Here is a 66352-nt window from a genome sequence, read left to right on the forward strand (position 1 = left end):
GCAAAGTCCAATAGCCACAGATAGGATGCCACTAGGTACACTGAGTGTTTGCTAGTATAATGGCTTAGTTATAATGAGTTGGAGTGTGCAATGCAGGCAGACGCGCTCTGCAAATGTCTTTGCACTAGTGGGACTATAGCAAAGTCCAATAGCCACAGATAGGATGCCACTAGGTACACTGAGTGTTTGCTAGTATAATGGCTTAGTTATCATGAGTTGGAGTGTGCAATGCAGGCAGACGCGCTCTGCAAATGTCTTTGCACTAGTGGGACTATAGCAAAGTCCAATAGCCACAGATAGGATGCCACTAGGTACACTGAGTGTTTGCTAGTATAATGGCTTAGTTATAATGAGTTGGAGTGTGCAATGCAGGCAGACGTGCTCTGCAAATGTCTTTGCACTAGTGGGACTATAGCAAAGTCCAATAGCCACAGATAGGATGCCACTAGGTACACTGAGTGTTTGCTAGTATAATGGCTTAGTTATAATGAGTTGGAGTGTGCAATGCAGGCAGACGCGCTCTGCAAATGTCTTTGCACTAGTGGGACTATAGCAAAGTCCAATAGCCACAGATAGGATGCCACTAGGTACACTGTTTGCTAGTATAATGGCTTAGTTATAATGAGTTGGAGTGTGCAATGCAGGCAGACGCGCTCTGCAAATGTCTTTGCACTAGTGGGACTATAGCAAAGTCCAATAGCCACGTATAGGATGCCACTAGGTACACTGAGTGTTTGCTAGTATAATGGCTTAGTTATCATGAGTTGGAGTGTGCAATGCAGGCAGACGCGCTCTGCAAATGTCTTTGCACTAGTGGGACTATAGCAAAGTCCAATAGCCACAGATAGGATGCCACTAGGTACACTGAGTGTTTGCTAGTATAATGGCTTAGTTATAATGAGTTGGAGTGTGCAATGCAGGCAGACGCGCTCTGCAAATGTCTTTGCACTAGTGGGACTATAGCAAAGTCCAATAGCCACAGATAGGATGCCACTAGGTACACTGAGTGTTTGCTAGTATAATGGCTTAGTTATCATGAGTTGGAGTGTGCAATGCAGGCAGACGCGCTCTGCAAATGTCTTTGCACTAGTGGGACTATAGCAAAGTCCAATAGCCACAGATAGGATGCCACTAGGTACACTGAGTGTTTGCTAGTATAATGGCTTAGTTATAATGAGTTGGAGTGTGCAATGCAGGCAGACGCGCTCTGCAAATGTCTTTGCACTAGTGGGACTATAGCAAAGTCCAATAGCCACGTATAGGATGCCACTAGGTACACTGAGTGTTTGCTAGTATAATGGCTTAGTTATCATGAGTTGGAGTGTGCAATGCAGGCAGACGCGCTCTGCAAATGTCTTTGCACTAGTGGGACTATAGCAAAGTCCAATAGTCACAGATAGGATGCCACTAGGTACACTGAGTGTTTGCTAGTATAATGGCTTAGTTATCATGAGTTGGAGTGTGCAATGCAGGCAGACGCGCTCTGCAAATGTCTTTGCACTAGTGGGACTATAGCAAAGTCCAATAGCCACAGATAGGATTCCACTAGGTACACTGAGTGTTTGCTAGTATAATGGCTTAGTTATCATGAGTTGGAGTGTGCAATGCAGGCAGACGCGCTCTGCAAATGTCTTTGCACTAGTGGGACTATAGCAAAGTCCAATAGCTACAGATAGGATGCCACTAGGTACACTGAGTGTTTGCTAGTATAATGGCTTAGTTATAATGAGTTGGAGTGTGCAATGCAGGCAGACGCGCTCTGCAAATGTCTTTGCACTAGTGGGACTATAGCAAAGTCCAATAGCCACAGATAGGATGCCACTAGGTACACTGAGTGTTTGCTAGTATAATGGCTTAGTTATCATGAGTTGGAGTGTGCAATGCAGGCAGACGCGCTCTGCAAATGTCTTTGCACTAGTGGGACTATAGCAAAGTCCAATAGCCACAGATAGGATGCCACTAGGTACACTGAGTGTTTGCTAGTATAATGGCTTAGTTATCATGAGAGGGAGTGTGCAATGCAGGCAGACGCGCTCTGCAAATGTCTTTGCACTAGTGGGACTATAGCAAAGTCCAATAGCCACAGATAGGATGCCACTAGGTACACTGAGTGTTTTCTAGTATAATGGCTTAGTTATAATGAGTTGGAGTGTGCAGAGGACAAGAGGGTACAGTGGCAGGATTGTGGGGCTCTGGGTAGAGCCTTTCTATTCCCTCCTAATGGTGAAATGCAGGGAGGAAATCCCTGACCTTGGCTACACAGACGCTGTTGCTGTTTTCAGGACCTGTCACCTATGGCTCTCTGACCCTGCCGGTTTGAGCCCTTAAAAGGACTGCTAGAAAGTGCTCTCCCTAAGCTGTCTAATGCTGTGTATGCAGCACATACAGCTGTATCGGCGATAGGACTCAGGAGGACGGAGCTGCGACAGTGATGTCTGACACCAAAGACGCAGAAGGCAGATAATGGCGTCCTGGGAGGAAAATGTCCGTTTTTATAATGCAGGGACATGTGACATGGACATCCTATCACACATGCCGTTGCTTCTCTGGCTAAAAGTCCACTTAGCTGTGTGTGTGTCTGGGATTGGCTGACATGCTGGCCCGCCTCACTACACGCGCGCGCTTAGGGAAGGAAGACAAGAAAAAAAAAAAAAAAAATGAAACAGCAGTGATCTGAAGGCGCTGTTCACGCACACTATACACTGAAATGTCATAATAGTGTGATTCACAGAGTGACTTACACTATTACAGCAGAAACCAAGCTAGGATTTAGCTGGTTTTTTGCTGCTAGAACCGTTCTCGAACGTTTCTAGAACTATCGAGCTTTTGCAAAAAGCTCGAGTTCTAGTTCGATCTAGAACATGCCCCAAAATCACTTGAGCCTAGAACTGGAGAACCACGAACCACGAACGCGCTCAACTCTAGTCATCACGTCTGCTTAACACTGGTTCAATCCCCAGTAAAAGCAATCTGTTCTTGGTGTTGAAATAATACCCTATCAAACTACAATATATGAAGTTCTTGGCTTTGTTGCCGAATGATGGGATGTTTTGGCTTCCATCACCAACAGAACTAATCATTTTTTTCCCCTGGCTGTCAAAACTCGTTTTCAATTGCCATTGCTTTGCAGGATTTCACAGGTTTCATAGTGTAGTGGTCATCACGTCTGCTTCACACGCAGAAGGTCCTGGGTTCAATCCCCAGTGAAACCAATCTGTTTTCGCTGTTGAAGTAATTTGCTATCATCAGGATTTCACAGGTTTCATAGTGTAGTGGTCATCACGTCTGCTTAACACGCAGAAGGTCCTGGGTTTAATCCCCAGTAAAACCAGTCTGTTCTTGGTGTTGAAATAATACCCTATCCAACTGCAATACATGAAGTTCTTGGCTTTGTTGCCGAATAACGGGGTGTTTTGTCTTCCATCACCAACAGTACTACGAATTTTTTTTTTTTTTTACCCTGGCGGTCAAAACTAGAGATGAGCGAACCGGTCGCGGTTCGGCTCGAGGTCGGTTCGCCGAACGGAGCTCCCGTTCGAGTTCGGTTCGTCGAACGTTCGACGAACCGAACTCGAACTGCATAGGAAACAATGGCAGGCATTCACAAACACATAAAAACACATAGAAAACACCCTCAATGGTGTCCAAAAGGTGACAAACAACGCACAACACATCCCAAACACATGGGAAAGTGACAAGGACATATACTCATGCGAAAACAAAAGTGCTGGACAAGGAAAAAGAGGAGGACACACAGATATATGAGTATATGCAAGGAAACATCGATGCCATTACTGTGCAACTTGAGCCCTGCTCATTTTAGGCTTCCAATCTGGATAAATTGCCTGAGATTGCCACGTACGCCTTGGGGATCTTGTCGTGTCCTGCAGCCAGCGTTCTCTCGGAACCTGTCTTCAGTGCTGCTGGGGGTCTGCTGGTAGATAAGCACACGTGTCTGTCCACTGACAATGTGGACAAGGCTCTCAGAGGACTTTTCTTCCCCTGGGTCACCCAAGGGACGGGAAAGGCACGCTTATTTTTGAGAGTGCTTCATGCAAAGCATCTTTTTCTTTTTCACAAGGGGGGTCAACTGATGCCAGTCAAGTGGGGTGTGTGTGGCCCAATTAGTGGCAACGAGGGAGACTGTGGTTGGAGTCCCCTCACTGTGTTTCTAAAAGAACCAAGATGAACAAGTCATGGCTCTCAGAGGACTTTTCTTCCCCTGAGTCAGCCAGGGGATGGGAAAGGCACGCGTATTTTTGAGAGTGCTTCATGCAAAGCATCTTTTTCTTTTTCAAAAGGGGGGGTCAACTGATGCCAGTCAAGTGGGGTGTGTGTGGCCCAATTAGTGGCAACGAGGGAGACTGTGGTTGGAGTCCCCTCGCTGTGTTTCTAAAAGAACCAAGATGAACAAGTCATGGCTCTCAGAGGACTTTTCTTCCCCTTGGGTCAGCCAGGGGACGGGAAAGGCACGCGTATTTTTGAGAGTGCTTCATGCAAAGCATCTTTTCTTTTTCAAAAGGGGGGTCAACTGATGCCAGTCAAGTGGGGTGTGTGTGGCCCAATTAGTGGCAACGAGGGAGACTGTGGTTGGAGTCCCCTCGCTGTGTTTCTAAAAGAACCAAGATGAACAAGTCATGGCTCTCAGAGGACTTTTCTTCCCCTGGGTTTGCCAGGGGATGGGAAAGGCACGCGTATTTTTGAGAGTGCTTCATGCAAAGCATCTTTTTCTTTTTCAAAAGGGGGGTCAACTGATGCCAGTCAAGTGGGGTGTGTGTGGCCCAATTAGTGGCAACGAGGGAGACTGTGGTTGGAGTCCCCTCGCTGTGTTTCTAAAAGAACCAAGATGAACAAGTTTTGGCTCTCAGAGGACTTTTCTTCCCCTGGGTCAGCCAGGGAATGGGAAAGGCACGCGTATTTTTGAGAGTGCTTCATGCATAGCATCTTTTTCTTTTTCAAAAGGGGGTCAACTGATGCCAGTCAAGTGGGTTGTGTGTGGCCCAATTAGTGGCAACGAGGGAGACTGTGGTTGGAGTCCCCTCGCTGTGTTTCTAAAAGAACCAAGATGAAAAAGTCATGGTTCTCAGAGGACTTTTCTTCCCCTGGGTTATCCAGGGGATGGGAAAGGCACACGTATTTTTGAGAGTGCTTCATGCAAAGCATCTTTTTCTTTTTCAAAAGGGGGGTCAACTGATGCCAGTCAAGTGGGGTGTGTGTGGCCCAATTAGTGGCAATGAGGGAGACTGTGGTTGGAGTCCCCTCGCTGTGTTTGTAAAAGAACCAAGATGAACAAGTCATGGCTCTCAGAGGACTTTTCTTCCCCTGATTCAGCCAGGGGACGGGAAAGGCACGCGTATTTTTGAGAGTGCTTCATGCAAAGCATCGTTTTCATTTTGAAAAGGGGGATCAAGTGATGCCAGTCAAGTGGGGTGTGTGTGGCCCAATTAGTGGAAACGAGGGAGACTGTGGTTGGAGTCCCCTCGCTGTGTTTTACAAGATTTTCGAAGGGCATGACATGCCTAAGAGGTTGAGTTTCATCATCTGCAACTTGTTGGCAACAGAAAGGCTGCCTTTACACCCTTTGGAGACCGAGGATTTTCGAGACCTTATGCCCATTGCAGTGCCCCAAGAGCCGATGGCCAGTCGTCACTCCTTCTCCAAGAAAGGCGTGCCCGCGCTACCACAGTAGGTCGCACACAACCTCACCGATTCCTTGAGAAACTCTGTGTGTGACAGGGTGCATTTCACCACAGATACTTGGACCAGTAAGCATGGACAGGGGAGTTACATGTTGCTGACTGGGCACTGGGTAACTATGGTGAGAGATGGAGAAGGGTTTGCTGTACAAGTCTTGCCGTCCCCACGACGTGTGTGTCAATCCTTCCTCTGTATGTACAAGTTCATCCGCTGCTTCTGCCTCCTCAACTTCGTGTGGGTCCTCCAACTTGGCCCAAACCCTGTGTGGTCAGTCCACCCTTCCTTGTAACTGCACCCAAGGAATCCCACACACCTCCTTACTATGCTGGCAGCAGAGCTCAAGGCCATCAGGCGGTCAAATGTTTACTTTGAAATGTAGGGGAAATGTGAGACACCGCTGAGGAATTGTGGACGGTTAGCTCTGGAGAGTGAGACTGAGTTTCATCAATGGTTGTCTCCACTCAACCAGCAGCCAGGGAAGGTCGGGTGCGACAATGATGCAAACCAGTCTGCGACCCTTCTTCAGGGCAATGTGGCACACGTGCCTTGTATGGCTCACGTGTTGAACCTGGTTGTCCAGCAATTTTTAAAACACTATCCCGGCCTACATGGCCTTCTGCAGAGGGCACGGTGTAACGCCTGCCTGGATCGACACACTCAGATGGGCTGTAAAGGATAGGCTAGAGGCAAGCCACTCACCAAGCTGGACACCCAGAACCCTGAAACCCTTTAACCCCTATACAGTGATTTGGAATTACACAGGGCCCAAGTTGATCAATACCTGTGGAAGGCTGCAGTTCCAGAGAATAGTAGTCATGCAGGGTCAAAAACATTAATTGAGGAAGAGGAACAGAATGGGATGGCCAGGACTTAATCAGAAAACAAGCAGAGGTGAAATGCGGATCGGCCAACGAGGTACATAAACAGCAAGCAGGAAAAGTAGTCAGGTAACAAGCACACAAACTCATAAAACTGAACTGGGGGTAACAGTAACAAAAGGTTCATAGCTTTGTCTGGCAGTGGTCTGCAGACAGGAGGGGCCTAAAAAAGGGTGTGGTGTCTTCCCATTGGTTGTAGCTGAATGATGGTACTTCATCTGTGAGATACCCACCACCTACATTCAGCCTGTGGCTCTGTATCTGTCAAGGTAACGCAACCCAGTGGGTGACCATAACCTGCGTCCACCTGCGCCGCAGGCATCGACTGCTTTCCCATCATCAGCACTATGCACGAAAGGAACATGTTGTCACCTGGCGACCGGAGTACAAATTAATTGAGTGGACTACGTTGGTGACTTAACAGCCGTGTGCGGCAATGATGCAAACCTGTCTGCGGCCCTTCGTCAGGGCAATGTGACACACGTGCCTTGTATGGCTCACGTGTTGAATCTGATTCTCCAGGAATTTTTAAAATACCATCCCGGCCTACATGGCCTTGTGCAGCGGGCACGCTGCTATGTGCTCACTTTCATCCTTCGCACCCAGCAGCTCAACAACTTTCATCGCTCCTGAAGTCTTAGGGTCTGGCGGTTAAACGCCGGAAATGCGATGTTCCGACACGCAGGAATTGGAATCTGCTCATGTTGCAGCGTCTGTGGAAGCACCGCAGAGCCCTGCTGAAATACGTTATAATGTATACCCTGGGCTAACTTGATCCAGAGGTGGTGCAGATCACGCTGCTGGAGTGGTGTCAGATCAAGGACCTATGCACCCTTCTACACAGTTTACAAATGTCGACGAAGATGTTTAGCACTAGCGATGCCATTCTCAGCGTGACAATTCTGGTCATCTACAAGATGGAGCACACTGTAAGCATTATTCGGAGTCAGGTGTTGGTCCAAGAGGAAGGGGAGGAAGTACAGGAGGAGTCATATGCAGAAGGGATAATAAGATGTACAAGGTCCATACGTTGAGCGGCACCTAGGCGGCAGTCATGGTGGGGGATAGGGATTAACAAGGGCGCATAGTATCAGCAAAAATTGTTGAGGAAGGTGCAGGAGCCCATGAAGAAATGGAGGACGAACTTGCGATGGGCATGGAAGACTCAGCAGATGAGTGAGAGCTTGCTCACATTTCGGTTGTGCGAGGTTGGGGGGAGAGGGCAGAGGAAGGAGGCACGATTCTCACCTCTCTGCCACCAACAAACCAAGGACTTGGTCCTCCTGGATGCACATGACACATGAGCGCATTCTTGCTGCACTACCTACAACATGACCCTCGGATTGTACGAATTCGAAGTAATGCTAACTACTGGGTTGCCACACTGTTAGATCCCCGGTACAAGACAAAATTTGGCGAAATAATATCAGCCATAGAAAGGGACGCACGTATACAGGAGTATCTGCAGAAGGTGGTACGGATTCTTAGATCTGCTTTTCCAGTAAACACCAGTGCTGCACAGAGTGAATCTCAATGCTTTGTCATGGATAGGAGGAAATGGGCTTTTACTTGTCCACATCTGAGGGACCGAGGGCTGGCTGCTGGGCTGAGATGGCATTGAGTACGGTGTCCCTGCAGAGTTGCACTTTTGGTCATATACCAAATGAATTGAAAAATGACAAATGCTGGTGGAAAGGGGAACAGGTGTGTTGGAAAGGGGAAAAAAGTTTTTGTGAGTGGGTTTGGTTGTTAAGCAAAAGTAACATTTGATGAAGAAACACCATCTGTTACGGTGGGACTGGCAGATTTGGATAAGGTGGTATATACTATGTTACTGGTATATAACGAAAATTAATAAGAAAAAAAAAGAGAAAGGTATATATCCCCATCAGCAGTCAATGTCCACCGTGCTCCCAGATGGAAAAGGAGAGGTTGGCAAATGGAAGGTTCGGTGGAGGATACAGATCTGTGTGGCTATGAAACTAATAGTTGCCTGAACCGAGTTAGACGCCACTCGGATCTTGAGACTGGGAGCCCTGTTAGCGTCACAGGGTCCACACGCCCACCCAGCCCAGGAACTCCCTGTTAACATCACAGGGGCCGTTGAGTACGCTGACCGTGTGCATTGGGGCCACACCTGTGGACAGCAGGTGCATCAGCAGCAGCAGGCCTGTTAATGCCACTGGGCTGCACAAGCAGGACTTGAAGGACAGGAGCTGGTCTTAACCATTCTGCATTACCAACTGTGGTGGCGGCCTGCATCGACGCCCTATCCCTGCCTACCTCTGGCCTAAAGCCGCAATGGGTTCAACACATGGAGGTGTGCTCTTTCGGAGCATAATAGAAGACTGCGCACCTCCTTGTTGGCTCCAGCCCGTTTTATAACCTGGGTCCGCCCCAAACCAGGGTGGACCACAATGCACCTCCTGGAGAAAAAAGCAGAGTGACACGTCATGAGTGGCATAACTAGCGTCCTATTTGGAACCGCAACTTCAATAATGACATCATGGCGGCCACAACACAAACACCTCACCAGTCATTGTTTTACCATCAATAATGAGGTGACAAGTCATAGGGGCGGGCCTCTGCAAGCCATTTGGGAGTGGCCTGGCCACATCGTCAGGACACCTGATGCCCTGTGGTCTATATGGGCCCCCCACATCAGGGGCAGGGCCAAAGAGTTCATTACCGGACCTAGTTTCTGATGCAGTAAGTGCCTGAGCATGGTCAGTTGCATGAAATAGCGTCTCTGAAAAAAGACTATCAGCTTTAGCATGGTGTCTCGGCACAAAACAGGACTTAGACCCGGCACGGAATGCAAGTACCTGTGCAAAGAGGCTTTTCACACTAAGTGTGGGAGCATGCGCTGTATCCCGAAATGAAGACTTAGCGTCAGGAATGGCACAGTCAGGCTGAGCATACTCACTAGGTGAAACACTGTAATTAGGCTGTAGCTGGGGTAAATCGGCACACGCATGCGCACTAGCTGCCTCTCCACACTTACACGTGGAGGAGAAATTGCTCTTCGGGTGTGGACTTGGAGATGCTGTCTATGAACAGAAGGAAAAGCTAAAGAAAGCCTCACTTTCTATCCCTCCGAATTATCAAATGCAGCAATGAATTCCCTGAGTTTGCTATAACATTAGCGTAGCAAAATGTGCATGAAGGTGTCCTGCACAGGTGCTAGAAATAGCTTGGCACCAGTGGGACAATAATGGAATACAACATCCAGTTCTATAATGCCACTAAATGGCAGTATTTTTTGCTATCAATATAGCTTATTAAAAACAGAGCAGGAGGGTGTCCTGCACAGGTACTAGAAATAGCTTGGCACCAGTGGGACAATAATGGAATACAACATCCAGTTCTATGATGCCACTAAATGGCAGTATTTTTTGCTATCATTATAGCTTATTAAAAACAGAGCAGGAGGGTGTCCTGCACAGGTGCTGCACATAGATTTGCACCAATGGGCCACTAATGGAGTACAACAGCCACTTCTTGTATGCCACTAAGTTTACTCAATTTTTGGTATTATAATGTCTTAGTAAGTAACAATGAGTTTTAGTGTGCAATGCAGGCAGACGTGCTGCAAATATCTTTGCACTAGTGGGACTATACAGAAGTCCAATAGCCACGTTTAGGATGCCACTAGGTTCACTCAGTGTTTGCTAGTATAATGGCTTAGTAACAATGAGTTTGAGTGTGCAATGCAGGCAGACGTGCTGCAAATATCTTCGCACTAGTGAGACTATACAGAAGTCCAATAGCCACGTTTAAGATGCCACTAGGTTCACTCAGTGTTTGCTAGTATAATGGCTTAGTAACAATGAGTTTGAGTGTGCAATGCAGGCAGACGTGCTGCAAATATCTTTGCACTAGTGGGACAATACAGAAGTCCAACAGCCAATTTTATGATGCCACTAAGTTCACTCAGTGTTTGCTAGTATAATGGCTTGGTAACAATTAGTTTGAGTGTGCAATGCAGGCAGACGTGCTGCAAATATCTTTGCACTAGTGGGACAATACAGAAGTCCAACAGCCAATTTTATGATGCCACTAGGTTCACTCAGTGTTTGCTAGTATAATGGCTTAGTAACAATGAGTTTGAGTGTGCAATGCAGGCAGACGTGCTGCAAATATCTTTGCACTAGTGGGACTATACAGAAGTCCAAGAGCCACGTTTAGGATGCCACTAGGTTCACTCAGTGTTTGCTAGTATAATGGCTTAGAAACAATGAGTTTGAGTGTGCAATGCAGGCAGACGTGCTGCAAATATCTGTGCACTACTGGGACTATACAGAAGTCCAATAGCCACGTTTAGGATGCCACTAGGTTCACTCAGTGTTTGCTAGTATAATGGCTTAGTAACAATGAGTTTGAGTGTGCAATGCAGGCAGACGTGCTGCAAATATCTTTGCACTAGTGGGACTATACAGAAGTCCAATAGCCACGTTTAGGATGCCACTAGGTTCACTCAGTGTTTGCTAGTATAATGGCTTAGTAACAATGAGTTTGAGTGTGCAATGCAGGCAGCAGTGCTGCAAATATCTTTGCACTAGTGGGACTATACAGAAGTCCAATAGCCACGTTTAGGATGCCTCTAGGTTCACTCAGTGTTTGCTAGTATAATGGCTTAGTAACAATGAGTTTGAGTGTGCAATGCAGGCAGACGTGCTGCAAATATCGGTGCACTACTGGGACTATACAGAAGTCCAATAGCCACGTTTAGAATGCCACTAGGTTCACTCAGTGTTTGCTAGTATAATGGCTTAGTAAAAATGAGTTTGAGTGTGCAATGCAGGCAGACGTGCTGCAAATATCTTTGCACTAGTGGGACTATACAGAAGTCCAATAGCCACATTTAGGATGCCACTAGGTTCACTCAGTGTTTGCTAGTATAATGGCTTAGTAACAATGAGTTTGAGTGTGCAATGCAGGCAGACGTGCTGCAAATATCTTTGCACTAGTGGGACTATACAGAAGTCCAATAGCCACGTTTAGGATGCCACTAGGTTCACTCATTGTTTGCTAGTATAATGGCTTAGTAACAATGAGTTTGAGTGTGCAATGCAGGCAGACATGCTGCAAATATCTTTGCACTAGTGGGACTATACAGAAGTCCAATAGCCACGTTTAGGATGCCACTAGGTTCACTCAGTGTTTGCTAGTATAATGGCTTAGTAACAATGAGTTTGAATGTGCAATGCAGGCAGAGGTGCTGCAAATATCTGTGCACTACTGGGACTATACAGAAGTCCAATAGCCACGTTTAGGATGACACTAAGTTCACTCATTGTTTGCTAGTATAATGGCTTAGTAACAATGAGTTTGAGTGTGCAATGCAGGCAGACATGCTGCAAATATCTTTGCACTAGTGGGACTATACAGAAATCCAATAGCCACGTTTAGGATGCCACTAGGTTCACTCAGTGTTTGCTAGTATAATGGCTTAGTAACAATGAGTTTGAGTGTGCAATGCAGGCAGAGGTGCTGCAAATATCTGTGCACTACTGGAACTATACAGAAGTCCAATAGCCACGTTTAGGATGCCACTAAGTTCACTCAGTGTTTGCTAGTATAATGGCTTAGTAACAATGAGTTGGAGTGTGCAAAGGGCAGGAGGGTACAGTGGCAGGGTTGTGGGTCTCGGGGTAGAGGAAATGAAGCCTGCCTTTCTATCCCTCCTAATGGGAAAATGCAGCGAGGAAATCCCTGACCTTAGCTACACAGACGCTGTCATCTTGTGTAGCTGTTAAACTCTGTTTTCAGGACCTGTCACCTATGGCTCTGACCCTGCCGGTATGAGCCCTTAAAAGGACTGATAGAAAGTGCTATCCCTATGCTGCCCAGCACTGTGTATGGAGCGTATACAGCTGTATCTGCGATAGGAGCTGCGCCAGTGAAGTCTGACACCAAGGACGCAGAAGGCAGATAATGGCGTGCGGGAGGAAAATGTCCGGTTTAATAATGCAGGGACATGTGACATGGACATCCTATCACACATGCCGTTGCTTCTCTGGCTAAAAGTCCACTTAGCTGTGTGTGTGTCTGGGATTGGCTGACATGCTGGCCCTCCCCACTACACGCGCGCGCTTAGGGAAGGAAGACAAGGAAAAAAAAAAACAATGGCGATTGCCATTATCCATACAGCAGTGATCTGAACGCGCTGTTCCCGCACACTATACACTGAAATGTTATAATAGTGTAAGTCACAGAGTGACTTACACTATTACAGCGGAAAGCCAGCTAGGAATTAGCTGTTTTTTTTGCTGCTAGAACCGTTCTCGAACGTATCTAGAACTATCGAGCTTTTATCAAAAAGCTCGAGTTCTAGATCGATCTAAGACAGCCCCCAAAATCACTCGAGCCGCGAACTGGAGAACCACAAACCACGAACCGCGCTCAACTCTAGTCAAAACTCGTCTCTAATTGACATTACTGTGCAGGATTTCACAGGTTTTCTAGTGTGGTTGTCATTAAGTCTGCTTCACATGCAGTAAGTTCTGGGTTCAATCCCCAGTGAAACCAACCTGTTTTCGGTGTTGAAGTAATTTCCTATCAACCTGTAAGAAATGAAATTTTTGGTTTTGTTGCCAAATGACAATACATTTTGGCTTCCATCACAAAGAGAACTACGAATTTGGATTTCTTTTTTATTGACCATTTTAGCAGAAAACATAATCCCATATTATAAAAATCCTGTTTGTTTCAAAATATATAGTTCCCATAAATACAAAAGCAAACGACTAAACTGTGTAGAAAAAAGTATCACATTCAATGTAAACTTCAATTTAAGCAATATCCCTTTGTAGGAATAAAACTGGTAAAATATGTAATAAAAATTGTAAATGTTTCATTACCAAAAATACTTTCCATCAGCAATAAAAAGGCCCCGTCAGTGACAATTCTGCTCTGCTAGCCAATACACAGCAACTTTTCATCTGGTATCATAGTGTAGTGGTCATCACGTCTGCTTAACACGTAAAAGGTCCCGGGTTCAATACCCAGTAAAACCAGTCTGTGCTTGGTGTTGAGATAATACCCTATCAAACTACAATATATGAAGTTCTTGGCTTTGTTGACGAATGATGGGTTGTTTTAGCTTCCATCACCAACAGAACTATGAATTATTTTTTTTTTTCCCCTGGCGGTCAAAACTCGTCTCTAATTGCCATTAATTTGCAGGATTTCACAGGTTTCATAGTGTAGTGGTCATCACGTCTGCATAACGCGCAGAAGGTCCTGGGTTCAAACCCCAGTAAAAGCAATCTGTTCTTGGTGTTGAAATAATACCGTATCAAACTACAATATATGAAGTTCTTGGCTTTGTTGCCGAATGATGGGATGTTTTGGCTTCCATCAGCCACAGAACTAAGAATTTTTTTTTTTCCCCTGGTGGTCATAACTCGTCTCCAATTGCCATTGCTTTGCAAGAGTTCACAGGTTTCATAGTGTAGTGGTCATCACGTCTGCTTGACACGCAGAAGGTCCTGGGTTCAATCCCCAGTGAAACCAATCTGTTTTCGATGTTGAAGTAATTTCCTATCGACTTGTAATATATGAAATTCTTGGTTTCATTGCCAAATGACAATACATTTTGGCTTCCATCACCAAGAGAACTACGATTTTGGGTTTCTTTTTTATTGACCATTTTAGCAGAAAACATAATCCCATATTATAAAAATCCTGTTTGTTTGAAAAAATATAGTTCCCATAAATACAAAAGCAAAAGACAAAACTTTGTGGAAAAAGTAACACATTCAATATAAACTTCAATTTAAGCAAAATCCCTTTGTCGGAATAAAACTAGTAAAATATGAAATAAAAATTGTAAATGTTTTATTAACCAAAAACACTTTTCTTCAGCAATAAAAAGGCCCCGTCAGTTACAATTCGGCTCCGATAGCCAATACTCTATAATTTTTTTGTCAGGTTTCATAGTGTAGTGGTAATCACGTCTGCTTTACATGCAGAAAGACCTGAGTTCAATCCCCAGTGAAACCCATCTGTCCTTGGTGATGAAATAGTACCCTATCAACCAGCAATATATAAAGTTCTTGGGTTTGTTGCCGAATAACAGGATGTTTTGGCTTCCATCACCAACTGAACTAAGAATTATTCTTTTTTCCCGCTGGCGGTCAAAACTCGTCTTAATTGCCATTACTTTGCAGGTTTTCACAGGTTTCATAGTGTAGTGGTCATCACGTCTGCTTAACATGCAGAAGGTCCTGGGTTCAATCCCCAGTGAAACCAGTCTGTTCTTGGTGTTAAAATAATACCCTATCCAACTACAATATATGAAGTTCTTGGCTTTTTTGCCGAATGACAGGATGTTTTGGCTACCATCACCAATAGAACTACGAATTATTTTTTTTTTCCCCTGGTGGTCAAAACTCGTCTCTAATTGCCTTCTCTTTGCAGGATTTCACAGGTTTTAAATTGTAGTAGTCATCACGTCTGCTTCACACGCAGAAGGTCCTGGGTTCAATTCCCAGTAAAAACAAGCCGTTTTCGCTGTTGAAGTAATTTGCTATCAACCTATAATATATAAAATTCTTGCTTTCGTTGCCACATGATAATACATTTTGGCTTCCATCACAAAGAGAACTACAATTTTGGGTTTCTTTTTTATTGACCATTTTAACAGAAAACATAATTCCATATTATAAAAATCCTGTTTGCTTTAAAATATATAGTTCCCATAAATACAGAAGCAAATGACTAAACTGTGTAGAAAAAAGTAACACATTCAATGTAAACTTCAATTTAAGAAATATCCCTATGTAGGAATAAAACTGGTAAAATATGTAATAAAAATTGTAAATGTTTCATTACCAAAACTACTTTTCTTCAGCAATAAAAAGGCCCCGTCAGTCACAATTCTGCTCTGCTTGCCAATACACAGTAAATTTCTATCAGGTTTCATAGTGTAGTAGTCATCACGTCTGCTTAACTCGCAGAAGGTCCTAAGTTCAAAGCCTAGTGAAACCAATCTGTTCTTAGTGTTGAAATAATACACTATCTAACTACAATACATGAAGTTCTTGGCGTTGTTGCCGAATGACGGGATGTTTTGGCTTCCATCACCAATAGAACTACGAATTATTTTTTTTTCCCCTGGTGGTCAAAACTCGTCTCTAATTGCCTTCTCTTTGCAGGATTTCACAGGTTTCAAAGTGTAGTAGTCATCCCATCTGCTTCACACGCAGAAGGTCCTGGGTTCAATCCCTAGTAAAAAACCAGCCGTTTTCGCTGTTGAAGTAATTTGCTATCAGCCTGTAATATATAAAATTCTTGGTTTCGTTGCCAAATGACAATACATTTTGGCTTTCACCACAAAGAGAACTACGATTTTGGGTTTCTTTTTTATTGTCCATTTTAGCAGAAAACATAATCCCATATTATAAAAATCCTGTTTGTTTCAAAATATATAGTTCCCATAAATACAAAAGCAAATTACTAAACTGTGTAGAAAAAAGTAACACATTCAATGTAAACTTCAATTTAAGCAATACCCCTTTGTAGGAATAAAACTGGTAAAATATGTAATAAAAATTGTATATGTTTCATTACCAAAAATACTTTCCTTCAGCAATAAAAAGGCCCCGTCAGTCACAATTCTACTCTGCTTGCCAATACTCAGAAATTTTCCATAAGGTTTCATAGTGTAGTGGGCATCACGTCTGCTTAAGATGCGGACGGTCCTGGGTTCAATCCCCAGTAAAACCAATCTGTTTTTGGTGTTGAAATAGTAACCTATCAAACTACAATATATGAAGTTCTTGGCATTGTTGCCGAATGATGAGATGTTTTAGATTCCATCATCAACAGAACTACGAATTATTTTTTTTTCCCCTGGCGGTCAAAACTCGTCGCTAATTGCCATTACTTTGCAGGATTTCACAGGTTTCAAAGTGTAGTGGTCATCACGTCTGCTTAATTCGCAAAAGGTCCTGAGTTAACTTGCAGAAGGTCCTAGGTTCAATCCCCAGTGAAACCAATCTGGTCTTAATGTTAAAATAATACCCTATAAACCAGCAATATATAAAGTTCTTGGCTTTGTTGTCGAATAACAGGATGTTTTGGCTTCCATCACCAACAGAACTACGAATTATTTTTTTTTCCCCTGGCGGTCAAAACTTGTCTCCAATTGCCATTGCTTTGCAGGATTTCACAGGTTTCATAGAGTAGTGATCATCATGTCTGCTTAACATGCAGAAGTTCCTGGGTTCAATCCCCAGTGAAACCAATCTGTTCTTGGTGTTGAAATAATACCCTATCCTACTACAATATATGAAGTTCTTGGCATTGTTGCCGAATGACGGGATGTTTTGGCTTCCATCACCAATAGAACTACGAATTATATTTTTTTTTCCCCTGGTGGTCAAAACTCGTCTCTAATTTCCATTACTTTGCAGAATTTCACAGGTTTCAAAGTGTAGTGGTCATAACGTCTGCTTAACACGCAGAAGGTTCTGGGTTTAATCCCAAGTGAAACCAATCTGTTCTTGGTGTTGAAATAATACCCTATGCAATTACAATACATAAAGTTCTTGGCTTTGTTGCTGAATGACGGGACGTTTTGGATACCATATCCAACAGAACTACGAATTTTTTTTTTTCCTGGCAGTCAAAACTCGTCTCTAATTGCCATTACTTTGCAGGATTTCACAAGTTTTAAAGTGTGGTTGTCATCAAGTCAGCATCACATGCAGAACGTTCTGGGTTCAATCCCCAGTGAAACCAATCTGTTTTCGGTGTTGAAGTAATTTCCTATCAACCTTTAACGTATGAAATTCTTGGTTTCTTTGCCAAATGACAATACATTTTGGCTTCTATCACAAGGAGAACTACGATTTTGGGTTTCTTTTTTATTGAACATTTTAGCAGAAAACATAATCCAATATTATAAAAAAAACCTGTTTGTTTCAAAATATATAGTTCCCATAAATACAAAAGCAAACGACTAAACTTTGTGGAAAAAAGTAACACATTCAATGTAAACTTCAATTTAAGCAAAATCCCTTTGTAGGAATAAAACTGGTCAAATATGTAATAAAAATTGTAAATGTTTCATTAACCAAAAATACTTTCCTTCAGCAATAAAAAGGCCCTGTCAGTCACAATTCTGCTCTGCTTGCCAATACACAGTAATTTTCCATCAGGTATCATAGTGTACTGGTCATCACGTCTGCTCAACACGCAGGTCCTGGGTTCAATCCCCAGTAAAAGCAATCTGTTCTTGGTGTTGAAATAATACCCTATCAAACTACAATATATGAAGTTCTTGGCTTTGTTGCCGAATGACGGGATGTTTTGGCTTCCATCACCAACAGAACTATGAATTATTTTTTTTTGCCCCTGGCGGTCAAAACTCGTCTCTAATTGCCATTACTTTGCAGGATTTCACAGGTTTTCAAGGGTGGTGGTCATCAAGTCTGCTTCACATGCAGAACGTTCTGGGTTCAATCTCCACTGAAACCAATACGTTTTCGGAGTTGAAGTTATTTCCTATCGACTTGTAATATATGAAATTAGCAGAAAACATAATCCCATATTATAAAAATCCTGTTTGTTTTAAAATATATGGTTCCCATAAATACAAAAGCAAACGACTAAACTATGTAGAAAAAAGTAAAATTTTCAATGTAAACTTCAATTTAAGCAAAATCCGTTTGTAGGAATAAAACTGGTAAAATATGTAATAAAAATTGTAAATGTTTCATTAACCAAAAATACTTTCCTTCAGCATTAACACGCAGAAAGTCCTTGGTTAAATCCCCAGTAAAACCAATCTGTTCTTGGTGTTGAAATAATACCCTATCAAACTAGAAAATATGAAGTTCTTGGCTTTGTTGCCGAATGATGGGATGTTTTGGCTTCCATCACCAACAGAAATACAAATTATTTTTTTTTCCCCTGGTGGTCAAAACTCGTCTCTAATTGCCATTACTTTGCAGGATTTCACAGGTTTTCTAGTGTCTTGTTCATCAAGTCTGCTTCACATGCAGAGTATTCTGGGTTTATTCCCTAGTGAAACCAATCCGTTTTTGGAGTTGAAGTTATTTCCTATCGACTTTTAATATATGAAATTATTGGTTTAGTTGCCAAATGACAATACATTTTGGCTTCCATCACCAAGAGAACTACGATTTTGGGTTTCTTTTTTATTGACCTTTTAGCAGAAAACATAATCCCATATTATAAAAATCCTGTTTTTTTCAAAATATATAGTTCCCATAAATACAAAAGAAAACAACTAAACTATGTAGAAAAAAGTAACACATTCAATGTAAACTTGAATTTAAGCAAAATTCCTTTGTAGGAATAAAACTGGTAAAATATGTAATAAAAATTGTAAATGTTTCATTAATAGAGATGAGCGAACTGGTCCCGGTTCGGCTCAAGGCCGGTTCGCCGAACGGGGTCGCGTTCGAGTTCGGTTCGTCGAACGTTCGACGAACCGAACTCGAACGTATAAGCTATAATGGGAGGCAATCACAAACACATAAAAATGCATTATAAATGTACACAAACAGTTAATAAACATTGCCATAACACTTACCGGTCCTCGCGATCCCTTCTGCACTCTGTCTCCTGCCGCTATTCCATCCGATGATCGCTGAATCCTCCCGGTGACCTGCACTGCCAGCAGAGATGCAGGACCTATCGTGACGTCAAAATAGCCATGTGACCAGTCACTTGGCTATTATCTCATTGGCTACAGACTGGTCACATGACTATGACACGTCATGTAGGACCTGCGAGTGCATCTCTCCGGTACACGGTGCACATATGTGTATCGCCGTGTACCGGCGACATGCTCTAGCACACGGTCGACTCCCCGTTCCGTTAGGGACCGGCTGACACAGCCGGTCATTAACGGAGATCGCCGTTGCCATAGCAACGCAGTTAGCGGTGACGTCACCGCTAACCGCGGCTCCGAGAGCACCGTTGCTATGGTAACGCGTCTGTCAGCGTTACCGCTAGCAGCCAGCACTGATCACTCACGGAGTGAAGGCTGCACGCTGCTTCCCGATTGTAGTGATGTTTGTAGTGAGGATGGAGGTTCCCCAGCCCCAAGTGATGAGCTGGTGAACCTCATCCTTCCTCACTACAATCGTCACTACTACACTAGTGATGATTGTAGTGAGGATGGAGGTTCCCCAGCCCCAAGTGATGAGCTGGTGAATCTCATCCTCACTACAATCGTCACTACTACTACACTAGTGATGATTGTAGTGAGGATGGAGGTTCCCCAGCCCCAAGTGATGAGCTGGTGAATCTCATCCTTCCTCACTACAATCGTCACTACTACTACACTAGTGATGATTGTAGTGAGGATGGAGGTTCCCCAGCCCCAAGTGATGAGCTGGTGAATCTCATCCTTCCTCACTACAATCGTCACTACTACTACACTAGAAAGAAAGAAGACAGAAGAGCAGGATCGTGGAGGGCTGACAGGGGGTAATAAAGATGGAGTCTCTAATGTGTCTGTGTATTTATTTCTATTAAAGTATTTTTTCTCTGTGTGGTGTCTTTTTTTTAACCCTTTATTGGAGATTCTTAATGGCCGGGTCAAACGTGCCTGACATTAAGAATCTCTGGCTTAATACTGGCTGGTAAAACAAAGCCAGTATTAACTCATGATTACCCAACAAGCCACCCGGCTCCAGGGCTGTTGGAAGAGTTGGATACAGCGCCAGATGATGGCGCTTCTATGAGAGCGCCATTTTCTGTGACGGCTGCGGACTGAAATCCGCAGCAGAGGCGCCCACAAACCTCGGGCTTACCTGTGCTGCGGATTCCAATCCCCAGCTGCCTAGTTGTACCCGGCTGGACACAAAAATAGGGCGAAGCCCACGTCTTTTGTTTTTTAATTATTTCATGAAATAAGTGAAATAATTAAAAAAAACCGGCTTCCCTATATTTTTGGTTCCCAGCCGGGTACAAATAGGCAACTGGGGGTTGGAGGCAGCCCGTGGCTGCCAGCTGTACCTGGCTAGCATACAAAAATATGGCGAAGCCCACGTCATTTTTTTGGTGGGCAAAAAAATTCTGCATACAGTCCTGGATGGAGTATGCTGAGCCTTGTAGTTCTGCAGCTGCTGTCTGCTCTTCTCCATACAGACAGACTGCAGTTGCAGAACTACAAGGCTCAGCATACTCCATCAAGGACTGTATGCAGAAGTATTTTGCCCCCTGAAAAAATTATGTGGGCTTCGCCATATTTTTGTATGCTAGCCAGGTACAGCAGGCAGGTACGGCTGCCCCCAACCCCCAGTTGCCTATTTGTACCCGGCTGGGAACCAAATATAAAGGGAAGCCCTTTTTTATTATTTCATGAATTTCATGAAATAATTAGAAAACAAATGACGTAGGCTTCGCCCCATTTTTGTGTCCAGCCAGGTACAACTGGGCAGCTGGGGATTGGAATCCGCAGCACAGGTTGGCCTGAGCTTTCTGGGCCCCACTGCTGCGAATTGCAGTCTGCAGCCACCTCAGAAAATGGCATTTTCATAGAAGCGCCATATTCTGGCGCTGTATCCAACTCTTCCAGCACCTGCCTGCTATACCTGGCTAGCATACAAAAATATGGCGAAGCTCACGTCCTTTTTTTATAGTTTTTTGGCAAAAAAAATAAAAAATGCTTCCCTGGATTTTCCATTGCCAGTGAAGGTAACACCAAGCAGTGGGGGTTAGCAGCCAGTAGCTGCTTGGATTACCCTTAGCTAGCAATACAAAAAATGCAGCGGGAGCCCATATTTATTTTTTTTAATTATTTATATAAATAACTAAAAATAAAATGGGCTTCCCTGTATTTTGATTGCTGGACATCACAGTGCTGTAAAAATAAATCTTTAAAAAAATGACGTAGCGCTCCGCGGTATTTTTGATTCTCAGCGCAGATAAAGCAGACAGCTATGGGTTGCCACCCCCATCTGCCTGCCGTTACCTTGGTTGGCAATCAAAATACAGGGAAGCCCATTAATTTTTTCTATTTAAAAAATAGTTAAAAAAAAAAAAATGACGTTGGGTCCCCCCATTTTTGATAGCCAGCTAGGGTAAAGCAGACGGCTGTAGCCTGAAAACCACAGCTGGCAGCTTTACCGTGGTTGGGGATCCAATGTGGAGGTCCCCTCAGGCTCTTTTTTATAATTATTTTATAAATATTAATAATTACACAAAAAAAGTAGGGTCCCCTCCAAATTGGATCACCAGCCAAGGTAAAGCGGACAGCTGTGGTCTGGTATTCTCAGGGTGGGAAGGTTCATAGTTATTGGGCCTTCACAGCCTAAAAATAGCAGGCCGCAGGCACCCCAGACGTGGCGCATCCACTAGATGCGCCAATCCTGGCGCTTCACCCCAGCTCATCCCGTGCCCTGGTGCAGTGGCAAACGGGGTAATAAATCGGGTTGATACTAGCTGTAAAGTCACCTGAGATCAAGCCCAGCAGTTTGTGATGTCATGGCGTCTATTAGATACCCAACATCATAAACTGTCAGTACTAACAAAAAAAAAAAAAATCGACAAAAGAAATTTATTTGAAAAAACAGTCCCCAAAACATTTCATCTTTCACCAATTTATTGTAAGAAAAAAAATAAAGGGGTCCCACGACGACTCTGGACCGTCTAGAATATGGGGGGGAGACACTCAGGGAACGTATCCCCCATTTTCTAGGAGTGCGGACCCTTCATGTGAGGAGTGTGGGAGCAATGAATCTGCACTCACTCTCCCCGGGTCCACAGCAGCAGAGTCCATGTCGTAATGGTTGCTACCAAAACTGCAATGCCCTGCTCATGAGGTAAGGGCATGCCTAATTAGGAGAACTACTGTAGAGGAAGCTCTGCTCACTGGTATATAGGTGCTCAGAGGTAATAATAGATAAAATTAGTGAGTAACCTCGGCACTCTAAATCTCCCAGACTAAGTCAGTAAGTCCCAATGGATAGTAATGCAAAATCACTCTTTATTGGTCCGTATTAAGAACATTTTTTTTTCATAAGCATATATGTTTTTGTCCAAAACAAGTTACAATTGACGTTTCGGCCTGAGCCTTCTTCAGATTGGACTTATCTGCATGTAATCATGAAAAATGACAATAATCAGTATCACATAAGAGTGAGAGAACAATAACATAAACTCGAACAATGTAGAGGTACAATTGGCATGCAGCAAAAAAATTGCAACACAGCAAGAAATGAAACACATGATACAAATGTCATAATACAGTACAAGGACAATATAGTAATGACAAATATGTTGTCAGAGTAGACTTAGACAGCTCTGGTACGAAAGAGATGTCAATCATAAAGTAACATGTGCAGTAGGTGTAGAGCTACAGTATGCATGGCAGAGCTAATGGGTAGACCGACCATAGAAAAAGAACGGAGAAAAAGAACGGAGAAAAAGAACGGAGAAAAAGAACGGAGAAAAAGAACGGAGAAAAAGAACGGAGAAAAAGAACGGAGAAAAAGTGGAGAAAAAGTGGAGAAAAAGTGGAGAAAAAGTGGAGAAAAAGTGGAGAAAAAGTGGAGAAAAAGTGGAGAAAAAGTGGAGAAAAAGTGGAGAAAAAGTGGAGAAAAAGTGGAGAAAAAGTGGAGAAAAAGTGGAGAAAAAGTGGAGAAAAAGTGGAGAAAAAGTGGAGAAAAAGTGGAGAAAAAGTGGAGAAAAAGTGGAGAAAAAGTGGAGAAAAAGTGGAGAAAAAGTGGAGAAAAAGTGGAGAAAAAGTGGAGAAAAAGTGGAGAAAAAGTGGAGAAAAAGTGGAGAAAAAGTGGAGAAAAAGTGGAGAAAAAGTGGAGAAAAAGTGGAGAAAAAGTGGAGAAAAAGTGGAGAAAAAGTGGAGAAAAAGTGGAGAAAAAGTGGAGAAAAAGTGGAGAAAAAGTGGAGAAAAAGTGGAGAAAAAGTGGAGAAAAAGTGGAGAAAAAGTGGAGAAAAAGTGGAGAAAAAGTGGAGAAAAAGTGGAGAAAAAGTGGAGAAAAAGTGGAGAAAAAGTGGAGAAAAAGTGGAGAAAAAGTGGAGAAAAAGTGGAGAATAAGTGGAGAATAAGTGGAGAATAAGTGGAGAATAAGTGGAGAATAAGTGGAGAATAAGTGGAGAATAAGTGGAGAATAAGTGGAGAAAAAGTGGAGAAAAAGTGGAGAAAAAGTGGAGAAAAAGTGGAGAAAAAGTGGAGAAAAAGTGGAGAAAAAGTGGAGAAAAAGTGGAGAAAAAGTGGAGAAAAAGTGGAGAAAAAGTGGAGAATAAGTGGAGAAAAAGTGGAGAATAAGTGGAGAATAAGTGGAGAATAAGTGGAGAATAAGTGGAGAAAAAGTGGAGAAAAAGTGGAGAAAAAGTGGAGAAAAAGTGGAGAAAAAGTGGAGAAAAAGTGGAGAATAAGTGGAGAATAAGTGGAGAATAAGTGGAGAAAAAGTGGAGAAAAAGTGGAGAAAAAGTGGAGAAAAAGTGTAGAAAAAGTGTAGAAAAAGTGTAAAAAAAATGGAGAAAAAGTGGAGAAAAAGTGGAGAAAAAGTGGAGAAAAAGTGGAGAATAAGTGGAGAATAAGTGGAGAATAAGTGGAGAATAAGTGGAGAATAAGTGGAGAAAAAGTGGAGAAAAAGTGGAGAAAAAGTGGAGAAAAAGTGGAGAAAAAGTGGAGAAAATGTGGAGAAAATGTGGAGAAAAAGTGGAGAAAAAAATGGAGAAAAAGTGGAGAATAAATGGAGAAAAAGTGGAGAAAAAGTGGAGAAAAAAATGGAGAAAAAGTGTAGAAAAAGGGGAGAATAAGTGGAGAATAAATGGAGAAAAAGTGGAGAATAAGTGGAGAAAAAGTGGAGAAAAAGTGGAGAAAAAGTGGAGAAAAAGTGGAGAAAAAGTGGAGAAAAAGTGGAGAAAAAGTGGAGAAAAAGTGGAGAAAAAGTGGAGAAAAAGTGGAGAAAAAAATGGAGAAAAAGTGGAGAAAAAGTGGAGAATAAATGGAGAAAAAGTGGAGAAAAAGTGGAGAAAAAAATGGAGAAAAAGTGGAAAAAAGGGGAGAATAAGTGGAGAATAAATGGAGAAAAAATGGAGAATAAGTGGAGAAAAAGTGGAGAATAAGTGGAGAAAATGTGGAGAAAAAGTGGAGAAAAAGTGGAGAAAAAGTGGAGAAAAAAATGGAGAAAAAGTGGAGAATAAATGGAGAAAAAGTGGAGAAAAAGTGGAGAAAAAAATGGAGAAAAAGTGGAGAAAAAGGGGAGAATAAGTGGAGAAAAAATGGAGAAAAAATGGAGAATAAGTGGAGAAAAAGTGGAGAAAAAGTGGAGAATAAGTGGAGAAAATGTGGAGAAAAAGTGGAGAAAAAGTGGAGAAAAAAATGGAGAAAAAGTGGAGAATAAATGGAGAAAAAGTGGAGAAAAAGTGGAGAAAATGTGGAGAAAAAGTGGAGAAAAAGTGGAGAAAAAGTGGAGAAAAAAATGGAGAATAAGTGGAGAAAAAGTGGAGAATAAGTGGAGAAAATGTGGAGAAAAAGTGGAGAATAAGTGGAGAATAAGTGGAGAATAAGTTGAGAAAAAATGGAGAAAAAGTAGAGAAAAAGTGGAGAAAAAGTGGAGAATAAGTGGAGAAAAAGTGGAGAATAAGTTGAGAAAAAGTGGAGAAAAAGTGGAGAAAAAGTGGAGAAAAAGTGGAGAAAATGTGGAGAAAAAGTGGAGAAAAAAATGGAGAAAAAGTGGAGAATAAATGGAGAAAAAGTGGAGAAAAAGTGGAGAAAAAAATGGAGAAAAAGTGTAGAAAAAGGGGAGAATAAGTGGAGAATAAATGGAGAAAAAGTGGAGAATAAGTGGAGAAAAAGTGGAGAAAAAGTGGAGAAAAAGTGGAGAATAAGTGGAGAATAAGTGGAGAATAAGTGGAGAAAAAGTGGAGAAAAAGTGGAGAAAAAGTGGAGAAAAAGTGTAGAAAAAGTGTAGAAAAAGTGTAGAAAAAGTGTAGAAAAAAATGGAGAAAAAGTGGAGAAAAAGTGGAGAATAAGTGGAGAAAAAGTGGAGAAAAAGTGGAGAATAAGTGGAGAATAAGTGGAGAAAAAGTGGAGAAAAAGTGGAGAAAAAGTGGAGAAAAAGTGGAGAAAAAGTGGAGAAAATGTGGAGAAAATGTGGAGAAAATGTGGAGAAAAAGTGGAGAAAAAAATGGAGAAAAAGTGGAGAATAAATGGAGAAAAAGTGGAGAAAAAGTGGAGAAAAAAATGGAGAAAAAGTGTAGAAAAAGGGGAGAATAAGTGGAGAATAAATGGAGAAAAAGTGGAGAAAAAGTGGAGAATAAGTGGAGAAAAAGTGGAGAAAAAGTGGAGAAAAAGTGGAGAAAAAGTGGAGAAAAAGTGGAGAAAAAGTGGAGAAAAAGTGGAGAAAAAGTGGAGAAAAAGTGGAGAAAAAAATGGAGAAAAAGTGGAGAAAAAGTGGAGAATAAATGGAGAAAAAGTGGAGAAAAAGTGGAGAAAAAAATGGAGAAAAAGTGGAAAAAAGGGGAGAATAAGTGGAGAATAAATGGAGAAAAAATGGAGAATAAGTGGAGAAAAAGTGGAGAATAAGTGGAGAAAAAGTGGAGAAAAAGTGGAGAAAAAGTGGAGAAAAAGTGGAGAAAAAGTGGAGAAAAAGTGGAGAAAAAGTGGAGAAAAAAATGGAGAAAAAGTGGAGAATAAATGGAGAAAAAGTGGAGAAAAAGTGGAGAAAAAAATGGAGAAAAAGTGGAGAAAAAGGGGAGAATAAGTGGAGAATAAATGGAGAAAAAATGGAGAATAAGTGGAGAAAAAGTGGAGAAAAAGTGGAGAATAAGTGGAGAAAATGTGGAGAAAAAGTGGAGAAAAAAATGGAGAAAAAGTGGAAAATAAATGGAGAAAAAGTGGAGAAAAAGTGGAAAAAAAAATGGAGAAAAAGTGTAGAAAAAGGGGAGAATAAGTGGAGAATAAATGGAGAAAAAGTGGAGAATAAGTGGAGAATAAGTGGAGAATAAGTGGAGAATAAGTGGAGAATAAGTGGAGAATAAGTGGAGAATAAGTGGAGAAAAAGTGGAGAAAAAGTGGAGAAAAAGTGGAGAATAAGTGGAGAATAAGTGGAGAATAAGTGGAGAATAAGTGGAGAATAAGTGGAGAATAAGTGGAGAATAAGTGGAGAAAAAGTGGAGAAAAAGTGGAGAAAATGTGGAGAAAAAGTGGAGAAAAAGTGGAGAAAAAGTGGAGAATAAGTGGAGAAAAAGTGGAGAAAAAGTGGAGAAAAAAATGAAGAAAAAGTGGAGAATAAATGGAGAAAAAGTGGAGAATAAATGGAGAAAAAGTGGAGAATAAGTGGAGAATAAGTGGAGAAAAAGTGGAGAAAAAGTGGAGAAAAGGTGGAGAAAAAGTGGAGAATAAGTGGAGAATAAGTGGAGAAAAAAATGGAGAAAAAGTGGAGAAAAAGTGGAGAAAAAAATGGAGAAAAAGTGGAGAAAAAGGGGAGAATAAGTGGAGAATAAATGGAGAAAAAGTGGAGAATAAGTGGAGAAAAAGGGGAGAAAAAGTGGAGAAAAAAATGGAGAAAAAGTGGAGAATAAATGGAGAAAAAGTGGAGAAAAAGTGGAGAATAAGTGGAGAAAAAGTGGAGAAAAAGTGGAGAAAAAGTGGAGAAAAAGTGGAGAAAAGGTGGAGAAAAAGTGGAGAATAAGTGGAGAAAAAGTGGAGAAAAAAATGGAGAAAAAGTGGAGAATAAGTGGAGAAAAAGTGGAGAAAAAGTGGAGAAAAAGTGGAGAAAAAGTGGAGGAAAAAGTGGAGAAAAAGTGGAGAAAAAGTGGAGAAAAAAATGGAGAAAAAGTGGAGAAAAAGTGGAGAAAAAGTGGAGAAAAAGTGGAGAAAAAAATAGAGAAAAAGTGGAGAAAAAGTGGAGAAAAAGTGGAGAATAAGTGGAGAAAAGTGGAGAATAAGTGGAGAAAAAGTGGAGAAAAAGTGGAGAAAAAGTGGAGAAAAAGTGGAGAAAAAGTGGAGAAAAAGTAGAGAAAAAGTGGAGAAAAAGTGGAGAAAAAAATGGAGAAAAAGTGGAGAAAAAGTGGAGAATAAATGGAGAAAAAGTGCAGAAAAAGTGGAGAAAAAAATGGAGAAAAAGTGTAGAAAAAGGGGAGAATAAGTGGAGAATAAATGGAGAAAAAGTGGAGAATAAGTGGAGAATAAGTGGAGAAAAAGTGGAGAATAAGTGGAGAAAAAGTGGAGAATAAGTGGAGAAAAAGTGGAGAAAAAGTGGAGAAAAAAATGGAGAAAAAGTGGAGAATAAATGGAGAAAAAGTGGAGAATAAGTGGAGAATAAGTGGAGAAAAAGTGGAGAAAAAGTGGAGAAAAAGTGGAGAAAAAGTGGAGAAAAGGTGGAGAAAAAGTGGAGAATAAGTGGAGAAAAAAATGGAGAAAAAGTGGAGAAAAAAATGGAGAAAAAGTGGAGAAAAATGGGAGAATAAGTGGAGAATAAATGGAGAAAAAGTGGAGATCAAGTGGAGAAAAAGTGGAGAATAAGTGGAGAAAAAGGGGAGAAAAAGTGGAGAAAAACATGGAGAAAAAGTGGAGAAAAAGTGGAGAAAAAGTGGAGAATAAGTGGAGAAAAAGTGGAGAATAAGTGGAGAAAAAGTGGAGAAAAAGTGGAGAAAAAGTGGAGAAAAAGTGGAGAAAAGGTGGAGAAAAAGTGGAGAAAAAGTGGAGAAAAAAATGGAGAAAAAGTGGAGAATAAGTGGAGAAAAAGTGGAGAATAAGTGGAGAAAAAGTGGAGAAAAAGTGGAGAAAAAGTGGAGAAAAAGTGGAGAAAAAGTGGAGGAAAAAGTGGAGAAAAAGTGGAGAAAAAGTGGAGAAAAAAATGGAGAAAAAGTGGAGAAAAAGTGGAGAAAAAAATGGAGAAAAAGTGGAGAATAAATGTAGAAAAAGTGGAGAAAAAGTGGAGAAAAAGTGGAGAAAAAGTGGAGAAAGAGTGGAGAAAAAGTGGAGAAAAAGTGGAGAAAAAGTGGAGAAAAAGTGGAGCACCCTTTGGTGCTTTTCATGTGGCACTAAGGGGTGCTTAGCTTTGTATTTAGCCAAAAAAATGAAAAAAAAATGACGTAGGGTTCCCCCTAGTTTTGTAGCCAGCTAGGGTAAAGCAGACGGCTGCAGCCTGCAGACCACAGCTGGCAACCTCACCTTGGCTGGTAATCCAAAACTGAGGGCACCCCACGCTGTTATTTTAAATTAAATAAATAATTAAAAAAAAAAAAACTCTCCCCAGCCTAAAAATAGCAGGCCGCAGCCGCCCCAGAAGTGGCGCATCCATTAGATGCGCCAATCCTGGTGCTTCGCCCCAGCTCATCCCGCGCCCAGGTGCGGTGGCAAATGGGGTAATATATGGGGTTAATACCAGATGTGTAATGTCACCTGGCATCAAGCCCTGAGGTTGGTGAGGTCAGGCGTCTATCAGATACCCGACATCACCAACCCAGTCAGTAATAAAAAAAAATAGACGACAAACACATTTTTATTTGAAAAAACACTCCCCAAAACATTCCCTCTTTAACCAATTTATTAGAAAGAAAAACAAATCCAGGTCTGGTGTAATCCAAGGGGTTGCCATGACGATCCACACTGTCCCAGTCAATGAAGAGCAGGATGTTCCCCATTGGCTGGGAGAGCAATGCAGTGACCTGAGCTAACATCAATGGGTCAGCCCAGGTCACTGCAGGGCATGACAAGTGCTGCTGTCAGCGAGGTACATTACCTGCGCTGATCTCCAGCACACTGACAGCCCCTGTCACTGAGGTCAATGACCGGCGCCTTCACATCAAGTATCGCAAGAGGTCCGTGACGTCACCGCCAGTGTCAGTCTCGGGTCGGAAGCGATAGGTGATGTGACAAGCGGCGGCCATGGAGGACAGTGACAGCGCTGAGGTCGGGATGGCGGGACTTCATCGCCGCAGGTAAGCCGAGCGGGGGGGGTTGCATGTGTGAGAGTGTGTGTGTGTGTGCGTGTGTGTATATGTATGTATACATGCCGCGGGCAGGAGGGGGCGGAGCGAGCTGAGCGGCAAGTGTGGGCTTCCTGCACGTAACTAAGATAAACATCGGGTTACTAACCAAAGCGCTTTGCTTGGATACCCGATGTTTATCTTGGTTACCAGCTTGTGGCAGGCTGCCAGCTGGCTCCTGCACACTGTAGCTGTAAAGAGCCCTGCTTTTTGCTGCTAGAACCGTTCTCGAACATATCTAGAACTATCGAGCTTTTGCAAAAAGCTCGAGTTCTAGTTCGATCTCGAACAGCCCCAAAAATCACTCGAGCCCCGAACTGGAGAACCTCGAACTGCGAACCGCGCTCAACTCTATTCATTAACCAAAAACACTTTTCTTCAGCAATAAAAAGGCCCCGTCAGTCACAATTTTTCTCTGCTAGCCAATAGTTTCATAGTGTAGCGGTCATCACGTCTGCTTAACATGCAAAATGTCCTAGGTTCAATCCCCAGTAAAACCAATCTCTTCATGGTGTTGAAATAAGTGTTTCACCTGAAACGTGTAGCGCTGGTCATGTTTTTCATTGTATCTGCGTGATGAATTAAAGACCTTGGTTTCTCTGCCTGAAGAGCTGGACATCCTTTCTTTTTTATTTGCAATACTAGGCTATGGCAGTGCCTGTCTGTGCTCCAGGGGACAACCAGGAGTGTGCCTACACACGGTGAGCTGATATATATTACTGGATTATTTTCTGCCTTTCGGGACTCCCGTGGCTTTGCTTTCCATACTAATTGAGCATAGAACGTTGTTACCTTTCTGGACTTAACCCATTTTGTTCATCTAACCAGTAAGATGAATGGCCGTAGCCAACGACTAGATAAAGCTAAGTTACTATTTGGTGCTACAAACACGCATGCACCTGCCATTTCTGCATCAAGCGATGAATCTGTGAAAATATTGCAAAAATTGGCAGAAAAAGAAAATAGAATTTGGTGGAATGTAACCACCTTAAAGAACTATGCTGAAAAGTCTATTATTCCAAGGGGCTTACGCCTGAAAAAAATTCCCAACACAGTCTATTCTGAAGAATTTGTCTCCAAATGGAATGTTTTATTATCTTTTTGCTCTCTGAAGCTCATGGGTCTAATTATCGAACATGAAGAGATCACACTTAAAGAGACCCAGACAAGTTTGGATGAAGCAAAATCTACATTTAAATCTACTGTTTCGGAAGAAGATTTTCTGGAAACTATTAATCGCATACAAGTATCTGTTGATAAAATTGAATCAAGTATTATGCACATGAAAAAACGCAAGCTTAATAGGGACTTACATGACTATTCATCTAACCAAGTCTATGAATGGGGCAGATGGGAGAATGCAAATAAATGGAAAAGCCCGCGCTCCATACTAAAAACTCCCAAAATGAAATCTAAAGTCTCATTTGGTTCCTCTGATCTGGACACTTCTATGGGATACACTACTGATGAATCATCTGTTGAATCAACATTTCAACCTTCAAAAAACTACTACAGAAAACAGAAAAATTTCAAAAGAAATGTAGAAGAGGAGGTAGGAAGCATAAATCCAAAAGGTTATGCCCTACGTCCAAAAAGGACTTAGACCTAGATGCCAATTTTGATGTCATTAATTTGTCGTCACATAATGTGTCAGAAACACAAAGAGCACTTCTTGCACTAGGTTTAAATTTTGCCCCAACCGACAATTTTGATTTTTTTTGGTACATTGTGTGATATCAATAGATTTGTTCGTAATGCTGTTATAAAGAAGAGGCTGATGCACAATTAAACACTAATAAGGGAACAATAGGAGGCAATCACAAACACATAAAAACACATTATAAATGTACACATACAGTTAATAAACATTGCCATAACACTTACCGGTCCCCGCGATCCCTCCTGCACTCTGTCTCCTGCCGCTATTCCATTCGATGATCGCTGAATCCTCCCGGTAACCAGCACTGCCAGCAGTGATGCAGGACCTATCATGACGTGAAAAATAGCCATGTGACCAGTCAGGTGCCTGTTATCTCATTGGCTACAGACTGGTCACATGACTATGACGCGTCATGTAGAACCTGTCATTGCATATCTGTTACAGGGTGCTCTAGCTCGACTCCCCGCTCTGCTTCCCCGTTCCCTTAAGGTACCGTCACACTAAGCGAAGCTCCAGCGATCCCACCAGCAACCTGGCCTGGCAGGGATTGCTGGAGCCTCGCTACACGGGTTGCTGGTGAGCTGTCACACAGGCAGATCTCACCAGCAACCAGTGACCACAGCCCCCAGCCAGCAGCGACGCGTGGAAGCGATGCTGCACTTGGTAACAAAGGTAAATATCGGGTAACCAACCCGATATTTACCTTGGTTACCAGCGCACACTGCTTAGCGCTGGCTCCCTGCACTCCTAGCCAGAGTGCACATCGGGTTAATTTAACCCGATGTGTAGTCTGGTTATGTATGCAGGGGGCTGGCACTGGCAGCGTGAGAGCAGCGGATGCTGGTAACTACGGTAAACATTGGGTAACCAAGGAAAGGGCTTCTTGCTTACCCGATGTTTACCGTAGTTACCAGCGTCCGCAGAAGCCGGCTCCTGACCGGCTGACACAGCCGGTCAATCACGGAGATCACCGTTGCCATAGCAATGCGCTTGGTAGCAGTGACGGGGACGTCCCGCTACCAGCACGCAGCGGCACCGGAATCACGTGATCGGAGCAGCGTTGCTATGACAACCCGTGCCACCGCTTACAGCCGGGAGCCTGTGGTCACTCTTACAGAGTGATTTCTGCACGGAGCAAAGCGTCTTCCCCCATGCAGCTGTGCTGTTTGATGGAGCAGACAGAGCTGCATGTGTTGAAGGAGAAAGAAGACATAAGAGCAGGATCGTGGAGGGCTGACAAGGGGTAATAAAGATGGAGTCTCTAATGTGTCTGTGTATTTATTTCTATTAAAGTATTTTTTTTCTGTGTGGTGTTTTTTTTAACCCTTTATTGGAGATTCTTAATGGCCGGGTCAAACGTGCCTGACATTAAGAATCTCTGGCTTAATACTGGCTAGTAAAACAAAGCCAGTATTAACTCATGATTACCCAACAAGCCACCCGGCTCCAGGGCTGTTGGAAGAGTTGGATACAGCGCCAGATGATGGCGCTTCTATGAGAGCGCCATTTTCTGGGGCGGTTGCGGACTGCAATTCGCAGCAGAGGGGCCCAGAAACCTCGGGATAACCTGTGCTGTGGATTCCAATCCCCAGCTGCCTTGTTGTACCCGGCTGGACACAAAAATGGGGCGAAGCCCACGTCGTTTATTTGTTTTTTTTTAATTATTTCATAAAATTCATAAATTAATTAAAAAACGGGCTTCCCTATATTTTTAGTTCCCAGCCGGGTACAAATAGGCAGCTGGGGGTTACGGGCAGCCCGTACCTGCCTGCTGTATCTGGCTAGCATACAAAAATATGGCGAAGCCCACGTCATTTTTTTTGTAGTTTTTTGGCAAAAAAAAATAACAAATGCTTCCCTGGATTTTCCATTGCCAGTGAAGGTAACACCAAGCAGTGGGGGTTAGCAGCCAGTAGCTGCTTGGATTACCCTTAGCTAGCAGTACAAAAAATGCAGCAGGAGCCCATATATATTTTTTGAATTATTTATTTAAATAACTAAAAACAAAAAGGGTTTCCCTGTATTTTGATTGCCTGACATGACAGTGCTGTAAAAATAAATCTTTAAAAAAATGACATAGCGCTCCGCGGTATTTTTGATTCTCAGTGCAGATAAAGCAGACAGCAATGGGTTGCCACCCCCATCTGCCTGGCGTTACCTTGGTTGGCAATCAAAATACAGGGAAGCCCATCAATTTTTTTTATTTAAAAAAATAGTTAAAAAAAAATGATGTTGGGTCCCCCCATTTTTGATAGCCAGCTTGTTACGGGGGGACCGGCAGATTAGGACCAGGGGGTATATATCCTAATCGCCAGTCGGGGCCCACCGTGCTCTAGATGACAAAGGAGCTGCTGGCACCTGAGGGTTAGGCGGAGCCTATAGAGCTGGATGGCTCTGAGATAACCCAGGAACTCTGGGAACCGGTCACGTGTGTTGGGACACGTCAGACCGGACGACAACCCGATTAGCGTTTTGGTGCACCTAGCGCTACACCAACCACGTGTGCAGGAAACATGTCAGGCCGGGTGGTAACCAGGTAGCGTTGACCGGAAGACCGCCACGAAAGCGCCCTGTTGGCCACGTGTGTAGGACACATCAGGCCGAGCGGTCCTCCGATTAGCGTTTCTGGCCAGCTCTCGCCTGGCCACGTGTGTGTAGGACACGTCAGGCCAGATGGGTACACCAGTAGCGCTGACCGGGAAGCCGATGAGGATAAGGAACACCCTGTTAACTCCACAGGGGTCCTGGGGTACGCTGTCCGTGCGCGTAGGGGACACAACCGGACAGGTGGCGCAGCAGGTGCGTTGTCCGTGTGCGTAGGGGGCACAATTGGACAGGTGGCGCAGCAGGTGCGTTGTCCATGTGCGTAGGAGGCACAATTGGACAGGTGGCGCAGCAGGTGCGTTGTCCGTGTGCGTAGGGGGCACAATCGGACAGGAAGCACAACAGCCGCAGCCCAGTTAACGCCACTGGGCTGCTATAGCAAGACTGGAACGGCAGGAGGGAAGCACGGCGCCTGACCCTGATGTGCCGAGCCACGAATCTCGGCGTGACAGGCACCGTTCGCCTAACCTTACCTACCGCTTCCCAACATAGGCTTATGCCGCAATGAGGCTCTAACATGGAGGTGTGCTCTGACTGAGCAAAAGTGAAGACTGCGCACCTCCATGTTGTCTCCAGCCCCTTTTATAACCTGGGTCCGCCCCAAACCCAGGGTGGAACCACCAAGGTCCAATAGCAGAGTGCCATGTCATCAGTGACGTCACATGCGACCTATCCGGAACTGCCACGTCATTGATGACCTCATGGCAGCCACGCCCCAAACACTTCACCAGTCATCGTCTGATGACCAATACTGAGGTGCCAGATCATAGGGGTGGGCCTCTGCGAGCCAGTCCGGAGTTGCCACGTCATCAGGACACCTGACACCCTCTGCCCTATCAGGGCCTGCCACCTCACGGACATTCTCAGTGAGGTCCTTACCGGACCTAGCCTCTGGTGCACTAAGTGCCTGAGCATGCCCAGTAGCCTGAGCAACAGGCTCAGAAAGCAGACTATCAGTTTGAGCATGCTCAGTAAGCACATCCCAGCACTTAGACACAGCACGAAGTCCAAGTACCTGTGCAAAGAGGCTGTTAGGGTTAATTGTGGGAGCATGCTCAGTAGCCTGAACTGAGGACTTAGTCTCAGACATAACACAATCAGGCTGAGCATGCTCACTAGGCAAAACACCGGGCTTAAACTCTGGCTGAGGTAAATCGGCGCACGCATGCGCACTAGCCGCCTGACCACACTTAGACGTGGTGGAAGGAACAGCCAACTGAACGACCCGAGGCACAGCCAAGAACGGCAGCCGACGCCTGGGCACAACAGGAACCGCAGCAGGCTGCTTGTGGCTATGGCGGCGCCGGTTTGTAACACAGCTAGGGTAAAGCAGATGGCAGTAGCCTGAAAACCACAGCTGGCAGCTTTACTGTGGTTGGGAATCCAATGTGGAGGTCACCCCAGGCTCTTTTTTTATAATTATTTTATAAATAATAATAATTACAAAAAAAAAGTAGGGTCCCCCCCAAATTGGATCACCAGCCAAGGTAAAGCGGACAGCTGTGGTCTGGTATTCTCAGGGTGGGAAGGTCCATAGTTATTGGGCCTTCACAGCCTAAAAATAGCAGGCCACAGGCACCCTAGACGTGGCACATCCACTAGATGCGCCAATCCTGGCGCTTCACCACAGCTCATCCCGTGCCCTGGTGCAGTGGCAAACGGGGTAATAAATGGGGTTGATACTAGTTGTAAAGTCACCTGACATCAAGCCCAGCAGTTTGTGATGTCATGGCATCTGTCAGATACCTGACATCACAAACTGTCAGTACTAACAAAAAAAATAAAAAAAAAATGTATTTGAAAGAAAACTCCTCAAAACATTCCCTCTTTCACAAATTTATTGTAAGGAAAAAACGGGAACGTTTCCCCCATTTTCTAGGAGTGCAGACCCTCCATGTGAGGAGTGTGGGTGCAATGAATCTGCACCCACTCTCCCCGGGTCCACAGCAGCAGAGTCCATGTCGTAACGGTTGCTACCAAAGCTGCAATGCCCTGCTCATGAGGTAAGGGCATGCCTAATCAGGAGAACTATTCTACATTTCCAAATCTTGGTATTTGCTGATATTATTGCTATTCCACCTACTATATATTGGGGATAGGATCTTGGAGATGGAATACCCCTTTAAGTCCAGTTATCCAGCTGAATGAATACTAAACAACAGAGCTCGTTATTTAGATGTGTTTTCTTGTGGCGTATAACGGACTCTCATGTTTGGTAGTCGTTCAGCAGGGCAACTATAAAATCAAATGCCTCCATTTGGAAATGTAGTATATAGCTCTCCTGATCAACTATGTTCCTTACCTCATGAACAGGGCATTGCAGTAATAATAATAATTTATTCATTTATTTAGCGCTATTAATTCCATTGCACTTTGCATACATTGGGAACACTGTCCCCATTGGGGCTCACAATCTAAATTCCCTATCTGTATGTCTTTGGAGTGTGGGAGGAAACCAGAGTACCCAGAGGAAACCCACACAAACACAGGAAGAACATACAAACTCCTTGCAGATGGTGTTGTTGGTGGGAATTGAACCCAGTACTTCAGTGCTGCAAGACTGCAGTGCTAACCACTGAGCCACCATGCCGCCCATTTAGCTTACAGATGCATAACCACCACTCACTGTGTCTGAACACAGGAACTTGAGCTGACAGCCGCTCTGTGCATGCGGCAGCGTCTATTGTGAAGGAGAGGGCCGCGGGGGATCAACACTGCACAGGTACCGTGGGACACCGGGGAACACCGGTGGGGTTATAGGGGGTGACCTAGCAGGGCCTGGGGAGGAGTTTTCTGTCGCATGTGTCATGGCACATGTGACAGAAATCAGAAGAGTAGGGTGAATGTGGCCGGCGCGCTGCTGTGCGCGCGGCCATCTTGGATTTCTGGGAGGGCATCAGGGGGGGCACTTTGGCGACACCGGGGGACCGGAGGGGACCGGGTAGGAGATTTATCATGTTTGTTCATGCCAGATGGGAGATAAATAATTTTTTACCGACACTGTCATTTACTGTAACGTGATCATCAGTGTACGGTGTATACCTGTAGTCACGTGAGCGGGGACCGGAAAAACCATCCTGAATCAGGATCTCCAGGATCTCAGCTACGCCTGAAACCCCGGAGATTTTCTGACGCTGGGGGGCGCTATTCACTTATTTCTGCCTGCTGTTTATAAACGGCAGATCAGAATAAGGCTACATTAACGCGACCGATCCATTTTTGCGGTCTGCAAAAAACAGTCCTTTTTTTCATGGGTGCATCCGTGTGGCATCCGTTTCCGTTCCGTAGACGGTCCGTATGTCATCTGTTTGTCATCCGTGTGCCTTCTGTTTTTTTTGCGTACTGCAAAAAAACTGAAGGAGGGAAAATACATAAATTTACCCAGGATAAATAGCTTCAACATACATGAGGCGGTCACATGTTCACTCCAGTGCCATTTTCTACTGCTTTTCACAGCGTAGAGCGCTCTGGTGATTTTACAGTGCTTGTACACTTTATATCAGTCTTTTCTGTCATTATAATGGCAGAAAGACACATAATGTCCCACTCTCCTGCATTTTGTAATTTTGCACCCTTTGGTGCCTTTCATGTGGCACTAAGGGGTGCTTAGCTTTGTATTTAGCCAAAAAAATGAAAAAAAAAATGACGTAGGGTTCCCCCTATTTTTGTAGCCAACTAGGGTAAAGCAGACGGCTGCAGCCTGCAGACCACAGCTGGCAGCTTCACCTTGGCTGGTAATCCAAAACTGAGGCACCCCACGCTGTTATTTTAAATTAAATAAATAATTAAATAAAAAAAAACACGTAGGGGTCCCCCCAAAATTGGATCACCAGCCAAGGTAAAGCAGACAGCTGGGGTCTGATATTCTCAGACTAGGGAGGTCCATGGTTATTGGACTCTCCCTAGCCTAAAAATAGCAGGCCGCAGCCGCCCCAGAAGTGGCACATCCATTAGATGCGCCAATTCTGGTGCTTCGCCCCAGCTCATCCCGTGCCCTGGTGCGGTGGAAAACGGGGTAATATATGGGGTTAATACCAGTGTGTAATGTCACCTGGCACCAAGCCCTGGGGTTGGTGAGGTCAGGCGTCTATCAGATACCCGACATCACCAACCCAGTCAGTAATAAAAAAAAATAGACGACAAACACATTTTTATTTGAAAAAAGACTCCCCAATACATTCCCTCTTTAACCAATTTATTAGATAGAAAAACAAATCCAGGTCTAGTGTAATCCAAGGGGTTCCCATGACGATCCAAACTGTCCCAGTCAATGAAGAGCAGGATGTTCCCCATTTGCTGGGAGAGCAGTGCAGTGACCTGAGCTAACATCAATGGGTCAGCCCAAGTCATTGCAGGGGATGACAAGTGCTGCTGTCAGCGAGGTACATTACCTGCGCTGATCTCCTGCACACTGACTTCAATCATCTTCACAGCCAAGTATCGCGAGCGGCTCGTGACGTCACCGCTAGTCAGTCTCGGGTCGGAAGAGAGAGAAGGTGATGTGACAAGCGGCGGCTATGGAGGACAGTGACAGCGCTGAGGTCGGGACTTCATCACCGCAGGTAAGCCGAGCGGAACCATGTGTGCAGAGTGCCAGGTGAGCGGAGCCTAGCGGGGTAATGTGTGCAGAGTGCCAGGTGGGCGGAGCCTAGCGGGACCATGTGTGCAGAGTGCCAGGTGGGCGGAGCCTAGCGGGACCATGTGTGCAGAGTTCCAGGTGGCGGAGCCTAGCGGGGCAATGTGTGCAGAGTGCCAGGTGGGCGGAGCCTAGCGGGACCATGTGTGCAGAGTGCCAGGTGGGCGGAGCCTAGTGGGACCATGTGTGCAGAGTGCCAGATGGGCGGAGCCTAGCGGGACCATGTGTGCAGAGTGACAGGTGGGCGGAGCCAAGCGGGGTAATGTGTGCAAAGTGCCAGATGGGCGGAGCCTAGCATAGCCATGTGTGCAGAGTGCCAGGTGGGCGGAGCCTAGCGGGGTAATGTGTGCAGAGTTCCAGGTGGGCGGAGCCTAGCGGTACCATGTGTGCAGATTGTCAGGTGGGCGGAGCCTAGCAGGACCATGTGTGCAGAGTGCCAGGTGGGCGGAGCCATGTGTGCTGGCGGCGGAGTGCGAAGTGGGTGGAGCCTAGCGGGGTCATATGGCGCTGAGGACGTCAGTGTCGTGGACTGCTTGGCTGGGGACAGGTGAGTGTGAGTGTGTGTGTGTGTGTGTGTGTACAGGCCGCGTGCAGGAGGGGGCGGAGTGAGCTGAGCAGGGAAGTGTGGGCTTCCTGCACACGTAACTAGGATAAATATCGGGTTACTAACCAAAGCGCTTTGCTTGGATACCCGATGTTTATCTTGGTTACCAGCTTCTGGCAGGCTGCCAGCGATGGCTCCTGCACACTAGCTGCAAAAAGCCCTGCTTTTTGCTGCTAGAACCGTTCTCGAACGTAACTAGAACTATCGAACTTTAGCAAAAAGCTCGCGTTTTAGTTCGTTCTAGAACACCCCCCAAAATCACTCGAACCGCGAACTGGAGAACCACGATCAACTCTACTGTTAATAAACGAACATTTGCAACATGTAGGTCTGCTTCTGCAATGTGGAACTTTTAAGTCTGCTTCATACTACCTGCGATCGTGTGATTCACAATGATCCTATTGGTAGTAGGGTGTGTTCATGTCCCTAGAAAAAAGCTTGGGGCTTATCTCCCAGTGTTCACAACAGAAGTTCTCCCATGTGAAGTTTATGGATGATCGTGCTACAGTCTTAATGCCACTGATTACAACTTGCGGCTTTGATCTGTTAGTGCTAATCTGATAGTTTGCCGTGGAGGTGTACGGCCGATTTTCCACACACTGAGTTAAACAAAAGCAATACTTATCACAGATAACAGCTTGACATGAATGGCTGCAATTTAAAATACAATCTCAACAACCTTTGCTTACTATTAATTGTACTTTGTATTATATCTAGGCAGACACAGCCAAAAAATAATCAAAAAAATCACCAAATAAATTATTAAAATTTTAAGAACTGATAATTTTTTTTCTCAATACGAATCCAGTATTATAGATGAGCTACATAGAATTGGGTAGTTTTCAGAAATATATTCAACAAAAGCATGATTACCAACTGCACATAAATGTAGGACATCATTCAATTTAAAGAACATTTTGTTTTTGAATTAAATCTTATATAAGGTGTCACTATTAAATAATTAAAATAAAAAGGGAAAAATCACAGAAAAAAACAATTATTTCCATGTGCAGGTTTATAGGTGTCATTGTAATTGTGCATGTTTATGTATATTTATATACTAATATGTGCGTATATTTTCAAGTATGCATATTTGCACTGTATATTGGCGCACCATAACCAGTATGCTGTAATATATATCTATATTTAGTCCAGATATTTTTAAGAAAATCCAAAAAATCTAAAAAAAATCTTGTTTGTATTATATTATAATCATTATGGAAGCCTGACTTAAAATGTGTATGGTGCTCAAGTGTTCTAAACACCTGCTTTGACAATTGTATATAAACTCTGTAGCGCCTCCTTTCCAGCATCATGATTAAGGGTGAGTTTTACACCTAAAACGCGTAGTGCTGGCCATGTATTTCGTTGTATCTGCATGATGAATTAAAGACCTTGGTTTCTCTGCCTGAAGAGCTGGACATCCCTTCTTTTTTATCTGCAATACTAGGCTGTGGTAGTGCCTGTCCGTGCTCCAGGGGACAACCAGGAGTGAGCCTACACACGGTGAGCGGTGAGCTGATATAAATTACTGATTGAAATAAAACCCTATCAACCTGCAATATATGAAGTTCTTGGCTTTGTTGCCGAATGACGGGATGTTTTGGCTTCCATCACCAACAGAGATACGAATTTTTTTTTTTCCCCTGGCGGTCAAAACTCGTCTCCAATTGCCATTGCTTTGCAGGATTTCACAAGTTTCATAGTGTAACGGTCATCACGTCTGCTTTACACAGAAGGTCCTGGGTTCAATCCCCAGTGAAACCAATCTGTTTTCGGTGTTGAAGCAATTTCCTATCGACTTGTAATATATGAAATTCTTGGTTTCGTTGCCAAATGACAATACATTTTGGCTTCCATCACCAAGAGAACTACGATTTTGGGTTTCTTTTTTATTGACCATTTTAGCAGAAAGCATAATCCCATATTATAAAAATCCTGTTTGTTTCAAAAAATATAGTTCCCATAAATACAAAAGCAAAAGACCAAACTATGTAGAAAAAAGTAACACTTTCAATATAAACTTCAATTTAAGCAAAATCCCTTTGTAGGAATAAAACTGGTAAAATATGTAATAAAAATTGTAAATGTTTCATTACCAAAAATACTTTCCTTCAGCAATAAAAAGGCCCCGTCAGTCACAATTCTGCTCTATTTGCCATTACACAGTAACTTTCCATCAGGTTTCATAGTGTAGTGGTAATCACGTCTGCTTAACACGCAGGAGGTCCTTGGTTCAAGCCCCAGTGAAATCAATCTGTTCTTGGTGTTGAAATAATACCCTATCCAACTACAATATATGATGTTCTTGGCTTTGTTGCCGAATGACGGGATGTTTTGGCTTCCATCACCAATAGAACTACGAATTATTTTTTTTTTCCCCTGGCGGTCAAAACACGTCTCCAATTGCCATTGCTTTGCAGGATTTCACAGGTTTCATAGTGTAGTGGTCATCACGTCTGCTTCACACTCAGAAGGTCCTGGGTTCAATCCCCAGTGAAACCAATCTGTTTTCGGTGTTGAATTAATTTCCTATCGACTTGTAATATATGAACTTTTTGGTTTCGTTGCCAAATGACAATACATTTTGGCTTCCATCACCAAGAGAACTACGATTTTGGGTTTCTTTTTTATTGACCATTTCAGCAGAAAACATAATCCCATATTATAAAAATCCTGTTTGTTTCAAAAAATATAGTTCCCATAAATACAAAAGCAAAAGGCCAAACTATGTGAAAAAAAGTAAAACATTCAATATAAACTTCAATTTAAGCAAAATCCCTTTGTAGGAATAAAACTAGTAAAATATGAAATAAAAATTGTAAATGTTTCATTAACCAAAAACACTTTTCTTCAGCAATAAAAAGGCCCCATCAGTTACAATTCGGCTCCGATAGCCAATACACTATAATTTTTAGACAGGTTTCATAGTGTAGTGGTAATCACGTCTGCTTTACACGCAGAAGATCCTAGGTTCCATCCCCAGTGAAACCCATCTGTTCTTGGTGTTGAAATAACACTCTTTCAACCCGCAATATATTAAGTACTTGGCTTTGTTGCCGAATAACAGGATGTTTTGGCTTCCATCACCAACAGAACTACGAATTATTTTTTTTTTTCCCCTGGTGGTCAAAACTCGTCTCTAATTGCCATTACTTTGCAGGATTTCTCAGGTTTCAAAGTGTAGTAGTCATCACATCTGCTTCACACACAGAATGTCATGGGTTCAATCCCCAGTGAAACCAATCTGTTCTTGGTGTTGAAATAATACCCTATCCAACTACAATATACGAAGTTCTTGGCTTTGTTGCCGAATGACGGGATGTTTTGGCTTCCATCACCAATAGAACTACGAATTATTTTTTTTTCCCCTGGTTATCAAAACTCGTATCTAATTGCCATTATTTTTGCAGGATTTCACAGGTTTCAAAGTGCAGTTGTCATCACATCTGCTTCACACGCAGAAGGTCCTGGGTTCAATCCCTAGGAAAAACAAGCCGATTTCGCTGTTGAAATAATTTGCTATCAACCTGTAATATATAAAATTCTTGGTTTCTTTGCCAAATGACAATACATTTTGGCTTTTATCACAAAGAGAACTACGATTTTGGGTTTCTTTTTTATTGTCCATTTTAGCAGAAAACATAATCCCATATTATAAAAATCCTGTTTGTTTCAAAATATATAGTTCCCATAAATACAAAAGCAAACGACTAAACTATGTAGAAAAAAGTAACACATTCAATGTAAACTTCAATTTAAGCAATATCCCTTTTCAGGAATAAAACTGGTAAAATATGTAATAAAAATTGTAAATGTTTCATTACCAAAAATACTTTCCTTCAGCAATAAAAAGGCCCCGTCAGTCACAATTCTGCTCTGTTTGCCAATACACAGTAACCTTCCATCAGGTTTCATAGTGTAGTTGTCATCACGTCTGCTTAACACTGGTTCAATCCCCAGTAAAAGCAATCTGTTCTTAATGTTGAAATAATACCCTATCAAACTACAATATATGAAGTTTTTGGCTTTGTTGCCGAATGACGGGATGTTTTGGCTTCCATCACCAATACAACTACGAATTATTTTTTTTTCCCCTGGTTATCAAAACTCGTCTCTAATTGCCATTACTTTGCAGGATTTCACAGGTTTCAAAGTGTAGATGTCATCATGTCTGCTTCATACGCAGAAGGTCCTAGGTTCAATCCCTAGTAAAAACAAGCCGTTTTCGCTGTTGAAGTAATTTGCTATCAACCTGTAATATAGAAAATTCTTGGTTTCGTTGCCAAATGACAATACATTTTGGCTTCCATCACAAAGAGAACTACGATTTTGGGTTTCTTTTTTATTGTCCATTTTAGCAGAAAACATAATCCCATATTATAAAAATCCTGTTTGTTTCAAAATATATAGTTCCCATAAATACAAAAGCAAATGACTAAACTATGTAGAAAAAAGTAACACATTCAATGTAAACTTAATTTCAAGAAAAATCCCTTTGTAGGAATAAAACTGGTAAAATATGTACCTAAAACCTGTGTTGTATGAGGACATTGAGGGGAACAGCAACAATGTAGAGTCAGTATGGGTAAATGTACATGGGGAGGGGAATAATGGAAAAATACTAATTGGAGTTTGCTATAAGCCTCCTAACATACCTCAACAAATATAGGGTGAAATGCTGGAACAAATTGAAAAGGCAGCTAATAATAATAATCGGGTTCTTATTATGGGGGATTTCAACTATCCAGACATACAGTGGGACATAGAATCTTCTGGTTCTGCTAAAATCTGTAAGTTCTTATTTACTATTCAAGACAATTTCCTCTCTCAGATGGTAGGTGAACCGACCAGGGGAGATAATTTGCTAGATCTGGTCCTGTCAAATAGACCGGATACAATTTCAGATCTACAGGTCCGGGAGCACTTTGGCACCAGCGATCATAATATGGTAAGCTTCAACATAATATTCAATAGAACATTTCAAAGGGGGAATGCTAAAACCTGGAATTGTAGGAAAGCTGATTTCAACAAATTAAGGGAAGAGCTTAATTGTGTAGATTGGGACAAAGTCATAATAACTGGGGATACCGAACATAAATGGGGTAAGTTTAAGGATATACTACTAGAGTCCTGTAAAAAACGTATACCCTCTGGTAATAAAATGTCCAGGAATAAAAAGAAACCACTATGGATAATTAAGACTGTACAAAGTATAATAAAACAAAAACAAAGGGCATTTAAAATCTTAAAGGCATTAAAATAAATCCCAAAATCTTTTATAAATACATTAATGCCAAAAGGAAAACAAAGGATAGTATCGGCCCCTTAAAATATAATAACAAGTTAGTTATAGAGGACAAACAAAAGACTGAGATATTAAATAGGCATTTCTCATCTGTATTCACCAAGGAACTGACTGTACCAGGGATCATTCAACAAGTGAAAAATCAAAGTTCACCACCCGATATAATTAATTTAACACAAGATGAAGTACGCCTACGTCTGAGTAAATTAAACATTGACAAATCCCCAGGGCCAGATGGCATTCATCCACGAATATTGAGGGAATTGAGCTCCGTAATCGACAGACCGCTGTATCTCATCTTTTTAGACTCACTTGTAACAGGGTTGGTGCCTCAGGATTGGAGGATTGCTGATGTGGTACCGATATTTAGGAAAGGTAAGAGGGTAGATCCAGGCAACTACCGTCCAGTAAGCCTGACATCAGTAGTATGCAAAGTTTTTGAGGGCATTTTAAGGGATGACATGCAAAAATATATTGCAGAAAATAATATGAAAACTGACAAACAGCATGGATTCATGAAAGATAAGTCGTGTCTAACCAACCTGTTGGGGTTCTATGAGGGGGTAAGTTCAAACCTGGATATTGGTAATGCAGCTGATGTGATTTATTTGGACTTTGCAAAGGCATTTGATACTGTACCACAAAATAGCCTTATACTAAAGCTCCAGAAGCAAGGACTAGGGGACACAATATGCAACTGGGTAAGGAATTGGCTAAAAGATAGGAAACAAAGAGTAGTCATAAATGGTACATTCTCTAAATGGGCTATAGTCAGCAGTGGGGTGCCGCAGGGATCTGTGCTTGGACCGATTCTTTTTAATCTCTTTATTAATGACCTTGTGGATGGGATTGATAGTACAGTGTCAGTCTTTGCCGATGACACCAAACTATGTAGGATATTAAAAACTGACCTGGATAGTACAATATTACAAAAAGATCTGGATAAGATGTCAGAATGGGCAGATACTTGGCAAATGAGATTTAATGTTGATAAATGTAAAGTAATGCACCTAGGATGGAGTGATCCTATAGCTGCGTATACATTAAATGGAAGTAAACTCAGGACTACAGAACAGGAGAAGGACTTGGGTATTCTCATTACAAATAAGCTGAGCAGCAGCACTCAATGTCAAGCAGCAGCTGCTAAAGCAAACAAGATTTTAGGGTGTATAAAAAGAGAGATTAGATCCCGTGATCCCAACGTATTGTTACCCCTCTATAAATAACTTGTAAGGCCACATCTGGAATACGGGATCCAGTTTTGGGCTCCACATGTTTAAAAAGGACATTCAGAAGTTAGAGTCAGTTCAAAGGCGGGCAACTAGACTATTACAAGGAATGGAAGGCCTCCCATATGATGACAGGTTGAAAAAGTTAGATATGTTTAGCTTAGAAAAAAGACGTCTCAGAGGAGATCTCATTTATATGTATAAATACATGTGTGGTCAATATAAAGGACTGGCACATGACTTATTTCTTCCAAAGACAGTACTAAGGACCAGGGGGCACTCACTGCGAGTGGAAGAAAAGCGATTCCAACAGCTAAATAGGAAAGGGTTCTTTACAGTTAGAGCAGTCAGACTGTGGAATGCCCTACCACAAGAGGTAGTAATGGCAGATACTATAACAGCTTTTAAAAAAGGGCTGGATGATTTCCTCAGTACACAAAACATTGTTGGTTATAAATGACTTAGTGACTAAATGTAGAACTGGTGGAGGAAGGTTGAACTAGATGGACCTAGGTCTTTTTTCAACCTAAGTAACTATGTAACTATGTAACCAATACTTTCCTTCAGCAATAAAAAGGCCCCGTCAGTCACAATTCTGCTCTGCTTACCAATAAACAGTAACTTTCCGTAAGGTTTCATAGTGTAGTGGTCATCACATCTGCTTAACACGCAGAAGGTCCTGGGTTTTATTTTTGGGTTTCTTTTTTATTGTCCATTTTAGCAGAAAACATAATCCCATATTATAAAAATCCTGTTTGTTTCAAAATATATAGTTCCCATAAATACAAAAGCAAACGACTAAACTGTGTAGAAAAAAGTAACACATTCAATGTAAACTTCAATTTAAGCAATATCCCTTTGTAGGAATAAAACTGGTAAAATATGTAATAAAAATTGTAAATGTTTCATTACTAGTGATAAGCGAGTACTAAAAAGCTCGGGTGCTCGAGGCTCGGGCTGAGCATCCCAAGATACTCGTGTACTCGGCCCGAGCACCGAGCCCAATGTTATCCTATGGGAGACCCGAGTATTTTTATGAAATGACCCCCGGCAGCATGTAGAAACCCTAAAAATGTCACAAAAGTCTCAGAAAAGTGCTCAAATGACATGGCAACAGCATGGGGAAGACCCCTTGAAGCATTTATCACTCAAAAGTCACAGCTGTGAACAATTTTGTCCGCGTTTTACACCATTTTTACGAACTCACCAGAAAACCTTCCAAAATGACACCAAAATGAATTTTCATGGCAGAAATGTTAAGGGCACATACCCAATAGTGAGATAGAGCTGGTGTATGTTACTTTTTGAGATTAATACATGAAAGATTTTACCTAAAACATTGTGTGGCACTCCGATGTCCCTAAGAAGAGACGTACATGAAGGCCTCTTGAGTCTAATGTGCCCATTTTGAGGAAGTGAGTCTTTGTAGTATTTTCCTTTGCCAGGGCAGTCCAAAATTGTGAGGTTCACCCATGCCCCTGCATACAGACGTGCATGAGGGCCTGTAAACCTGAAGTGCCCATTGTAAGGAAGTGGGTCTATTGTAGTATAGCCCTTTGACAGGGCAGCCAAAAATTGGGAGGCTCCACGTTGTCCCTGGATAGAGACGTGCATGAGGGCCTGTAACCCTGAAGTGCCCATTGTAAGGAAGTGGGTCTATTGTAGTATAGCCCTTTGGCAGGGCAGCCAAAAATTGGGAGGCTCCACGTTGTCCCTTGATAGAGACGTGCATGAGGGCCTGTAACCCTGAAGTGCCCATTGTAAGGAAGTGGGTCTATTGTAGTATAGCCCTTTGGCAGGGCAGCCAAAAATTGGGAGGCTCCACGTTGTCCCTGGATAGAGATGTGCATGAGGGCCTCAAAACATTGTTCCCATTGCAAAGGAGCGGGTCTCCTGTCGTTGTAATGTCCATTCCAAAAGAATGGGCGAAAAAATTTACCACTGGGGGTATTCCTGAAACAAAGGCCTAACTACTGTAACGGTCATCATGGTGGTGCATGAGGAGAAGGAGGAGCAGTCCAGCGATTATCCAAAGTCCAGAAGTGTGTACCCATGGGTGAGTGGAGGTACATGGCAAATTCCCGTTTCAAACTTTAAATTCCGCTCTCATTTGCTGGTGGTGTGGTGAAGTCTGGCCCAATCTAACACTTGTTCATCTTGATCAGAGTCAGCCTGTCAGCATTTTCAGTTGACAGGCGGGTGCGTTTATCTGTAATGATTCCACCTGCGGCACTAAAAACACGCTCTGACAAAACGCTAGCGGCAGGGCAGGCCAGGGCTTCCAAGGCGTAGAGAGCCAATTCATGCCACGTGTCCACCTTGGATACCCAATAATTGTAAGGCACAGAGGAATGTCGGAGTACAGTTGTTCGATCTGCAAGGTACTCCTTGAGCATCTGGGCAAACTTAGAATTTCTTGTGGCACTACCCCGCACCTCAGGGGCTGTGGTACATGAGGGGCTGAGAAAACTGTCCCACATCTTAAAGACTGTTCCCCTACCTCTGGCGGATTGGACTTGTGCCTCTCTCGGCTGTACGCCTTGGGTGTCCACTGATTCCTGACCTATGCCGCTAGCGTTTTGTGAGGGGAATGCTTTGCCTACTTCTGTGACTATGGCCTTCCGGAACTGCTGCATTTTGGTTGACCTCTCCGCCTCGGGAATAAGAGACATAAAGTTCTCCTTGTAGCGTGGGTCTAACAGTGTTACCAACCAGTAATGATTGTTGGCCAAGATGTTCTTAACGCGAGGGTCACGAGACAGGCAGCTTACCATAAAGTCAGCCATGTGCGCCAGACTCTTAACAGCCAGTACTTCAGTATCCTGACCAACACGATGACTGAACATGCTGTCCTCCTCCTCCTCCTCCTCATCTACCCTGTCCTCTGGCCAGCCACGCTGAACTGAGGATATGACTGGTGTGCATGTCATATCCTCAATTTGGCCGGAGAGTTGCTCCATGTCTTCATCCTCCTCCTCGTCATAGTCCTCCACTGCACGTTGTGATGAGACGAGGCTGGGCTCTGTGTTATCACCCACACCCACTACTGTTTCTTGCTGCAACTCATCGCGCTCCGCCTGCAATGCATCATGTTTGTTTTTGAGCAGAGACCGTTTTAGAAGGCAGAGAAGCGGTATGGTGACGCTAATAATGGCGTCATCACCACTCACCATCTTGGTGGAGTCCTCAAAGTTTTGGAGGATGGTACATAGGTCGGACATCCATCTCCACTCCTCAGGTGTTATGTGTGGAGTTTGACCCATTTCCCGACAGCTTAGGTGATGCAGGTACTCAACAACTGCCCTCTTCTGCTCACATATCCTGACCAACATGTGCAGAGTTGAATTCCAATGCGTGGGGACATCACACACCAGTCTGTGAGCCGGAAGATGCAAACGGCGCTGAAAGCCAGCAAGGCCGGCTGAAGCAGTAGGTGACTTTCGAAAATGTGCAGACAGGCGGCAAACTTTTACCAGCAGATCAGACAGCTCTGGGTATGACTTTAGAAACCGCTGAACCACGAGGTTGAGCACATGGGCCACGCATGGAACATGTGTCAGCTGGCCTCGCCTCAAAGCCGCCACCAGGTTCCGGCCATTGTCACACACGACCTTTCCTGGCTTTAGGTTCAGAGGTGTGAGCCAGTGATCTGCCTGCTGTTTCAGAGCTGTCCACACCTCTTCTGCATTGTGGGGTTTGTCACCTATGCAGATTAGCTTCAGCACGCACAGCCTGTTGCCGCTTTGCCGAGGCAGTGCTGCAGTGCTTCCAGCTTGGGACTGGTGTGGAGGGTAAAGTGGATGAGGATGCGCAGGAGGAGGAGGAGGCTGAAGAGCATGACATTCCGGAGCTGTAGAGTGTGGGTGAAACCCTGACTGAGGTAGGGCCTGCAAACGTTGGTGTGGGAAGGACGTGTTCCGTCCCTCGCTGAGACTGGGTCCCAGCTTCCACAATATTAACCCAGTGTGCCGTCAACGAGATGTAGCGGCCTTGCCCACAAGCACTTGTCCACGTGTCTGTGGTTAGGTGGACTTTGGGTGAAACAGCGTTGTTCAGGGCACGTGTGATGTTTTGTGACACGTGGTTATGCAACGCGGGGACGGCACACCGGGAGAAATAGTGGCGGCTGGGGACCGAGTAACGTGGGACAGCTGCCGCCATCAGGTCGCGGAATGCTTCTGTCTTGACCAGCCTAAAAGGCAACATTTCCAGCACAAGCAGTCGCGAAATGTTAGCATTTAGAACTGTGGCATGTGGGGTGTTGGCAGTGTATTTGCGCCTGCGTTCAAAGGTTTGCTGAATGGATAACTGAACGCTGCGATGGGACAAGGACGTGCTTGATGATGGTGTTATTTCTGCGTAGGCAACTGCAGGTGCAGGACCAGAGGAGGCTTGTTCGCAGGCAGCATGGACAGGGGATTGGCTCGCATGCACAACAAGCGAAGACGTAGCAGTGACATCAGCAAGCACTGCTCCTCGACTCTGTTGTACTTCCCACAAAGTCGGGTGCTTGGCTGACATGTGCCTGATCATGCTGGTGGTGGTCAGGCTGCTAGTTTTGGTACCCCTGCTGATGCTGGCACGGCAGGTGTTGCAAATGGCCTTTTTAGAATCATCTGGAGCCAACTTAAAAAACTGACAGACTCGGGAAGACCTAACATTTGTACAGGCACCTTGTGTCGTGTTGTTGTTCCGGGGAACGGTTGCCTGACTTCTGCCTGGAGCCACCACCCTGCTTCTTACTGCCTGTTGGGATGCTACGCCTCCCTCCCCCTGTGCACTGCTGTCCTCGCTCTGCATATCCTCCTGCCAGGTTGGGTCAGTTACTGGATCATCCACCACATCGTCTTCCTCTTCCGCACCCTGCTCCTCCTCCTGACTTCCTGACAATTGTGTCTCATCATCATCCACCCCTTGTTGAGACACGTTGCCAACTTCATGAGAACGTGGCTGCTCAAATATTTGGGCATCTGTACATACGATCTCCTCATGACCCACTTCAACATGAGCTGGCGAGAGGCCAGAATGTGTGAATGGAAACGTGAACAGCTCTTCCGAGTGTCCAAGTGTGGGATCAGTAATGTCCGAGGACGTGTACTCAGCCTTGTAGTAGGAAGGAGGATCAGGTTCTGAAATGTGCGGTGCAGTATCACGGCTACTGACACTTGACCGTGTGGAAGACAGAGTGTTTGTGGTGGAGCCAATCTGACTGGAAGCATTATCCGCTATCCAACTAACAACCTGTTGACACTGGTCTTGGTTCAAGAGCGGTGTACTGCTGCAGTCCCCAAGAATTTGGGACAGGACGTGCGAGTGACTAGATGTGGCCCTTTGTTGTGGCGAAATTAGAGCTTGCCCACGACCTTGGCATCTGCCTGCACCACCATCACGTCCACTTCCTTGTTCCTTGCCAACGAACTTGCGCATTTTGCAATGCTGTGCTGACGTGTATTCACTAGACTTGTGCGTTATATCCAAGTTTGTGCAAATCGTGCACCTGTACGCTGCCACCGACAGGCACACACGTGCGGTTTTTAAATGCAAGCACGGACGCACTAAGAACCTGACAGGTTTTTAGGAGCGACAATTACTGAGAAGTCTGACACTATCAGACACTGCTGACTGACGTGTATTATACACTAGACTTGTGCGTTATATAATAGTTTGTGCAAAACGTGCACCTGTACGCTGCCACCGACAGGCACACACGTGCGGTTTTTAAATGCAAGCACGGACGCACTAAGAACCTAACAGGTTTTTAGGAGCGACAATTACTGAGAAGTCTGACACTATCAGACACTGCTGACTGACGTGTATTATTCACTAGACTTGTGCGTTATATAATAGTTTGTGCAAAACGTGCACCTGTACGCTGCCACCGACAGGCACACACGTGCGGTTTTTAAATGCAAGCACGGACGCACTAAGAACCTAACAGGTTTTTAGGAGTGACAATTACTGAGAAGTCTGACACTATTAGACACTGCTACCTGACGTGTATTATACACTAGACTTGTGCATTATATCCAAGTTTGTGCAAATCGTGCACCTGTACGCTGCCACCGACAGGCACACACGTGCGGTTTTTAAATGCAAGCACGGACGCACTAAGAACCTAACAGGTTTTTAGGAGCGACAATTACTGAGAAGTCTGACACTATCAGACACTGCTGACTGACGTGTATTATTCACTAGACTTGTGCGTTATATAATAGTTTGTGCAAAACGTGCACCTGTACGCTGCCACTGACAGGCACACACGTGCGGTTTTTAAATGCAAGCACGGACGCACTAAGAACCTAACAGGTTTTTAGGAGCGACAATTACTGAGAAGTCTGACACTATCAGACACTGCTGACTGACGTGTATTATTCACTAGACTTGTGCGTTATATAATAGTTTGTGCAAAACGTGAACCTGTACGCTGCCACCGACAGGCACACACGTGCGGTTTTTAAATGCAAGCACGGACGCACTAAGAACCTAACAGGTTTTTAGGAGCGACAATTACTGAGAAGTCTGACACTATCAGACACTGCTGACTGACGTGTATTATTCACTAGACTTGTGCGTTATATAATAGTTTGTGCAAAACGTGAACCTGTACGCTGCCACCGACAGGCACACACGTGCGGTTTTTAAATGCAAGCACGGACGCACTAAGAACCTAACAGGTTTTTAGGAGCGACAATTACTGAGAAGTCTGACACTATCTGGATTGTTTTAGACTTTGTACACCAGCCCCAGATATGATGAAGGCTGGTATACGGTCACCACTAGGAATGGCTATATACCCTGCCTGCCTGCTTGCCTGTATACTGCTACAATAGTCCTGACAAGGACTCTTCTAGTCACTAGCCTGTATTCCGACCTGGCTATACCCTGCCTGTATACAGCAACAATAGTCCTGAGAAAGACTCTGCTACTGTACTCCGACCTGGCTATACCCTGCCTGCCTGTATACAACTATAATAGTCCTAAGAAGGACTTCTGGTCACACTGTTTGCAGCCCTGCTACGGAAATAGCTATAAAGGGCCGCAAACCTTTCCCTGAAGCAGCAACACTCTCCCTGCACTGACTGTCTGGATGGCTGTGTGCAGAGCACAGCGCGCCCGCCGGTATAAAGGCTCGGTCACGCTGTGCAGGCCGGCCAATCACTGCAATTCCACAACTAACAGGGCTGTGGCATTGCAGTGGTCTGCCAGCCAATCCCTGCATAAGGGCTGGCTCTCAAAAGAGCGCCAACATGCAGGGATGAAGACCACGAGTACAGCACGAGTATCACGAGATTACTCGGTCCCCGCCAAGTTGCCCGAGTACAGTGATACTCGTGCGAGTACCGAGTAGTAACAAGCATACTCGCTCATCACTATTCATTACCAAAAATACTTTCCTTCAGCAATAAAAAGGCCACGTCAGTCACAATTCTGCTCTGTTTACCAATACACAGTAACTGTCCATCAGGTTTCATAGTGTAGTGTTCATCACTTCTGCTTAATACGCAAAAGGTCCTGAGTTAAATCCCCAGTTAAACCAATCTGTTCTTGGTGTTGAAATAATACCCTATCAACCAACAATATATAAAGTTCTTGGCTTTGTTGTCGAATAACAGGATGTTTTGGCTTCCATCACCAACAGAACTACGAATTATTTTTTTTTTCCCCTGGCGGTCAAAACTCGTCTTTAATTGCCATTGCTTTGCAGGATTTCACAGGTTTCATAGTGTAGTGGTCATCACGTCTGCTTAACACGCAGAAGGTCCTGGGTTCAATCCTCAGTGAAACCAATCTGTTCTTGGTGTTGAAATAATACCCTATCCAACTACAATATATGAAGTTCTTGGCTTTGTTGTCGAATAACAGGATGTTTTGGCTTCCATCACCAACAGAACTACGAATTATTTTTTTTTTCCCCTGGTGGTCAAAACTCGTCTCTAATTGCCATTACTTTGAAGGATTTCACAGGTTTTCTAGTGTGGTGGTCATCAAGTCTGCTTCACATGCAGAACGTTCTGGGTTCAATCCCCAGTAAAACCAATCTTTTTTCGGTGTTGAAGTAATTTGCTCTCAACCTGTAGTATATGAAATTCTTGGTTTCGTTGCCAAATGACAATACATATTGGCTTCCATCACAAAGAGAACTACGATTTTGGGTTTCTTTTTTATTGACCATTTTAGCAGAAAACATAATCCCATATTATAAAAATCCTTTTTGTTTCAAAATATATAGTTCCAATAAATACAAAAGCAAACGACTAAACTGTGTAGAAAAAAGTAACACATTCAATGTAAACTTCAATTTAAGCAATATCCCTTTGTAGGACTAAAACTGGTAAAATATGTAATAAAAATTGTAAATTTTTCATTACCAAAAATACTTTTCTTCAGCAATAAAAAGGCCCTGTCAGTCACAATTTTGCTCCGATAGCCAATACTCTATAATTTTTTTTGGCAGGTTTCATAGTGTAGTGGTAATCATGTGTGCTTTACATGCAGAAGGTCCTGATTCAATCCCCAGTGAAACCTATCTGTTCTTGGTGTTGAAGTAATACTCTATCAACCTGCAATATAAAAATTTCTTGGCTTTGTTCATGAATAACGGGATGTTTTGTCTTCCATCACCAACAGTACTACGAATTATTTTTTTTTTTCCCCTGGCGGTCAAAACTAGAGATGAGCGAACCAGTCGCGGTTCTGCTCGAGGTCGGTTCACCGAACTGAGCTCCCGTTCGAGTTTGGTTCGTCGAACGTTCGACGAACCGGACTCGAACTGCATAGGAAACAATGGCTGGCATTCACAAAGATATAAAAACACCTAGAAAACACCCTCAAAGGTGTCCAAAAGGTGACAAACAACTCACAACACAACACAAACTCATGGGAAAGTGACAAGGACATATACTCATGCGAAAACAAAAGAGCTGGACAAGGAAAAAGAGGAGGACACACAGATAGATGAGTATATGCAAGGAAACATCGATGCCATTACTGTGTAACTTGAGCCCTGCTCATTTTAGGCTTCCAATCTGGATAAATTGCCTGAGATTGCCACGTACGCTTTGGGGATCTTGTCGTGTCCTGCAGCCAGCGTTCTCTCGGAACCTTTCTTCAGTGCTGCTGAAGGTCTGCTGGCAGATAAGCACACGTGTCTGTCCACTGACAATGTGGACATGGCTCTCAGAGGACTTTTCTTCCCCTGGGTCACCCAAGGGATGGGAAAGGCACGCGTATTTTTGAGAGTGTTTCATGCAAAGCATCTTTTTCTTTTTCAAAAGGGGGGTCAACTGATGCCAGTCAAGTAGGGTGTGTGTGGCCCAATTAGTGGCAACGAGGGAGACTGTGGTTGGAGTCCCCTCGCTGTGTTTCTAAAAGAACCAAGATGAACAAATCATGGCTCTCAGAGGACTTTTCTTCCCCAGGGTCAGCCAGGGGATGGGAAAGGCACGCGTATTTTTGAGAGTGCTTCATGCAAAGCATCTTTTTCTTTTTCAAAAGGGGGTTCAACTGATGCCAGTCAAGTGGGGTGTGTGTGGCTCAATTAGTGGCAACGAGGGAGACTGTGGTTGGAGTCCCCTCGCTGTGTTTCTAAAAGAACCAAGATGAACAAGTCATGCCTCTCAGAGGACTTTTCTTCCCCTGGGTCAGCCAGGGGACGGGGAAGGCACGCGTATTTTTGAGAGTGCTTCATGCAAAGCATCTTTTTCTTTTTCAAAAGGGGGGTCAACTGATGACAGTCAAGTGGGGTGTGTGTGGCCCAATTAGTGGCAACGAGGGAGACTGTGGTTGGAGTCCCCTCGCTGTGTTTCTAAAAGAACCAAGATGAACAAGTCATGGCTCTCAGAGGACTTTTCTTCCCCTGGGTCAGCCAGGGGACGGGAAAGGCACGCGTATTTTTGAGAGTGCTTCATGCAAAGCATCTTTTTCTTTTTCAAAAGGGGGGTCAACTGATGCCAGTCAAGTGGGGTGTGTGTGGCCCAATTAGTGGCAACGAGGGAGACTGTGGTTGGAGTCCCCTCGCTGTGTTTCTAAAAGAACCAAGATGAACAAGTCATGGCTCTCAGAGGACTTTTGTTCCCCTGGGTTAGCCAGGGGATGGGAAAGGCACGCGTATTTTTGAGAGTGCTTCATGCAAAGCATCTTTTTCAAAAGGGGGGTCAACTGATGCCAGTCAAGTGGGGGGTGTGTGGCCCAATTAGTGGCAACGAGGGAGACTGTGGTTGGAGTCCCCTCGCTGTGTTTCTAAAAGAACCAAGATGAACAAGTCATGGCTCTCAGAGGACTTTTCTTCCCCTGGGTCATCCAGGGGATGGGAAAGGCACGCGTATTTTTGAGAGTGCTTCATGCAAAGCATCTTTTTCTTTTTCAAAAGGGGGGTCAACTGATGCCAGTCAAGTGAGGTGTGTGTGGCCTAATTAGTGGCAACGAGGGAGACTGTGGTTGGAGTCCCCTCGCTGTGTTTCTAAAAGAACCAAGATGAACAACTCATGGCTCTCAGAGGACTTTTCTTCCCCTGGGTCAGCCAGGGGATGGGAAAGGCACGCCTATTTTTGAGAGTGCTTCATGCAAAGCATCTTTTTCTTTTTCAAAAGGGGGTCAACTGATGCCAGTCAAGTGGGGTGTGTGTGGCCCAATTAGTGGCAACGAGGGAGACTGTGGTTGGAGTCCCCTCGCTGTGTTTCTAAAAGAACCAAGATGAACAAGTCGTGGCTCTCAGAGGACTTTTCTTCCCCTGGGTCATCCAGGGGATGGGAAAGGCACGCGTATTTTTGAGAGTGCTTCATGCAAAGCATCTTTTTCTTTTTCAAAAGGGGGGTCAACTGATGCCAGTCAAGTGGGGTGTGTGTGGCCCAATTAGTGGCAACGAGGGAGACTGTGGTTGGAGTCCCCTTGCTGTGTTTCTAAAAGAACCAAGATGAACAAGTCATGGCTCTCAGAGGACTTTTCTTCCCTTGGGTCAGCCAGGGGACGGGAAAGACACGCGTATTTTTGAGAGTGCTTCATGCAAAGCATCGTTTTCATTTTGAAAAGAGGGATAAAGTGATGCCAGTCAAGTGGGGTGTGTGGGGCCCAATTAGTGGCAACGAGGGAGACTGTGGTTGGAGTCCCTTCGCTGTGTTTTACATGATTTTCGAAGGGCATGACATGCCTAAGAGTTTGAGTTTCATCATCTGCAACTTGTTGGCAACAGAAAGGCTGCCTTTACACCCTTTTGAGACCGAGGATTTTCGAGACCTTATGCCCATTGCAGTACCCCAAGAGCCGATGGCCAGTCGTCACTCCTTCTCCAAGAAAGGCGTGCCCGCGCAACCACAGTAGGTCGCACACAACCTCACCGATTCCTTGAGAAACTCTGTGTGTGACAGGGTGCATTTCACCACAGATACTTGGACCAGTAAGCATGGACAGGGGAGTTACATGTTGCTGACTGGGCACTAGGTAACTATGGTGAGAGATGGAGAAGGGTTTGCTGTACAAGTCAATCCTTCCTCTGTATGTACAAGTTCCTCCACTGCTTCTGCCTCCTCAAACTCGTGTGGGTCCTCCACCTCGGCCCAAACCCTGTGTGGTCAGTCCACCCTTCCTTGTAACTGCGCCCAAGGAATCCCAAACACCTCCTTACTATGCTGGCAGCAGAGCTCAAGGCCATCAGGCGGTCAAATGTTTACTTTGAAATGTAGGGGAAATGTGAGACACCGCTGAGGAATTGTGGACGGTTAGCTCTGGAGAGTGAGACCGAGTTTCATCAATGGTTGTCTCCACTCAACCAGCAGCCAGGGAAGGTCGGGTGCGACAATGATGCAAACCAGTCTGCGACCCTTCTTCAGGACAATGTGGCACACGTGCCTTGTATGGCTCACGTGTTGAACCTGGTTGTCCAGCAATTTTTAAAACACTATCCCGGCCTACATGGCCTTTTGCAGAGGGCACGGTGTAACGCCTGCCTGGATCGACACACTCAGATGGGCTGTAAAGGATAGGCTAGAGGCAAGCCACTCACCAAGCTGGACACCCAGAACCCTGAAACCCTTTAACCCCTATACAGTGATTTGGAATTACACAGGGAACAAGTTGATCAATACCTGTGGAAGGCTGCAGTTCCAGAGAATAGTAGTCATGCAGGGTCAAAAACATTAATTGAGGAAGAGGAACAGAATGGGATGGCCAGGACTTAATCAGAAAACAAGCAGAGGTGAAATGCGGATCGGCCAACGAAGTACATAAACAGCAAGCAGGAAAAGTAGTCAGGTAACAAGCACACAAACTCATAAAACTGAACTGGGGGTAACAGTAACAAAAGGTTCATAGCTTTGTCTGGCAGTGGTCTGCAGACAGGAGGGGCCTAAAAAAGGGTGTGGTGTCTTCCCATTGGTTGTAGCTGAATGATGGTACTTCATCTGTGAGATACCCACCACCTACATTCAGCCTGTGGCTCTGTATCTGTCAAGGTAACGCAACCCAGTGGGTGACCATAACCTGCGTCCACCTGCGCCGCAGGCATCGACTCCTTTCCCATCATCAGCACTATGCACGAAAGGAACACGTTGTCACCTGGCGACCGGAGTACAAATTGATTGAGTGGACTACGTTGGTAACTTAACAGCTGTGTGCGGCAATGATGCAAACCTGTCTGCGGCCCTTCGTCAGGGCAATGTGACACACGTGCCTTGTATGGCTCATGTGTTGAATCTGATTCTCCAGCAATTTTTAAAATACCATCCCGGCCTACATGGCCTTGTGCAGCGGGCACGCTGCTATGTGCTCACTTTCATCCTTCGCACCCAGCAGCTCAACAACTTTCATCGCTCCTGAAGTCTTAGGGTCTGGCGGTTAAACGCTGGAAATACGATGTTCCAACACGCAGGAATTGGAATCTGCTCATGTTGCAGCGTCTGTGGAAGCCCCGCAGAGCCCTGCTGAAATACGGTATTATGTATACCCTGGGCTAACTTGATCCAGAGGTGGTGCAGATCACGCTGCTGGAGTGGTGTCAGATCAAGGACCTATGCACCCTTCTACACAGTTTACAAATGTCGACGAAGATGTTTAGCACTAGCGATGCCATTCTCAGCGTGACAATTCTGGTCATCTACAAGATGGAGCACACTGTAAGCATTATTCGGAGTCAGGTGTTGGTCCAAGAGGAAGGGGAGGAAGTACAGGAGGAGTCATATGCAGAAGGGATAATAAGATGTACAAGGTCCATACGTTGAGCGGCACCTAGGCGGCAGTCATGGTGGGGGATAGGGATTAACAAGGGCACATACTATCAGCAAAAATTGTTGAGGAAGGTGCAGGAGCCCATGAAGAAATGGAGGACGAACTTGCGATGGGCATGGAAGACTCAGCAGATGAGTGAGAGCTTGCTCACATTTCGGTTGTGCGAGGTTGGGGGGAGAGGGCAGAGGAAGGAGGCACGATTCTCACCTCTCTGCCACCAACAAACCAAGGGCTTGGTCCTCCTGGATGCACAAGACACATGAGCGCCTTCTTGCTGCACTACCTACAACATGACCCTCGGATTGTACGAATTCGAAGTAATGCTAACTACTGGGTTGCCACACTGTTAGATCCCCGGTACAAGACAAAATTTGGCGAAATAATATCAGCCATAGAAAGGGACGCACGTATACAGGAGTATCTGCAGAAGGTGGTACGGATTCTTAGATCTGCTTTTCCAGTAAACACCAGTGCTGCACAGAGTGAATCTCAACGCTTTGTCATGGATAGGAGGAAATGGGCTTTTACTTGTCCACATCTGAGGGACCGAGGGCTGGCTGCTGGGCTGAGATGGCATTAAGTATGGTGTCCCTGCAGAGTTGCACTTTTGGTCATATACCAAATGAGTTGAAAAAGGACAAATGCTGGTGGAAAGGGGAACAGGTGTGTTGGAAAGGGGAAAAAAGTTTTTGTGAGTGGGTTTGGTGGTTAAGCAAAAGTAACATTTGATGAAGAAACACTATCTGTTACGGTGGGACTGGCAGATTTGGATAAGGTGGTATATACTATGTTACCGGTATATAACGAAAATTAATAAGAAAAGAAAGAGAAAGGTATATATCCCCATCAGCAGTCAATGTTCACCGTGCTCCCAGATGGAAAAGGAGAGGTTGGCAAATGGAAAGTTAGGTGGAGGATACAGATCTGTGTGGCTATGAAACTAATAGTTGCCTGAACCGAGTTAGACGCCACTCGGATCTTGAGACTGGGAGCCCTGTTAGCGTCACAGGGTCCACACGCCCACCCAGCCCAGGAACTCCCTGTTAACATCACAGGGGCCATTGAGTACGCTGACCGTATGTATTGGGGCCACACCTGTGGACAGCAGGCACATCAGCAGCAGCAGGCCTGTTAATGCCACTGGGCTGCACAAGCAGGACTTGTAGGACAGGAGCTGGTCTTAACCGTTCTGAGTTACCAACTGTGGTGGCGGCCTGCATCGACGCCCTATCCCTGCCTACCTCTGGCCTAAAGCCGCAATGGGTTCAACACATGGAGGTGTGCTCTTTCGGAGCATAATAGAAGACTGCGCACCTCCTTGTTGGCTCCAGCCCGTTTTATAACCTGGGTCCGCCCCAAACCAGGGTGGACCACAATGCACCTCCTGGAGACAAAAGCAGAGTGACACGTCATGAGTGGCATAACTAGCGTCCTATTTGGAACCGCAACTTCAATAATGACCTCATGACTGCCACAACACAAACACCTCACCAGTCATCGTCTGACCATCAATAATGAGGTGACAAGTCATAGGGGCGGGCCTCTGCAAGCCATTTGGGAGTGGCCTCGCCACATCGTCAGGACACCTGATGCCCTGTGGTCTATATGGCCCCCCCACATCAGGGGCAGGGCCAAAGAGTTCATTACCGGACCTAGTTTCTGATGCAGTAAGTGCCTGAGCATGGTCAGTTGCATGAAATAGAGTCTCTGAAAAAAGACTATCAGCTTTAGCATGGTGTCTCGGCACAAAACAGGACTTAGACCCGGCACGGAATGCAAGTACCTGTGCAAAGAGGCTTTTCACACTAAGTGTGGGAGCATGCGCTGTATCCCGAAATGAAGACTTAGCGTCAGGAATGGCACAGTCAGGCTGAGCATACTCACTAGGAGAAACACTGTAGTTGGGCTGCAGCTGGGGTAAATCGGAACACGCATGCGCACTAGCTGCCTCTCCACACTTACATGTGGAGGAGAAATTGCTCTTCGGGTGTGGACTTGGAGATGCTGTCTATGAACAGAAGGAAAAGCTAAAGAAAGCCTCACTTTCTATCCCTCCGAATTATCAAATGCAGCAATGAATTCCCTGAGTTTGCTATAACATTAGCGTAGCAAAATGTGCATGAGGGTGTCCTGCACAGGTGCTAGAAATAGCTTGGCACCAGTGGGACAATAATGGAATACAACATCCAGTTCTATGATGTCACTAAATGGCAGTATTTTTTGCTATCAATATAGCTTATTAAAAACAGAGCAGGAGGGTGTCCTGCACAGGTGCTAAAATTGCTTGGCACCAGTTGGACAATAATGGAATACAACATCCAGTTCTATGATGCCACTAAATGGCAGTATTTTTTGCTATCATTATAGCTTATTAAAAACAGAGCAGGAGGGTGTCCTGCACAGGTGCTGCACATAGATTTGCACCAGTGGGCCACTAATGGAGTACAACAGCCACTTCTTGTATGCCACTAAGTTTACTCAATTTTTGGTATTATAATGTCTTAGTAAGTAACAATGAGTTTGAGTGTGCAATGCAGGCAGACGTGCTGCAAATATCTTTGCACTAGTGGGACTATACAGAAGTCCAATAGCCACGTTTAGGATGCCACTAGGTTCACTCAGTGTTTGCTAGTATAATGGCTTAGTAACAATGAGTTTGAGTGTGCAATGCAGGCAGACGTGCTGCAAATATCTTTGCACTAGTGGGACAATACAGAAGTCCAACATCCACTTTTATGATGCCACTAAGTTCACTCAGTGTTTGCTAGTATAATGGCTTAGTAACAATGAGTTTGAGTGTGCAATGCAGGCAGACGTGCTGCAAATATCTTTGCACTAGTGGGACAATACAGAAGTCCAACAGCCACTTATATGATGCCACTAAGTTCACTCAGTGTTTGCTAGTATAATGGCTTAGTAACAATTACTTTGAGTGTGCAATGCAGGCAGACGTGCTGCAAATATCTTTGCACTAGTGGGACAATACAGAAGTCTAATAGCCACGTTTAGGATGCCACTAGGTTCACTCAGTGTTTGTTAGTATAATGGCTTAGTAACAATGAGTTTGAGTGTGCAATGCAGGCAGACGTGCTGCAAATATCTTTGCACTAGTGGGACAATACAGAAGTCTAATAGCCACGTTTAGGATGCCACTAGGTTCACTCAGTGTTTGTTAGTATAATGGCTTAGTAACAATGAGTTTGAGTGTGCAATGCAGGCAGACGTGCTGCAAATATCTTTGCACTAGTGGGACTATACAGAAGTCCAATAGCCACGTTTAGGATGCCACTAGGTTCACTCAGTGTTTGCTAGTATAATGGCTTAGTAACAATGAATTTGAGTGTGCAATGCAGGCAGACGTGCTGCAAATATCTGTGCACTAGTGGGACTATACAGAAGTCCAATAGTCAACTTTAGGATGCCACTAATTTCACTCAGTGTTTGCTAGTATAATGGCTTAGTAACAATGAGTTTGAGTGTGCAATGCAGGCAGACGTGCTGCAAATATCTGTGCACTAGTGGGACTATACAGAAGTCCAATAGTCAACTTTAGGATGCCACTAATTTCACTCAGTGTTTGCTAGTATAATGGCTTAGTAACAATGAGTTTGAGTGTGCAATGCAGGCAGCAGTGCTGCAAATATCTTTGCACTAGTGGGACTATACAGAAGTCCAATAGCCACGTTTAGGATGCCACTAGGTTCACTCAGTGTTTGCTAGTATAATGGCTTAGTAACAATGAGTTTGAGTGTGCAATGCAGGCAGACGTGCTGCAAATATCTTTGCACTAGTGGGACTATACAGAAGTCCAATAGCCACGTTTAGGATGCCACTAGGTTCACTCAGTGTTTGCTAGTATAATGGCTTAGTAACAATGAGTTTGAGTGTGCAATGCAGGCAGACGTGCTACAAATATCTTTGCACTAGTGGGACTATACAGAAGTCCAATAGCCACGTTTAGGATGCCACTAGGTTCACTCAGTGTTTGCTAGTATAATGGCTTAGTAACAATGAGTTTGAGTGTGCAATGCAGCCAGACGTGCTGCAAATATCTGTGCACTAGTGGGACTATACAGAAGTCCAATAGCCACGTTTAGGATGCCACTAGGTTCACTCAGTGTTTGCTAGTATAATGGCTTAGTAACAATGAGTTTGAGTGTGCAATGCAGGCAGACGTGCTGCAAATATCTTTGCACTAGTGGGACTATACAGAAGTCCAATAGCCACGTTTAGGATGCCACTAGGTTCACTCAGTGTTTGCTAGTATAATGGCTTAGTAACAATGAGTTTGAGTGTGCAATGCAGGCAGAGGTGCTGCAAATATCTGTGCACTACTGGGACTATACAGAAGTCCAATAGCCACGTTTAGGATGCCGCTAAGTTCACTCAGTGTTTGCTAGTATAATGGCTTAGTAACAATGAGTTTGAGTGTGCAATGCATGCAGACGTGCTGCAAATATCTTTGCACTAGTGGGACTATACAGAAGTCCAATAGCCACGTTTAGGATGCCACTAGGTTCACTCAGTGTTTGCTAGTATAATGGCTTAGTAACAATGAGTTTGAGTGTGCAATGCAGGCAGAGGTGCTGCAAATATCTGTGCACTACTGGGACTATACAGAAGTCCAATAGCCACGTTTAGGATGCCACTAAGTTCACTCAGTGTTTGCTAGTATAATAGCTTAGTAACAATGAGTTTGAGTGTGCAGTGCAGGCAGACGTGCTGCAAATATCTTTGCACTAGTGGGACTATACAGAAGTCCAATAGCCACGTTTAGGATGCCACTAGGTTCACTCAGTGTTTACTAGTATAATGGCTTAGTAACAATGAGTTTGAGTGTGCAATGCAGGCAGAGGTGCTGAAAATATCTGTGCACTACTGGGACTATACAGAAGTCTAATAGCCACGTTTAGGATGCCACTAGGTTCACTCAGTGTTTGCTAGTATAATAGCTTAGTAACAATGAGTTTGAGTGTGCAATGCAGGCAGAGGTGCTGCAAATATCTGTGCACTACTGGGACTATACAGAAGTCCAATAGCCAAGTTTAGGATGCCGCTAAGTTCACTCAGTGTTTGCTAGTATAATGGCTTAGTAACAATGAGTTTGAGTGTGCAATGCATGCAGACGTGCTGCAAATATCTGTCACGGCCAGGTGGACGGGCAGACCCAGGAGGTGGATCCACTGGGCCGAACTCCTAGATGGTAGTAAAGAGTCCGGTGGCTGGAACACTATAAACAGCAGAACAGTCCGTGCACACGAGTATAGCGGAGAAGTCCCTGGGACCAAGGAGTCACGGGTGGTAGTCCGGGTGACGCAGCTCAGGTTCGGAAGCCGAGATGATGTCAGGCGGGGTCCGGAACCTTTGGAGCGAGATGACGGGTCACCGCAGGGATCCGAGATGGTGCGGACTGTCAGGATGGCAGATGGACAGCGTTCGGGGTTCAGGATACGGCAGGACTGGATGGCGAGGCAGGCACGGCTCTACAAGAGAGATAGGTGAGTACATGCACAGAGACACCAGGAGACCTGACTCCTAGCTTAGGAAACACGAAGATCAGGCCCCGCCCCCTTGGACAATAACCCCCTTTATACCCTGTACCTGTTTAGCCTCATTTCCTGTTAATGGACGCTGGCCCTTTAAGAAAGGGTCAGTGACCGCGCGCGCGCCCTAGTGCGCATGCGCGCCGCCCGGGTGCCAGAAGCCAGGGAAGGAAGCTGAGAGGAGGACGCAGGGGAGCCGGCCAGGGCCTGGGAAGCCGTCGGGCGCCGGGATCGGGGACCAGGGGGCCTGGGAAGGACGGGCACCGGAGGCTGGAGAGCGGGGAGCGTGGCAGGTGAGCCGGGGAGCGGGGGTGAGGACCCGGGGAGCGGAACCGAGGACCCGGGAAGGGGAGCCGAGGACCCGGGGAGCGTGACAGTACCCCCCCCCACGCCCCCCTCCCCGCAACCGGGACATGAAGGCACGGATCAGAGGAGTGCCCACGTTCTCCCTGGGCTCCCAGGACCTATCCTCAGGACCATACCCTTCCCAGTCCACCAGGAAGAACTGTCGACCTCGTACGGTCTTCATGGCCACGATATCCCTTATAGCATAGATGTCGTCATCGGCAATAGGTGGAGGAGCCGGACTGGCAGCAGCGGAGAAGGGACCAAGGACAACCGGCTTGAGCAGGGAGACGTGGAATGAGTTGGGTATCCTCATCGTGGCCGGGAGCTGTAGCTTGTAGGAGACCTCATTGATCTTGTTGAGGACTTTAAACGGCCCAATGTAGCGAGGACCCAGCTTGTATGATGGTATCTTCAGGCGGACGTACTGGGAAGCAAGCCAGACGAGATCTCCAGGAGAGAAACACGGAGGGTCCAGACGTTTCTTGTCTGCGTGTTTTTTCATCCGCAGGGAAGCACGCCCAAGGGACGCTTTGACAGAGTCCCAAATGGTTGCAAAGTCACGGGCTACTGTATCTGCAGCAGGGACATCCGAAGAAGGGGATACAGGCAATGGGATGGAAGGCTGAAGTCCGTAAACGACATGGAAGGGAGAGCTGGAGGACGACTCACTGATGTGGTGGTTGTGGGAGAATTCAGCCCAAGGAAGAAGAGCGGACCAGTCGTCGTGATGGGCGTTAACATAGTGACGTAAGAAAGAGGTCAAGATTTGATTGACCCTCTCCACTTGGCCATTAGACTGAGGATGGTATGCAGATGAAAAGTCCAGAGTCACTCCCAGATGTTTACAGAGAGCCCTCCAGAAGCGGGAGGTGAACTGAGTTCCTCTGTCGGATACGATGTGTAACGGAAAGCCATGCAAGCGGAAGATGTGTTGTATATAGGCGTCCGCGAGTTCCTGAGCAGAGGGCAGTCCAGCCATAGGGACGAAATGGGCCATTTTAGAGAACCGGTCCACCACGACCCATATGACTGTGTGTCCGGAGGACAATGGCAAGTCCGTAATAAAGTCCATTGCTATGTGTTGCCACGGAACTGAGGGTATCGGCAGAGGCAGAAGACGGCCATATGGGAGGTGTTTGGGCGTCTTGTTCCTGGCACAAGAGGAACAGGCGGATACAAAAGCAGCGACGTCCGTGCGAAGGGATGGCCACCAATAATGACGTACAATCGCACCCCATGTCTTTTTCTGACCAGCATGACCGGCTGTTTTCGAGGCATGACCCCAGTGTAACACTTTTTCCCTGTCTACCTCGGAGACATAGGTCTTCCCGGGCGGTATCTGGGCCAGGGTGACAGGGGCCACCGGAATGATTTTACTAGGACAAATGATGGGTTGGGTAGTCTCTTCCTCCTGCTCCATGGGCATGAAAGACCTGGACAAGGCATCAGCGCGTACATTCTTGTCCGCGGGTCGGAAGTGAAGCTGGAAATCAAACCTGGCAAAGAATAGGGACCACCTGGCTTGCCGTGGGTTCAGACGCTGAGCGGACCGTAGGTATTCCAAGTTCTTGTGGTCCGTGTAAATAATCACGGGGTACACTGCACCTTCCAGGAGGTAGCGCCATTCCTCCAAAGCCAGTTTGACTGCCAAGAGCTCTCGGTCACCGATGGTGTAGT

General features: G+C 44.6%; 3 non-coding genes across 3 annotated transcripts; all 3 read left to right on the plus strand.

Moving 5' to 3' along the window:
• Positions 1-3139: 3139 nt before the first annotated feature.
• On the plus strand, positions 3140-3212 carry TRNAV-CAC (transfer RNA valine (anticodon CAC)). The gene has a single exon. It is a non-coding gene; the product is annotated as a tRNA-Val (tRNA).
• A 10808-nt stretch (positions 3213-14020) lies between these two features.
• Positions 14021-14093, plus strand: TRNAV-GAC (transfer RNA valine (anticodon GAC)). The gene has a single exon. It is a non-coding gene; the product is annotated as a tRNA-Val (tRNA).
• A 665-nt stretch (positions 14094-14758) lies between these two features.
• On the plus strand, positions 14759-14831 carry TRNAV-AAC (transfer RNA valine (anticodon AAC)). The gene has a single exon. It is a non-coding gene; the product is annotated as a tRNA-Val (tRNA).
• The last annotated feature ends 51521 nt before the right edge of the window (positions 14832-66352 follow it).

Source organism: Anomaloglossus baeobatrachus, chromosome 2 (genome assembly GCF_048569485.1).
Source record: "Anomaloglossus baeobatrachus isolate aAnoBae1 chromosome 2, aAnoBae1.hap1, whole genome shotgun sequence".
Taxonomy (NCBI): Eukaryota; Metazoa; Chordata; class Amphibia; order Anura; family Aromobatidae; genus Anomaloglossus; species Anomaloglossus baeobatrachus.